This window comes from Hemicordylus capensis, chromosome 2 (assembly GCF_027244095.1).
Source record: "Hemicordylus capensis ecotype Gifberg chromosome 2, rHemCap1.1.pri, whole genome shotgun sequence".
NCBI classification, from domain to species: Eukaryota; Metazoa; Chordata; class Lepidosauria; order Squamata; family Cordylidae; genus Hemicordylus; species Hemicordylus capensis.
This window is the reverse complement of record NC_069658.1, coordinates 81,539,163-81,611,251: the sequence shown is the minus strand read 5'-3', so window position 1 is coordinate 81,611,251 and position 72,089 is coordinate 81,539,163. Positions and strand designations below refer to the sequence as shown.

Sequence of the window (72,089 nt, the reverse complement as noted above, 5' to 3'; positions counted from 1 at the left end):
GGTTCTCCCGGTTCGGTTCGGGTCCGAACCGGGTCCGGACCGGACCGGGGTGGTTCGGTTTTGGTTTTGCCAGACCACCCCCCCGGTCCGGTTCGGTTTCGAACCGGTTCGGATCCGAACCGAACCGGTTCGGATCACAAAAAGTGGCTGGTTTTGAAGGGGACATTGTGTTCTACCTGCCACCCAAATTTCAAGTCGATTGGACCTTCCTCTGATTTTTTACAAATTTTTTTCAAAAAATAAATTTTTGCCCATAACTCACAATGTGGAGCCCTTAGGGGCAAAAAAGCTGGGGTGGGTGGTAGCCACCCATGGGTGTCCTCCACCCCAAAAATCCCAAGGCAATTGGTGGCTCCTAGTATTATTGGTGAATTTCTGAAGAAAATTTTTTTTCCCATTGGCTAGAATGGGGGTTCGGGGCTGCCCCAGACCCACCTCTGTGGGGTGGCAGCACCCCCAAAGTGGGTCCGGGGCCATGGCAAAAATGCCCTCAGTCCCTCCCAGCAATCCCCGTAGAGATAGGAGTGATGGTTCTGTTGTTTTTCTGAGGTATTCTGAGTGTAGATTCTATGATAGCTTATGAGATTTCCAATGAGACACCATGAATCCACTCTCATTTGCTATCACAGAATCCACACTCACTCAGAACACCTCAGAAAAACAACAGAACCATCACTCCTATCTCTACGGGGATTGCTGGGAGGGACTGAGGGCATTTTTGCCATGGCCCCGGACCCACTTTGGCGGTGCTGCCACCCCACAGAGGCGGGTCTGGGGCAGCCCCGAACCCCCATTCTAGCCAATGGAAAAAAAATTTTCTTCAGAAATTCACCAATAATACTAGGAGCAACCCAACAATTGCCACCCCATCTTTTTGGCCCCTCTCTCTGGGCGCCCTAACACGTAACACCTAGTCAGTCCATCTTAATGCCTACCTACTACCACCACTCCTATCCAAGCAAGTAAGAGGAGGACACTCAGAGAGACAACACCCACTCTCTGATCTAACAAAAAGGCCACTGCTGTGCTGCCTGCCAGCACAGCAGCAGCAGCGGAGCAGCACACTAAGCACAAGAGCAGCACACACAGAGAAGAAGCAGGAGGCGGAGCAGCAGAGCAGCAGACCTGCCGCTCTGCATGATGGGTGACGTGATGCCCAAAGGAACCACCGCCTCACTCAGTGCCTGCCACTGACTAGGCCCGACAGACAGAAGCCAGCCAACCTGCTCTGCTCTGCTCTGATGCTCCCCATGGATGATGCACACACACCCTACATCTGCATCCCAATGACCAGACCAGACCAGACCAAGTGCGCAGAGTCAGCACAGGCCAGCAGCCACCAGCCCAGCAACAACAACAGCTACTACTGCTACCACCACAACCAGTGTTGCCGCTACAATAACATTCCCAGTCCAGTCACGCGCGCCACAGCCTGAGCCTAGCACACAGCCAACAGCTGCTGCCAGCCAGTGCCTGGCAAGCCCAGCCAACATGAGGAGGAGAGAGCTAACAAGTAGACGGCGCACGCACATCACCAACCCATCACGACGGCGCAACTGCAAGGGGAGAGGGCACAATTACAGGCAGGAGGAGGAGGAGGAGGAGGAGGAGGAGGAGGAGGAGGCGGGCGAGGCAATCCTAGCACAGATTTGAAAGTTTAAAATCCACCAGGACATCTTCTAGAATCTAGACTTCTGTTTTTTCTACCACCAGCTGTAGTGTCTAGTTAGTCAGTGTGCTGTGCAGCTGAGCTGAGCTGAGCTGAGCTGCATGTGAGGAAGGGTGATTGTAGCTAGTTCTTTAGTTTCAGCAGACTGAGCATTGAGCATGGGCAGTGGCCTTGGGAAGCAACACAATTACACGACACTCACCTGCTGCTGCTGGTTCTAGAAGTTGCCTCTTCTCGTCTTCACCTCTTCGTGTGTGTGTGTGTGTGTGTGTGTGTGCAGTGAGTGCATGCCTTTTGCCTTGCTGGAAAGAAATGCTTCTCTGGTCCACCACCACATATCTGCTCAAGGACACAGAGGCCCAAGGCAGAGGTGGTGGCACCAGTGTGAGTGCATGTGTGCTGGTGGTGTTTGCCACCACAGGTGTTTTGTGTGTGTATGTGTGCGCTGCTAGCTAGGAGGGGGGAGGGAGGCAGGGAGGGAGGCTGGGAGGCAGGGGGGAGGAAAGGGGAGGGGGAGAGGGATGTAGAGGGGATTGAAGGGGGGAGGGTCCGGCTCAGAGTTGGTCAGCCACATATTTGTGCACACACGTGCTCACGTGTGTGCTTCGGTGGGAGAGACCAGACTCTCATCATCTGCCAGACCGGGGTTGGGGGCAGGTGAGGCGGTGGTGGGCTGGAAGGGAGGGAGGATGGAAGGTGGTGAAGAGGAAGGGGAGAGGATGAGAGGGGAAGGATGGAGGGAGGCATGGGGGGGAGGAAAAAAAACATGTAGACAGACACACACCACACTACACACAGAAAGCATCCACACACAGAGACAGTGCTAGGCATCCATTCACACAGACAGACAGACAGACAGACACACAACAGGAAGAGACAGACTGAGCCTGCACCACACACACACACACAGACCCAATTCCCCCCCTGCACAGTTATCAATCAATATGTTGTGTTGGCAGCCAGTTCATTGCTATTCTGATGGTTTTGGGTTTTTTGCCATCAGCCAACATCAACAGTGACCACAATCAAGATGAACATAAGATGATAATAATTCATTCGTTTCATTTCAAAAAATCACCCAATCATCTTCTCCATGTAAACCAAGCCCCCCACACATGATTTCTGGTGACATTTTCAATAAAATCAATTCATTTGGCATTCATCATTTTGTTCTCCCTTTGTCACCTTTTTTTCTTTCTTTTGCATAATTTTGAGGCTTGATTGTGACATGGGGTTTTTAAAGAAAAAATTATTTACATGTTTATTTACATACAGTATTTACATATCTACACTGCATTTTTGAACGTATACCCGCCGCTGCCGCTAAGTCTAGTACTCCGTGGGCTGTGCTACTTTGGGGGGGTGTGCCGTGCCCACGCCAGGTCCCCAAATGCTGACAGGTGGATAGATAAAGGGCCTGTGCTGGTCAGCATTGGGTTTCTTTTTAGGTGGGCGTGGGCATTGTAAACATCTGGCCAGTCGCAGCACTACAACTACTACTACAACTGCATCTCTGTGTGGGCACACTACACGCTGCGACTGGCTGGCACGGCTCAGCATCTGTCACGTCAGCTCAGCTAGAGGTGGAAGGGGGGAGGGTAGGGATAAGCACAGAGTTCGAGCCAGGCAGGTGACCAACCATGGGGCAACCCACGGTAATCACTCGCCCGTCTCAAACTGCAGCTTGGGGTAGCCCAACAGGGGGAGGTTCACCTTAAGGAAGACCAGCTGCTCCACCAGACCAGGGTCCAAGCGGGAGCGAGAGGGTGTCACCACGTCCCCGGCACGTGAAAACACCCGCTCGCTCTGGACACTGGTTGGGGGGCAGGAGAGGAGGCGCACAGCCACCACCGCCAGGTCCGGCCAGACTTGGCGGCGGCTCGCCCAGAACTGTGCGCAGTCCACGCCGTCTCCCTCCACAGGCTCCTCCAAGTACTGCGCAACGCATTGCTCAGCACTGGAGGGGGGCCTGGCAGGTCGAGCCTCCCGCATACCAGGCATGGCGCCATAGCAGAACCGCTGAAACCACTGGGCGGATCTCGAGTCGGTAGCAAATGGCTGCTGCGATGGCGCCGCCTGGGATGCCGCGCTGCTGGACTGGGAAGAGGGAGGGGAAGGGGAAGCTGACGCCGGCTGGCCGCCCATGCTGCTGCTGGGTGTGGGTTGGGCCGCGAGGGCTGCCCCCGCACCACTACCAACACCCTGGTCTCTGCGGGCCCTAGCGGCCTCCTCCTCCCTAACCTTCTCGACCAGGATGCCCTTCCACCTGGGCAAGTCGTCGGCACTCACGGCATTGCCCTTGAGGGCTGGGTGACAGAGACAAGCGAGGACATACTCCTCCCTGTCTCCCAGCACATCAACGAGCCGCTTGTCAACCCCAGACCTCAGCCTCCCAGCCAGAGCACGACCCTCTGGCGTGGTCAGAGAGATATGGAGTCCACCCATCAGCTTCTCGAGACCAACAGCTGTGGGCAGCGCTTGGCTCAAGGGAGTGGTGTCGCCACACAAGCCCTTCGTGGCAAGCTGGAAGGGCTCGAGTGCCGACACCGCCTCGGACATCTGCTTCCACTCTGCGTTCGAGAAGTCGCAGACATCCAAGGACTCGTCCCTCGCCAGGGCGACAAGGGCTCTCTCCTGCTCCAACAGGCGCTGGAACAGGAGGAAGGTGGAGTTCCACCGCGTCTCCACATCCGTAGGGATGAGATGGCGAGGAAGGCCAAGGTCATCCTGCTTCTGGCGAAGCAGTCTCCTGGACTTCTCGCTGCGGTGGAAGTGGGCGGCCAGCTTGCGGGACTTATCCACAAGCGTAGCCGTGGCAGCAACAGCACCTGCGATGGGGCGGGCCCCCTTCTCCTGGGACGCCCTCAGCTCCTTAAGGCCAAGGGCGTCCCTGACGGTCAGATGGAGCGTGTGTGCCATACACCGTATGTTCACACAGTCCATGACTGTCTCGACAGCGGCGGTAACGTTGGCTCCATTGTCGGTGACAATGAAGCCGCGGGAGAGGTGTGGACACCCGCCAATCCACTCCTCTATCTGGCGGTCGAGTACGGCCGCCACCTCCTCCGCGGTGTGCCTCGTGTCCATCGTCTCCACGTGCAGGACGGCCCACCTGTGCCGTAGTGCATCGGGAGCCGCGCCGGACCCGGAAGCATCGCCCGCGGAGGTCCCCTCACTCTCCGGTCCCCACCAGTGGGCAGTGAGGGCCAGGAAAGAAGCGTGCATCCCACTGACACTGGTCCAGAGGTCAGTCGTGAAATGCACGCTTGTCCCGGCCGGAGCTGCACGCAGCTCGGCCGACACGAGCTCCCTGCACCGGCGGTACAGGGAGGGGACCACGTTCCGGCTGAACGTCGTCCTTGAGGGGATGACGTATTCGGGAGCCAGGTATTGGAGAATACGGCGGAAGCCGTTGTTCTCGACCACCTGAAACGGCTGGTCATCGGTGGAAATCATCTCCCCTATGAGGCGGGTGAGGTGATGATGGTCCACGCGAACAATACGCTGGCTGCCCGAGGACTGCGTCCACCGCTGGACGGGCAGTGTAGCCTGCCTGCTGGCTGGCACACTGCCGCTGCCCGCCCTAGTGGCAGATGCACAAGGCGCACTAGCGCTGCCAGCCTGTCCCCTGAGACCTGGGTGGTGACGCTCTAGGTGTCTCCACATAGGCGTCGTACCCAGGTGCGCAGGGTCCCTTCCACGGCTGACAAGCATCCTGCAGTGGACACAGCGGGCGTGGAATGGGGCATCTTGAGGGACCTCAAAATGCACCCATGCACCACTGCCCTTGGCCTCCTGCGCCCTGGGCGCCGTCCTAGGCCGTTTCTCGCAGGGTGGCTGCAGTCCTAGGGGGGGGCGGCCGCCGCTGCCTGCCCACTGCTGCCACCCAACCCGCCCCTTCCGCCCTCCACAGCGGAGGAAGGGCCCGGCTCAACTGGCATCGGAGAGGCAGGCCTCTCCTCCACCACCTCGCCAGACCGCTCCCCACCAGAGTGTCGGGCTTCACGAGGGAGGGCCCCACTGAGCGGCGAAAGGATAGGGGGAAGGGGCCCCAGAGGGAGGGAGAACCTGGCTGCATCGCTGCCAGCCGCACGGTCCTCACCGCCCTCTACCTGCTCTTCCAACTCCACAGTCTCCTCCACCTCAACAACTGGCGGTAGCTCAGCAGCACCTGGTGCCGCCGGCGAGGAGGGACCCGCCACAGCCCTAACAGTGCCTCTGCCTCTGCCGCGATTGGCGGCAGCAGGCGTGGGGAACTGAATCCTGTGCACCAAAGATGGGGCCGGAGCAAAGAATTCTCCAATGGGGAGAACTGGGGTGTCCTCAGGCTCCCCGCGTCCTCTCCCTCCCCGTGCCGCAGGCGCACCCCGCACCTGGCCTCTCCCACCTCTGCCTGCCAGCCTTGAGCGAGCCCTGCCCGCCACACGGCGCTCAGACATGCTGCTAGGTCAGAAGGAGGGAGACTTTAGGAGGAAGGCCAGACAGGGTCAAAAAAATAATTTGGAGGGGCTTAGGGGCCAAAAAAAAGGCAGCTGATTTGGAGGCGGCGGGGGGGAAGTTTGTTTTCAAAAAAGGAAGCCAATTGGGGGGAAAGGAAGACTTTTTGATATGGGGGGGGAAGCCAATCGAAGTGAGGGGGAGGGTGTCCTTTTTGAATTTGGGAGTCAACCACCAAGCCAATTGGGGAGATGGGTCTGGGAGGGGTTTTTTTTAGAAAAATAGGGGGTTAAAGGGTGGAACCCCGGTGTGGGAGGGTGGCACGGGCAGTTGGGTGGAGTAGTTGTGGTGTGGGTGGCAAGTTTTTAGCTTTTTTGGGGGGGGAGAGTGGATGGGGGGAGGGCACAGCACCTACCGGGGGTGGGGGAGGGATGCAGTCAACGCTTGGGAACCTGCAGATCAAAGGAGGAAACCCTTATTTAGTGAACTGGAACACAAAGTGTGGGTTCTGGGGGGTGGTTCTCAAGTAATGCTCCTGTGGGGGGAGCATCAAACTCAATGCAGCCTATTTAGTGACTCTAAATTGCACACAACCAAAACCAGAACCCAGTCACACCAACACAGAGGTTGAACCCACCCACTCTGTGACTCTGCCTGCCCAATGCCATGGCAAGCAAGCAGCAGCAAACACTTGATGGCAGCCTCATGGATTGAACATCATGATCATCATCATACGTGTGTATTGGCCCAGCATGTAGTGGCAGCATCAGAGCCCAGCCAGGACCCCACTCAGACTGCCCCAGAGGCAAGGAAGCACTCTGGCATGGCATGGGCCCAGCATGTAGTGGCAGCATCAGAGCCCAGCCAGGACCCCACTCAGACTGCCCCAGAGGCAAGGAAGCACTCTGGCATGGCATGGGCCCAGCATGTAGTGGCAGCATCAGAGCCCAGCCAGGACCCCACTCAGACTGCCCCAGAGGCAAGGAAGCACTCTGGAAGGCACCTGTTCAAAAACCACCTGCAAGACGCATGCAATGCAACGCAACACACAGCAGCAATTTCTTTACTGGGCATGGGCATGAAGACACAAGTTTTACAACAGTACATCTCCTCTCCAAGGTTCCCTCCCTCCTCCCCACACCCAAATGCATTTCAGAATAGGGGTGTCCCTATTTAAAACCGCCAGCTAGGGAGAGAAAGGGGCAACAAAAGGTGCACAATCGCACACGCACTAACCCCTCTTCTTCCGGTCCTTCTCCTGCCACTCACTGCTGGTCACGGATTCGCCGCCGCCAGCCAGCCACCCTGGGCTGAGACACAGCAGGGCGGCCACACGAGGCACACAGGCAACCGGGGTAGTTCAACAACGATGGAGGGGCAGAAGTGAGGAGACAACACTATTTGTGTCGCTCAACTCACCCCCAAGCAGAGACAAAATCAACCAAAAACTATAAAAAGAAAAAAAAAACCGATGGCAGCCGCCAGGTGGGTAGGCTACTGTGTGCGGCTGCAGCTGTGGGAGAGGAGGTGGAAAGTGAAGGGGAGCAGAGAGAGAAAAGACTAAGAGAGAGAGAAAAGAGAGGGGGGGCAGGGACAAAGAGAAAGAGAGGAGAGAGAGAGAAAAGAAAGAGAGAGAGAGGAGAAAGAGAGATGATAGAGAGAAAGAGGAGAGAGGAGAAGCGCAGCGCAGCAGGGAGGGGGGATTCAGGTGTGGGGGGAGGACACAGCAGTAGCAGCGGTCCAAAGAGGTGGGGGGAGCAGAGAGGGTGTGTGTGGTTGGGGGCTAGTGTGTGGCAGGGGGCCTGGGGTAAGTGGAGAGAGTCGGGGGCAAGGAGGAAAAGAGGTGGGGTGGGGGGAGCAGAGAGGGTGTGTGTGGTTGGGGGCTAGTGTGTGGCAGGGGGCCTGGGGTAAGTGGAGAGAGTCGGGGGCAAGGAGAAAAAGAGGTGGGGTGGGGGGAGCAGAGAGGGTGTGTGTGGTTGGGGGCTAGTGTGTGGCAGGGGGCCTGGGGTAAGTGGAGAGAGTCGGGGGCAAGGAGAAAAAGAGGTGGGGTGGGGGGAGCAGAGAGGGTGTGTGTGGTTGGGGCTAGTGTGTGGCAGGGGGCCTGGGGTAAGTGGAGAGAGTCGGGGGCAAGGAGGAAAAGAGGTGGGGTGGGGGGAGCAGAGAGGCTGTGTGTGGTTGGGGGCTAGTGTGTGGCAGGGGGCCTGGGGTAAGTGGAGAGAGTCGGGGGCAAGGAGAAAAAGAGGTGGGGTGGGGGGAGCAGAGAGGGTGTGTGTGGTTGGGGGCTAGTGTGTGGCAGGGGGCCTGGGGTAAGTGGAGAGAGTCGGGGGCAAGGAGAAAAAGAGGTGGGGTGGGGGGAGCAGAGAGGGTGTGTGTGGTTGGGGGCTAGTGTGTGGCAGGGGGCCTGGGGTAAGTGGAGAGAGTCGGGGGCAAGGAGGAAAAGAGGTGGGGTGGGGGGAGCAGAGAGGCTGTGTGTGGTTGGGGGCTAGTGTGTGGCAGGGGGCCTGGGGTAAGTGGAGAGAGTCGGGGGCAAGGAGAAAAAGAGGTGGGGTGGGGGGAGCAGAGAGGGTGTGTGTGGTTGGGGCTAGTGTGTGGCAGGGGGCCTGGGGTAAGTGGAGAGAGTCAGGGGCAAGGAGGAAAAGAGGTGGGGTGGGGGGAGCAGAGAGGGTGTGTGTGGTTGGGGGCTAGTGTGTGGCAGAGGGGTGTTGGGGGGAAGGGGAGGGGGCAACAACAAACAGCAAAGGAGAAACTGGAACAACTCGGGCAGCAGCAGCGATTAGGCTGGATGGGGTGGTTGGGGGAGGAGCTGGGCCTGGGCTAGGGTAGGGTCTGGGAGGAGGGAGGGTGGGGGGGGCAGGCAGGGGGGGGAGGAGGAGGAGGAGGGTAGCAAAATATATAAAGCAATATATATCAAGAGAACACAAGCCAGAAGTTTAAAAAAAAAATTAAAAGAAAGACTATAACCAGCAGAAAAAACTTGGGGGTGGGGGTGTGGGGAGGGGGAACCAAACACAGACTCTGAGGGGGGCCACTAAGTGAACAGAGACAATGAAACCACAATTGCTGCAAATTAATAATAGCAAATGAATAAGTGGAACCAAGCAAAGAAAACTGGACTCGGTTTGGCAGCAGCAAACTTGGGAGAAGGCTGGATGGGGTGGGGTTGGGGTGGGGTGTGGTTGGACTTGGAGGGGCAAGTTTGGAGCAGGGAACCAAAACTGATTATATGGGACAACAAGAAACAACAACAGAATCCTCTGGGGGTGGGGGGGAGGGATTCAGGGAACCAACTCGCAGGGCAGCAGCAGTCAGCAGAAACAAACAAAATGGTACAATTTAAGCAAAACCAGCAAGCAATATATAACTGAAACCAATGGAATGCAATGTGAAAATCAAAAAGTTGGACAACAACAAGGCAGGACAAAGAGCAATAATTAATGGAAGAAGATTTAAAGCAATGAGGATGCAGTGGGTGGGAGTGGGGGAGGGGGAGGGTAGGCCCAAAGGATGAGAAGGGAAAGGGGGGGGAGGGGGGGGAGAAAAGCAGACAGACAAGGAACAGGGAAAATTGGGGGAAATTAAGAAGAAAGTAAAGTGAAGTAACACACAGTATACAGACAAGAGACAGACAGAGAGAGGAGACACACAGAGAGTCACAAAGGGCAGGTGGACAAAGGATTAGACAGAGCACACACAGAGAGACACAGGACACAGTCAGGACTCACAGAGACACCAGAGCAGCCAGCAAAGGGCAAGCAGGTCTCAGAGATGATCCCACAACTGCAGCCAAGAGAAGTTTCCAGAGAAGAGGCTTGGGTTTATATAGGTTTGAAATTCCCTCCTTTGGGAGCCCCCACCTTTGCACTCCCCCCACGGCCAACAGGGTGCCAGCTCTCAACAGTGCAACAGCCAAGCAGCCTACCAGACCAAAGGACTCATTCTGGCCAATCAAGGATCAATAGCGCAGCCAATACAATGCCTGGAAATAGCATCACAAAATGGATGCAAGGAGGAGCAAAAGTTTCGGGAAGGAGACACAAAATGGAGGACACACTTTAAAGAGACACTGAGTGAGACTCAATTTCATTCCCGAACCGGTTCGGGAAACCCGAGCCGGTTCGGTACCGAACCGGCTCGAATTCGGTCCGGCTCGGTCCCCGGGAGGGCCCGATTCGGTCCGGGATCGAGCCGCCGGATCCGGACCGGTTCGGACGAACCGGTCCGGATCCGAACCGAACCGCACATCCCTAGTTTTTTGTGCGGTTTCATTCTGTGGTTTGTTTGTGCAGTATAGTGTTGCGGTTTGATAATGCAGTTTGGTGGTGCGGTTTAATTGTGCTTTTTGATTGTGTGGTTTGATGGTACGGCTTGATTGTGCAATTTTTGTGTGCGGTTTGTGTGTGCGGTTTGATGGTGCGGTTTGATTGTGCTGTTTGTGCATGCGGTTTGTTCGTGCAGTTTGCTTGTGTGGTTTGATTGTGCATTTTATTGGTGTGGTTTGATGGTGGGGTTTGATGGTGCGGTTTTATTGTAAGGTTTGATTGTGCTGTTTGTGTGTGCGGTTTGTGCATGAGGTTTGGGCGTGCGGTTTGTGCGGTCGGCTTGATGGTTCTGTTTATGCATGCGGTTTGTGCGTGCAAATTGATTGTACTATTTGATTGTGCTGTTTGATTGTGCTGTCTGTGCATACGGTTTGATTGTGCGGTTTGTGCCCGATGTTATTGTGCAGTTTGTGCGGTTTGTGTGTGTGGTTTTTGAGTGTGAATTGATTATGTGGTTTGTGTGTGCGGTTTTTTTGTGCGGTTTCATTGTGCATTTTGTGAGTGCGGTGTGATTGTGCTGTTTGATTGTGCGGTTTGATTGTGCCATTTGTGCGTGTGGTTTCATTGTGCAGTTTGTGAGTGTGGTTTGATTGTGTGGTTTGTGCATGCGGTTTGTGCATGCAGTTTCTGCGTGCGGTTTGATTTTGCTGTTTGATTGTGCAGCTTGTGCTTGTGGTTTTTGAGTGCGGTTTTTTCGTGTGGTTTGATTGTGTGGATTGATTGTGGGGTTTGATTTGGTTTGTGCGTGTGGTTTGTGTTTGTAGTTTGATAGTGTGGTTTGATTGTGCGGTTTGTGCATGTGATTTGATGATGCAGTTAAATTTTCTGTTTTGTCTGTGTGCTTTTTGTGCGTGCAGTTTGATTGTGTGGTTTGTGCATGCGGTTTGTGCTCACAGTTTGATTGTGCTGTCTGATTGTGTGGTTTGTGCATGCGGTTTGATTGTGCATTTTGTGCGTGTGGTTTGTGTTTGTGGTTTGTGTATGCGGTTTCCACATGCAGTTTGTTGCATTTGGTTTGTGCATGCAGTTTGTGAGTGCACTTTGATTTTGCGGTTTGATTGTGCGGTTTGATTGTGCAGTTTGCACGTGCAGTTTGTTGCATGTGGTTTGTGCGTGCAGTTTGTGAGTGCACTTTGATTTTGCAGTTTGATTGTGCGGTTTGATTGAGCCGTTTGTGCGTGCGGTTTGTGCGTGCATGCTCCCACTGAAAGTTAAACATCATTCCCCTACACAGACACTCACAGACACTCACACACTATGACAAATGCACTATTTTTAACACATGGGGCATATTTATGCAAATATGCTGTAGCAGAAACATTTCAATATGCAACCTAACATATCCCCATCCCACATATTTCTATCCCTACTCCCCCTCTGTCTCTAAAGCACCCGTCACAGGCCATTATCACACTCGGCCGCCTGGTACAGTGCAGGCCAGCAGCAATCACACCACCCGGGACACTCTAGAGCAGGTTTTCTCAATGTGTGGGTCCCCAAATGTTATTGGACTTCAACTCCCATAATCCCCAGTCCCAGTGGCCTTTGGTTGGGAATTATGGGAGTTGAAGTCCAATTACATCTGGGGACCCACACGTTGAGAATCCCTGCTCTAGAGGATTTGGGGGCTCCCATGGTGTGTGGAGGCCCTGAACTTCAACCCCGAAGTCCAGGGGTTAGAGCGCCACTGACTCAATAAGAAATTATTTTATAACTCCACTTTTACTGCCTTTCCCTGGGCATTCAGTGTTATTTTATGCCACCTATTTACTTTCTGGAGCCAATCCTGACACTAATTTTAAAGTGGCTAAATTCTTTGTGAATGTATGTGAGATTAGATCTGTTCATTGTGGTTCTTGAGATTGACATACTTTTTTTTAAAAAAAAAAGCTGGATATAATGGATGGATAGATATGTTGTTGTTTTTTGTCATGGACCATATTAAAATATTTATTCATTCTGGGAAACAATAACGTCAACTTTAAAAACAAAATTAATAGTTTTTGGCTCCTAGGGGATTGAAAGTCTTAATGAATGGGAGGTTGTAAAAGGCTTCAGGGGCTGGAGTGGAAAGCACTCTAGAAGTGCAAGTGTTTTTATTATTACTGTCTGACAGATTTTTTTAACAGTATGTCAGAGGTTCTATAGTCTCGTAGCACTCTTGGTTCTTTAATTTCACCCTGAGGGACTCTCTAGTTACTTTAATGCCCAGAAGCCTACAAAGCACATTTACATCCAACACGTTATTTCCCCCCTTGTAGTTCTTTGAGATATATGAAGAAATCTACATTCTTAGTTGGCTGCTAAGAATAGCCTTCTGAACATCTCTGGGCTGGATCAGATGAGACACCCACCAGCATCCTATATAATAAAAGGCTAAGTGAGTGGCCGTGGCTTTGGAACGTTGGGGATCTGCGTCCCTGCCTCCCTGGGCTGTTCTGGGCCTGCGCGAAGCGAGGCTCCCACCCGCTCATAGCCGCCGCCGCCTGCTCACCCGCCCTCCCAGCTGCCCAAAATCACCTTCCCTGCTCCCCCCCCAAAAAAGATTAAGGGCCAAAATGGCCCATGAGAAGGTCGCCGCCCCCGCTTATCGCCCTCCCAGCTGTTGAAGACCACCTTACCCGCTCCAGCCCGAGGGAAAAGAGAGGAGCTCACGAGCAGAGCTCCTCTCTGTGCTAAGTCACTGCTCAAACTGCCACTATGGACGCAAAGGACGCCTATTGCGTCCATTGCGACAGTATAGGCAGCAGCTTAACACAGAGAATAGCTCTGTTTCCGAGTTCCTCTCTTCTCTTTCGGGCTGGAGCGGGTAAGGTGGGCTCCGGCAGCTGGGTGCGCGGGAGGGCGATAGGCGGGGGCGGCCACCTTCTCATGGGCCATTTTGGCCGTTATTCATCCACCCCCCCCCCAAAAAAGTAAAAGCAAAATAAGGAAGAACAAAAACAGAGAACAACAACAAAACAAAAAACAAAAAGAGAGAGGGGACGGGGGGGGGAAGAGACAGAAAGAGAGAGAGAGAGACAGAAAAGACCGGATAGAAAGCTAGCGCCCGTTATCATAACGGGCTTAAAAATACTAGTATACAATAAAGATGGAATTACGCCAAGAGCATGTCCACCATGACATCGGCGGAGGATGTCCAGATGTGCTCTCTGAACGACCTTTATCGCATGTTTAAACAGGTATTGGGAGCATGTGCAGGGGCAGTTCAGATGAGGAACCCCAGCACATGATAAAGGGATGTGCCTAGAGCATACTGGTCTTGTGGCAGCAAGCATGACTTGTCCCCTTAGCTAAGCAGGGTCTGCCCTGGTTGCATATGAATGGTAGACGATGTGTGAGCACTGAAAGATATTCCCCTGAGGGGATGGAGCCACTCGGGGAAGAGTAGAATGTCCCAAGTTCCCTCCTTGGCATCTCCAAGATAGGGCTGAGAGTTATTCCTGCCTGCAATCTTGAGAAGCCACTGCCAGTCTGGGTAGACAATACTGAGCTAGATGGACCTATGGTCTGACTCAGTATATGGCAGCTTCTAGCATGTGGGGGCATCTGCTGACATTATGGCAAGTGCATTTTCAGCATAACCCCATTCTTATTGCATATGCCGGTGGGCTTCTCATCCAAACTGACCACTCTCACACTGCTGATACTATACCTGTGCTTCCTGTAAAGGAAGTAGAAGCTGGGTATAAGTTTTATACAAATACACAAATAGACAAATGTATTTGCAAGGGGTATTGTGACGATGCAAACATTAACACATTTAGTTTAACATAACCATTCATGGACTACAGTCCATCATCAGTTTGCAGCTGATATTTGCAGGCTTATGCTATAATGATATTTAGTTCATAAAGGCTTATGCTATAATGAATTGGTTAGTCTTTAATGTGTCACAGTACTCTTTGTTGTTTTTGCTATATCAAAAGACAAACATGTCTGCCCCTAAAAAATTACCTAGATTTTTCTTTCTTCCCCTTCTCCAGAGTCTTCTATAAAAGTATCTGGATTCAGTAAATTAAGGTTCTCTAAAAACAGCTGATTTATTAAGGTTGCAGGAAACGTTCTAGCATATATTGCCTTCCTAAAGACTTTTGCAGCCCGGCAGGGAAGGGGGCGGGAGGACATCTCCCCGCCACCCGCCCGCTTCTGAAGAGTTATCGATCGGGGCCCGGGGTGAGATTTAAGGGGGCGGGAGGGGGCTTCAAGGAGGGGGCGGCAGCAGCAGGGGGCCAGGGCTTCAAGGGGGCGGCCATTTTTTTGACCGGAGCAGCCATCGGAGGAGGAGCCATCGGAGAAGTGATTTTTACAGTAATTACGGCAGCAGAGTGTGGAAAGCACGGGAGGGGTAAGTAAAGCCCCCCCCCTTAATGGAACCCCCCCTACCCTTCCGAACCAAAACCACCCCGTGTCCGGACCAGTCTGGAGGCCTTTAGAATGGCCTCCGAACCGGTCCGTGCACATTCCTATTTTCCAGCATTTTTTGGTCTGGCTACGTCCACTGCTAAATAGTTTTTGAAATATTAAAAGATTGACAATCTTGACTTGTATTTTTCAGCTGATATTATGGTAAAGTTAACTGAAAGATGGGTGTCAGATGTTTGGGCAGGGGGTGCAATTTCAGTGCTTGCCCTAGGCGCTATTTTCCCTAGATACACCTCTGCTTACACTCACATACACAAGAGAAGGGGGAAGGCACATCTGGGGGGAGAAGGATGTGTGCTTGAGACCATCCATAATCACATTGTGGGCAGGGCTGGCTCAGATATATTGTTCAAACCAGATCCCAAAATGTGTTCAGTGATATGTAGTGTGAGATTGAAAACACTAGCAGCTGCTGTAATCCAGCTTGGTAGAATGGTGTTTGATGAATCTGTAGGAGGAGAAGGTGTGAGATAGGGAGAGCATTGCATTTATTTGTAGCATTTCTGGCCCAGCCAGACCAGAACTTACTTCTTAATATAGAGAAAGAACCCTCAGTGATACATCCAGGTATTTTAAACAAACAATCCAAGAAATAATGCTTTGAGGCTGTTCTCAGCCAAGCAGCCAAGAGGGAAGCTCAGCCTGGGCTTGGCTGCCCATAGGAACTTCTAGGAGGTGCACGGATCCCGGCAGAGCCTCGGTGGAAAACCCAGCTAAGAAGCCGTGATCTTAAATGAGGGTTAGGGAGTGAGCGCTCCTTTAACCCCATTTAATTGACTGTGTGTCAGCGCTGTTTTCAGCTGGTGCTGAAACACTGATGGGTGCTCATCCATCACTGGGGGGATTCCCACAATGCACAACGCATTTGCATGATGCATTGTGGGATTTCCCGGGCCTAGGACAATGAGTCCTGGCCCCTGCACCTCCGCGCAGCCTGGGGAAGCAGCAGACCACCTGGGTGCATGATCTGTGCGGCCAGACAGTCTGCAGGGAAGGCAGGCTTTCGCAGCCTTGCTTGCCACCTGCCAGCTAGCCCTCTCACACACTTGTGAGAAAGGGCTCTTTGTTTACTCACTGATAATCATTCTTAGGGTGGGTTCACATATAACAGTGACAAGTGAATAAGGAAAAACTGCTGGTTCTTGGCAAGTGTGTGTTCCTGCTAATACTTTCACATCATGTGAATCTGGAAATGGGTGGAGCATGTTGGTACCTACCTCTGCCCCACTTTCTCTGCCCAGCTTCAAATATTGGTTAAGAATGTTGGTGTTGGGAGATGACAGGTGCGGGCTGAAAGGAGACAAGGGTACTTACCCCATTGGCAGGGAGAGCGCACCCATCATTTCAGGCACCCAGGTTGCCTTTCCAACTTGCAGGGAATGGTGTTGCAATCGGGGGCCAGTCAGGACCAGGCTGGCCTGAAGAGAGAGAGAAACAGCCATGTGTGGGGCTGATGTGGAGGCTCTGGGAGATCTGCAGGGACCCTCTTGAGATCTCAGGATGAAATCTCATTTTGGCCCGAAATCTTGTGAGATTTGCTGAGACTGTCAAATATTATATAAAGATAGAGAGGCTGATGATGAGTGGTGCGATACTGATGAGGGCTCATGCTGGCCAGTGCCCTGTGAGTTGGTGCAGGAGCAAAGTGGGGAGAGTCTGTGCTTGAACAGAGCTTCTGTAAAGGTGGTGCCTTACAAAAGCTCTGAGGCCAAATTTACCAGGAGAAGATCATGGGCAAACAGGAGAAGACCTGGAGGTGAAGAAAGCTGACAATCGGGCAAATGTTGGACAGAAATGGGTATCCAGTGTTTTCATCTTGACATTTTTGGGTTTGTACAACATGGAAGCAGCAGCAGTAGCAGGAGCGCATGCCCACTGGGAACTGGTGGCTCTTCTGTACTTACTTCCCAACCTTATGTGTCAACATATGTGCCTTTACTGTAAGTCCTCAAAGCGATTGGAAACGTCTGTTCTTCTAAGGACACATACAGTAACTATACTCCTTAGTTACATCTCTATGCCACTATGCCAATGACTTCTTTTATCCCCTTTCCCCCATGATGCTCCAGAATCTAGATACACACTGCACATGCTGTTGTTCTTAGAGCTACTTCCTGTGTCTCCCAACACCCACTTCTTGTTTGCTACCACTTTTAGGATGAATGTCACAATATTTTGTAAGATAGTTGTGTCTTTGTATCCTGGAATACAGTTTCAACATCAGCTCATGAAAAATACTCAGGAGAATCCATCCTTGAAACTATAAAATAGGTTGCAAGCTTAAAGGGGACATGGGAATCTTCTTGAACAGCAATAGCATTAAAGAAGGATCCTTCCCATCAATACATAGTAATCTATCAATAATGTTACCTACGTACCCACTACCAGATTATAGCAGTAGCTTGAGTGGCTAAAGTGCTGTGTGTGGCATATCAGAGATGCCTGGATGGCAAGGATTAAATTATTAAAACACCTCAGATAGGCTTGTCTATTAATATATTCATTTGAAGCGAATCAGGTTTCCCTTTGGGCTGAAAAGTTTCACCCTTCTTGCTGTGTTACATTAACCCTTCCAACTTGTTCTTCATCACACATATCAAATGATGGAAAGAATTCTAAGCTAACCCTTGGCATTTGCATTATTTCAGTGAGCAAAACCACCTAGAGGGACCAGATTTTTCACATCAATTAAAGCCATACATGACTAGAAATTAGATATAGTCCTGTTCTTCAATAGTCAATATACTTAGAAGTGTTTCAGAATTTTAGAACCAAGAAGTGCCTCTATTGCCACCTGCTGGGCTTTAATGGTTCATGAGCAGGACTTTGGTTCCTTCCATCCCAAAGGCAGAGTTGTGGCTGTTGCTGTCTGGAATGTCACTTATACAAACAAGCTGGCCAATGAGCTATTTTCAAGTTAGACTGGAGTACATCAGAAATAGGAACATCAGCTTTGGGTGTTAATTTATAGAGCTGATCTCTTGCAAATATTTAAAGCATATATCAACTGATGCAGCTGAGAATTTCTTGTCTCAACTAACATTTCACGCCAAATGTTTTCTCTCTTCACTAATCAATGAGTTTATTTGGCTCACACCTGTGTACAGTATTATTAGCATAGTGCCTGTCCATTTGCTTTCCCAAGAAAGGCCACAAAGAATTTTGGACAACACTGAATGAAAAGGGTGCTATTTTTCTTCTGCCTTGTAGTGGTTTTCATTAACTTAGTAAGTATGCTTAGGATTGTCACCTCAGACAGAACTCTAAAATAAGCCGGAAGTATGGAAGTGTGCTGAGATGAAGTTTTCCAGAGATATGCGGAGCCTGAATGTTTTGGATGAAGTCATGAGATCGACTTACGTGGCAGCAAAGAGAAACACCAGCAGGGAGGAAGACATTTTATCCACGCTGTTTTCAAACAGCACAGTTCTATGCATGTTTACTATAAGTCCAACTATGTTCAATACGACTTAATCACAGGTGTATGTATGCATGGGGCTGTATCCTAACATATTTTATCATTATGATTTAAGATTTTTTTTATTTGGTTTTTTTGAAACAAACAAACCTACATTAAAGAAGGTAGCATTACCAAAACAAAAAGGGATGTTCTATTAGTTGCAAGAAAATGGGTTAACTAAACACAAAACAGGTGCCCTGTGCTTTTCAACAGAGTTTCTTCCTCATTGGCACAGTCAGTATCAGCAAATACAAGATATCTAGGGGGGCAGGGAAGCTGCTTGGGCCTCACTCACTCACTCACTGACATGAAACTCCCAGACCAAACCATGAAAGACAGAAACATGCCATTTTCACAGGTAGATTCCAAACCTTGCCCAGGCTAGTAAAAAAAAAAAAAATTTTTCAAAACCCCAGAAAAATTCATTAATGTTCCAGAAAATGCAGAAAATCTCTCCCATTGAAACATAGGGAATCATACCTCATAGAGACAAAGTTTCGAGTCACAGAGAGACAAGATGTCCATATGCTTGCAAAATGCAAGCTTTTTACTAGTACTCAATAAGAGAACAACTCTATCAAATATACAGACAAACCCCACACTAGACTAGTATCTACAAAAATAGATAAAGAATAATAGCTCACATAATGGCAGCATTACAGCTTCATAACACTGTGTCCCGGGGTTGCTGCAGACTAGAAACAAAGCCCCCAAATAAGTTTCCCCACAGTTGTGCATGGGGAATAGGAAGCACTACTTTTTCAACCACTCATTCTTATCAGCATTGGGGCTGTGCTCCAAGTCCGCAGCAGGCTAGGCACATAGGAAGCTGGTGATGGCATGGGCACAACCTGCCAGCAGCGGCCCCTAGGCACTCTAACAATGCCCTCTGCATCTGCTGTCCGACACAGGGGGCAGAGCCATAGGAGGAGTTGGGGCTGCACAGTCCCATTTACAAGGCACTTCAGCCAGCGCGGAGTTCCAACCTATCTGAGAACGCGTCTCTCTGCCTTTCGAGGCAGGGAAAGGTGCTCCTAGCCAGGCTGGAAACCCAGTGCTGGTTTCACCCTTGCGGATGGGACTGCGCAGCCCGTTTCCGCATATGGCCATGTCCCCTGCATCAGATGTCAGACACAGGGTGTGTGTGTGTGGCTCGGTTGGATGTGGTGGCTCCACAGGGAGTGGCAGCTGGGTTCATTGGTCCCGTCCACAAAATGGAGGCTCCGCTCCTGCAGCAGGCCTACTAGGTGCCTTGTTATGGAGCTATAATGCAAATTAGGCCAATTAGTATTATGTAACACATAAGTACCATGTGAATATAATGTGCAGAAACACAAGTTTGTAAGTTATTACAAACCAATTAACCAATTCACTTAAATAAAGTGAAGACTGCCCCTTTTATTCAGGCTTTTGGCCAATGAGCTGCTCCTTGCTCTTTTAAAATATTTTAGCTGCATTTGTTCTGTCTTTATGTTTTAATTGAATTGTTTTTATCTGTTTGTTAACCACCCTGGGGGTCTTAGGACAGACAGTATATAAATATAAACAAACACATACATATAAACAAAAACCAAACTCTTGAACAATTGTATTAAGCGTGTGATACTGGACTCCACATGTGATCAGAAGCCACATTGCTGAGGATGTGCTAGCTGCATGCCGGTGATCGCCAGATGGGAATGAATAGCATGACTGCAGTGTAGGGAGACAGGAAGGCTCTGAGTACCCCTTGGGAGCCCTTCAAGTATTAATACCTCCTGTTGGCAAGCCCTGGTTTCATGCATTATCTAGTACATTTATATACCACCTATTTATTATAACTCAAGGTGGTTTAGCACTGCCATAAAGTCTGTTATAAACCTCTGCACTTTTTAGATAGAAATGTTTTCAAGATTAAACAATGACAAAATATGATGGTAACAGAAATTATTTGTAAATCAATTAGCAAGTTTACATATAATACTTGCTAGAAGGTAACATGCATCTAAAGCAGAAGGATTATGGAGGACAATCATGACACGTGGTGTTTACACATGTACGACAGTGTTGTTTTTCACTTGAATGAATAAAAGCAATTATACAATGTTCACATTTTCTAGTTGATAAGCTTTTGCCATATGCATTTGATTTTCTCTCTGTTAAGAAATCAGGCATGTGTTAAAGATGAAATCATTGTCTCTGAAATGTGTCTGCCTTTTAAAATAGCAAAACAAATGGTTATCTGAAACTCTCATTCATGTTGTTAATTCAAACAAAATTATGTTTGGTTTGTAGCAAATTTTCATAATCTCTGTTCATTTTTATAATGTGGATGGGGGGTTGCCTGTAGTGTGGCAGAGTGGCTGACCTATTTTCTTCTTTTTAAAAGACCATGTTAGTTTAACTTTTAAATGGACAGTTCAAGTTCCTTTGGATGACTGTCTCCCAAAACCACCTCTTTTATTTCCCGTGAATGCCTTGGTCATTGCTTTCTTCTAAGGAAAAATGGGCAGCCATCACAAAATCATGGTGGCCCCCACTGATGTCCCATTTCCCCCAGAATGATACAATGTCCAGGGAATTCTAAGGGCAGGTGGCTACTAGGAGTTGTCCACATAAAGGAGCTCTCTCACTCCATAGGTGTCGTTCATTTCATTTGGGTTCTGTCTGCATTAGTTTCAAAACAAATGAAAAGCTGAATGTGCCCAGTTTAGTTCATTGTTTCCTTTTCGTGTGCAATTTTCCACCAACTATATTTACACATAAATTAAAAGGGCAAGGTTGTTAAATCTGTGAAAACATTCTTTTCTAAAACATAATTAGGATTCTCTTATACCATCTTCAATGCTTAATGCTGTAAATGTTAACAGATTAATTTGTGTGTTGGCATCTACAGATTTCTACTAATTGTTGGCCAGGATTTAGGGACCTGTGCAACTCAAGGGCTTCTCAAGGCTTACCAGGCCTTACACAATTCACTGTTCCAAATGTGCTGCTCCTGAATTCAGGAGCCACTTTTTAATTATCACTTAATTACAACAATAAAAAATACAGTTACAGTAATTATAGCAAATGAAATATATGCATGGATTTATGTGATTATATATATATATATATATATATATATATATATATATATATATATATATATATATTCCAATAACTGATGAACAAAATCCCAGCTGGAATAACTTTATTAGCCTATTGGCTTCCTTTTCTTAATCGGACAAGATTAGTAGTGAAGAGGTTTGCACAAAGTCCAAAACTCTGGCCGAGTCCATCAAGCATGTTATTTTATGAATGTCGTAACATTGGAAAGGTGGGATAGAAATATTTTAAATAAATAAACAGTGAGAGAGAAATGGATGAATTACATAGCCGTGAGTTTCTTAGAGGAAGGACTTGGTAAGAATGTTGTTTTGTTCAGGCCTGTCCTTATGGTGGGGCGGCTGGGGTGGTAGCCCCGGGCCCCAAGTCTGGAGAAGCCCCGCAGTGCCAGCGAGCAGCAGGCAGCCTCACAAGCTGCCCACGTGCCTGTGCGCCTGCCTTGGCTCCTGGCGGTGGTGTGTGTGGTGGCCGCTGCGGCTGCCCCTCACTGCCATGTGTGTTTGCCTGTGGGAGGGGGGAGGCAGGCTCTGCGCCCCCTGTGTCTGATGCAGGGGGTGCAGCGTTGCCGCACACCCCGTTTCAGAGCAAGTACCAGTCAGCACTGCATTCACATCATGGCCAGCATTTGCTCTGAAACAGGGTGTGTGGCCCCTTTTCAGAGTGAGGCCATGCCCCCTGCTGTATCTGACATCAGACACAGCAGCATCTGATGTCAGATGCAGGGGGCGGGCCCTTTCGTCCCGCACCCCCCAAGGGATGGTGCTGGTTTTGTTCAGTCAGTCTATCAGAAGATTGATAGTGGTGGTAGGGGGTAGTGGTGGGTGGTGGTGGTGGTGGTGGCAGCGGCAAAGTAGAGAGCCAGTCCTGCAGTAGCAACCATGAATTTTTCCCTGTGCTAAGCAGGGTTCACCACTATTTGCATTTGGATGGGTGAATACATGTGAGCATTGTCTGCTGTAAGATCTTCCCCTTAGGGGAAAGGTCCATAGCTCAGCGGACAAACTAATTCTTGCATATAGAAGACCTCAGTTTCACTCCTTGGCATCTCCAGGTAGGGTTTGGAGAGAGTCCTGCCTGAAACCTTAGAGAGCTCCTGCCAGTCAGTGTAGACAGTACTGAGCTAGATGGACCAATGGTCTGACTCAGTATATGGCAGCTTCCTATGATATGCTTCAGCTGATATGCCAACTGCAACCTTACGCTATGATTTTTAGTGCTGACTGTCAACACATTTAAGAGTGTATCTACATTACCATTTACACTAGATAGTACAGAGTACCAAGGATAATTATGAAAGGATACAAGAACTATTCTTGAGGAGATGAAGGAGGCTGTTGTCGGGAGCATCCCATGCGGCCTTTGGATATCATTCTGTGTATTTAATTGCTAATGACATTTGCACAGAACCACAATCTAGCGAACTAGATGGGTTTTAACAGTAGCAGAAGAATTTTTCAAGACGTTAAAAGCATTTTCACCTTTTATTGGCTTCAGCTGATATGCCAACTGATATGCCTGGACAGAGATAGCTTGGCCACAGTTACTCATGCTCTGGTAACCTCTTGCTTAGATTACTGCAATGCGTTGTTCGTGGGGCTGCCTTTGAAAACAGTCTGGAAACTGCAGTTGGTACAAAATAGGACCGCAAGCTTATTAACGGGGACTGGATGTTTTGATCATATTACTCCAGTGTTCCGTCAGCTGCACTGGCTCCCAGTCCATTTCCGGGCCCAATTCAAAGTGCTGGTTTTAATCTTTAAAGCCCTGAATGGCTTAGCAGGGTTACCTGAGAGAAAGCCTTGCCCCATATGTCCCAACTCGGACCTTAAGGTCTTCTTTGGAGGCCCTGGTCTGAGTGCCCTTGCCAAATGAGATGAGGCAGGTGGCTACTAGGGATTGGGCCCTTTTGGTGGTCACACCCTGTTTATGGAACAGCCTCCTCAGTGAGGTTCACCTGGCAACATAACTTTGTTATTTTAGATGCCAGGTAAAGACCTTTCTGTTCACTCAGGCTTTTTTAAAAATTGATTTTAAAAACTGATTTTTTAAAAAAACACAAGTTTTTACAGTGCTTTGTATTATTTTTTGTGATTAGATGTGTTTTATGTGTTTTTATTGGATGTTTTAATGTTGTGTTGTGAGCTGCCCAGAGAAGAATTTATTATGGTGTGGGTAACACATAAATTTCTTGCTGTTGTCATCTAGCACAAAAACTGGAATTCATGTGTTGCATGGATCTGGCATATAAAAAAGGCAATGAAGGAAAAAAATGTGATGATGGGCCAAATAACAAACAACATATCTTAGAGCAAAGAAAATGTATTCCTTTTTTTTTTTTTTTGCTCATCTGAGATAAAAGGAGAGCATAAGATGAATGGAAATTATCAGTCACAGCTCAGCTTAATGCTGCTGAAAAGCAAATCAACTGTGAAAAAAGATCCTTGGTGTCTCTGCTTTCATAAAAATTTGTACTTGTCATCATATACACTGTTATTAAAACTGACTCAAACTATTATATTTTGTGCTGGCCTCACAGTCCTGTGTTGAACTTCGGCACTTTGCTGTTGGTGCTTAGGATGAGATTCTTGTCAACAGCAGTATAAAGATTCAACAATAATTTAACTCATTGAATATTAATTTAAGCCCTCATATAGAGGAGATATACAAGTTTTCTTCTGGATGTGATATGGAAGCATGGAGACAGGAAGCACAAAGCACTTGAGCTTCCTCTCCCATCTCTATCACATCCGAAGCTCTTGGTCCCAGGAAGAAGAAAAGAACAATTCTTTGCTGGTTGAACTCTCTTGTGTTCAGTCATGGAGATCAAAGAGTTTAGTTTGGGTTTATGCAATGCAGAACTTCAGAACAGGAACTGACCTATTAACTCAATGAATTGAATGTGTTTCCTCTTTGTGCAGATTAAAGGCTATTGAAGTGCTATTGATTGATCTGAAAAGTATTTACCTCAAAGAATGGGGATATCAAATGTAATTTGAATAAACTTCCTTCTGAGTCTGGGGATTTTGAAGTTTTTTTGCTTAATAACCACTGATACTGTTTCTTGTTTCCATTACAAGGCAAATTGTGAAACATGATCTCTTTGCAATGGAAGCAGTTGAATTTCATGTAATTTCAAATGGTAAAGAGACCTCCAGCATGCTTCATTTGGAAGTACAGATGATGGTGACAATCCTCTCAGATAGTCAAGTTTGTCATAAAATAACCGCAGCCAGCTTGTGACATTAAGGCGAAAACTCAGACAAGATCCATTTCCTTCTAGCAGTTCATTGTACTGTAGAGCAACACAGATTGGATTTCATCACATATTTCCAAATAAATCCATCAGCCACTTAATAAAACACTTTCTGTAAGTATAAAACAGTATTTTCTGCTTTTTGCCAGTCTGTTCGCTGTACTTTGTTCCTCCGTACTTTTAACCTTTTCATTAATAATAATTGGACTTGAACAATTCCAAAAGAATAACAGTCTTTATGCTGTTGAATATAAATGACACTCCAGGGATTCTTTTATAATAGGTAGGTTTGATATGGGCACACTTGATACGGGCATCTCAAGGTAATCCTAATCAACACAAATTAGCCCTTTTATGATGGCTAATGTGTTCTTAGATTCAAGATATTCCAGTTCTGAGATTCAAATTAGAGAAGTGGCTAGCTCTGGCCACTGATGGCAAAGTATTCCTTGCTAACAACGAATACAACTGTGTATGACCTCTAAAGTTCTGCATCTGGTTACTTAAACATATAAAGTAAACTGTTATTTTAAAAATAACTTATTAACTGAGTTTGTCAAGTACACAGGGATTGGAGGTAGACCTGCAAAAGAGAAGAAGGGCAATGAAAAGGGGTCATTGGAGAGCAGGAGAGAACTGAAATAATATAGTCCTGTCTAGTTCCCGAAAGTTTTCATAATCAGCTCATTGCTTAACACTGCTAGTCTTTTCTCAGTAACTATAGAATACACATGTGTGTATTCAAAATGGAATTAGATTCAAAATGGAAACTAAGGCTTCCCCCATTTTTTGTTTTTGTAGAAACAAGTTTTCAGACATATGGAATGAACTACCAGAAGCCATAATTCCTTTCTATTCTGATGTGGCTGGTGTACAGCCCAGTGTGAATTTGTGGCAACAACATTTTCCAGAACAGGAGAAATGAGAATTTAGATTCTCATTTCATATTGGCAAGCCTGTAAGATGCATTTTGGCAAATACAATTTCCTGCATACCATGAGAGTTAGATATGCATGGGCAACGGAAACAGATGTGCACCATCTGGTAGCCGATCAATTTTCAGGTCTAGCGCAAACACCTAAGGAACCTAGGCAGCTGATTAGAGTACCCATCACGAGCCTTTCCCCCTATCTCCATCCCACAATCACCTCCCATTTACCTAGGGAAACACAGACATCAAGTGTAGTTTCATGGTAAAGAGCATGAACTATGATGTAATGATCATAGACAAAAGATCTGGTAGCAAACCTGTGTTTGGACTGTACCTTGCCAAGTGAGAGAATCACATAATGGAATGTTCTCCTATAGAAAAATATCCTGTACATAGAAAACTATCTCCCGATTCAGACATTACATTGAACATGCTTACAGATGTCTTTACACATGTATGTATTTTTATGTGAATGACTGTACATGCATTGTCAACTGGGTACAGACCACCTCAAATGCAGGATACAGATAGGCATACAGTAGTACAGATACATTTTATTTATTGATTGATTGATTGATTTGATTTGATTTGATTTGATTTGATTTGTATACTGCCCTTCCAAAATGGCTCAGGGTGATTACATTGTACATGTACTGTACAAGTGTTGGACATCATGTGTGAATGACTGTATGCATGTCCAGATCTGTATATGTACATTGAACACTGATTGTATGTGTGTTGAACATAATATTTGAATAGGGCTTATATCTTAGAGAGAAGAATTCAACGTGACATGCTGGTTTCCTGTGCATAGGACTGAGTGTAGCAAATTTCCTTGGGGCCTGGGGACAAAGAGCAGGAAGGGGGCCCTATTTCATGCTAAATGTGCTCATGCACCCCAGAGCCCCAAGCCACACACCCTGCATCTAATGTCAGATGCAAGGGGTGGGGCAACCTGCTTGCCTCTTCCTCCTCTCCACCGCAATGTCCAGAGATGGTAAATACAAGGGCACTTTACAAAACAGTGCTTCCATTCAGAAGGGAGGAGGGAAACAGCCTTTACCAAGCCCTGCTTAGTTGCCAGTGGAACTGTCACTTTGTGTCCTCCAAACAGAAAGAGCCACACCAGCTTCTGGAGGCCTCCCTCCCTCCCTGCCGCTGCAGAAGAGAAAGGGAGCAGATGCATGTGTGTGTTCCCCGGGCTCTAATTGTTCAGCTCTAATGTGAGAAATATCAGCAGGGCAGCAGGAGGTGGCAGTGGGGCAGCAGCGGCAGCAGGGCAGCCCCCCAGATCACTGAGAGGCCCCCAGGAGGCCTCTGCTTGGGGGCCCCTTGTTGGCTCCCTAACCCTCTGGGCCCAGGGACATTTGCCCTCCCTTGTCCAATGGACCCTACACCTATGGTGTAGGAATCCTTTTTCATTGTAGGTGATTCTAGCATGGGAGCTCACAGCTACAGCTGGAAATGGTACAGTCCAGATATGTTTGAACCACTCAGCTTCCATTTGTGAAAACTAGGCCTGTGATCCAGAAGTCTCCAGTTCAAATGTCAGGTTGGCATCCAACTCACTGGGTGGTCATAGGCAACCCACTTTCAGACTCAGTTCCTCAGCAGTCTCAGCCCCTCAACTGTTGTGTTATACGGATTACTGAGATGATAAATGTGAAGTGCTTTGTGTACAGAAAAAAGCTATATAAATATGGGCTTGGGTCCAGGGAAGCATGTGCAGCATGCTGCTCACAAAATGGGGCTCCCCACAAACCCCAACTCCAGTCCTGAAGTCCCCACCACCCCTTGAAAGGGTCAGAAAATACAGTAGGGTGTAGCACAGGAGGCTCACAATGGATGAGGGAGTTGCTAGAAACTCCATACTCTTAAGTGAGCAGAAGTGCTATTCCACTAATGGAAGGTCTAGTTAGGATCCAACACATTGTTGTTATAGTTCAGGTCTGAGGAATGGTCTGTGGAGATTTTGAGGACACAGGGCATATGCCAGGCTGCAAGGATTTGCAGGGAGCAAGGAGGGAGGCAGGAAACATGCTGGGCTGCGGGGGGTTGTAGTAGACAGGAGGCCCAGAATTTTGGATTTTGGAGATTCAAATATATACTCTGTGAAGCATTAATAATATGGAAGGGCCATGAGGTACAGAAGACCCATGGAACAAACTGTAGGGCTAAAGGGCCTCTTAGGAGGAAGATAACAAATTGAGAGGCCTAGGCCATAGCCTGAAACGGAGTCTACTAACTGAGCTACAGTGGCAGCACCAAAGAAAAAACTGCGCGGGGGGCACAATAAGGGCAAAGTGCATTTCTGGGAGGGTGAGCTGTGTCCCACAAGTTAGATTTTTGAAAAAGAAATGGGGTGGGGGAAGAACTACTTTTCTGAGGGCATGCATGCCCCTCTCTGGAGCTGCCCTTGTGGACTGTAAGCAGTTGGACCTATTCTCAAATTGGAAAAGAGAGTTTTGGGGAAATGTTGACTAATGTCCAACTCCTTCAGATTCTACAGACAAAGTTGTTGACTAGAATGGGCATCTGTAAAACCATTTCACATTCAAGGTCTGTAACATAAGATCTGAGATTTAGTCCTCCAAACACACAAAACATCTACTTTTGAGGGTTACTGGAGCTTTTATTACGTTTCCCCCCCTTACAGACAGAACCTTTTAACAGAAACTTCATCAGTGAAAATAAGTGGATGAAATAAGATGACTTACACATGATTTGCTAGCATTGGGGTTGAAAAAGCACCATCACTTCATGACGGAGGGTGGTGTTATGAAAAATGGCATTCACTATGCAGTTTTAGGGCCATAGTTTATTCTGAAGGCTACCATTCAGTAAAGAAGCTTGAGTTCACTTCATCTTTATGGCTCATGTGTCAATACCATGCTTCAAAACACTGTCAGAAGCGACATTTTCTGAATTTCATCTACATAATCAATATATCCATTTTATACAAGGCATATTTAGAACTTGATTCTCTGTACTTTGACTGCTCATTGCTGAAACATCTATCCTATATGTTGGAGTGGGTTTTTGTTCTTTAAAACTTTCACAGGAAAGGATGAGCATTTCATTTTGGTATCTTCAGTTTACATGACCGTTGGTGGACGATCAGTCTGTCTGGCAGGAAGGTACGGCCACAAATATCACATGGAACTAACTGGCTCTGGGCGCTGTTCCAGGCAGACTCATTTATAGCATCAAGATCATAGTAACCTTTGGCTGGAAAATTAAAAAAAAGAGAAAATATCAGTTTTCATTCTGGAGAACCATATTCAGCTTTCTATGGAAAATATGTTCAGGAAATACCTGTTGACTGAACCTTTCAGTTTTAACTAATTCAATGGGGATGGGGGGACTCGGCAAAACTCTGCTTATTGTCTTGGGGGTCAAATAAAGTTAACTACAAATGGAATCATCTTGTATGTATGGGGAAAATATTTCACCATGTGCTATATTACACATTCTTAACTAATTATTAACATGTGCTTCAGTATCAGCCAGTTTCACCACTTGGCCTACACACAAATCCTGCTTAATGAGCCAATATTATCTGACCAAGGAAAACACACACTGTTCTGTACTTCAGTATGCCCCTTTACACACACACACACACACACACACACACACACACACACACACACACACACTCTTCTGCTGTTCTTGGGCTAAAGGACTGACTTCTATTCCAATTTAGGTTTTTAAAAATGCTTTTGGTGCAAAGTGGGTTAATTTAAAGACCCAACAGGCAAGATCAGCTGACCTCAGTTTTAAGTCCATGTTCATATCCTCCATTCCCAGCTTTCTCAGCTGGAGGTTTATCTGTAAGGAAGCCTAGAGACTGAGGCAGCTGCAATGCATTTTAAGTAGTATAATTACTATCAAAAAATTGCTTTCTCTCTTGCCTAAAATGGACTTAAAACCCTTTCCCCCTTCCACAGAACTCCATTGAGCGGAGATTGTTTAACAACTATATAAACTTGTACCAAAGGCATCTACACCTCATAATCCCCCTTGGCTGTGCACTGTGAGAGAGCCATATAGCTTTATTTGAAACAGCAAGAGGTTTGCCTTTGCCAAAAGGCATGGTATTTTAGGCAGGAATTTTTAATGCATTACCTAGATTTTGTGTTCTGACACTGAGCCCAAATCAGTTTAAAACTAGTGCATTCTTAGGGGAAGTCAATTGTTTGTATAACAGGCAGAAATATGGATCTTCCCATGTGGACCCATACAGTTGTAATATGATTCACATATTCAATTCTTCGTACAAGAACAGTAAGCCTGTTCCTAATATTCATTTTCACTAGATGAGCAACCAACTGGTATTTCTCTTTTTGGCTGAAACAAATCTCTTTCTCATTTTCAGGAAATGAATGTGTATTCTGTGTATTTTGCAATGTGCAAGGCCAAACTACATATTACGGTACAGCTACATTAGCCTAGTGGCCCCTTCTCCATTGCAAAGTGCCCTTGGGCAGGGATGCTTTGCTGTAGAGAAGAGGTAGGACAGAACAGGGTGCTTTTCCCTGGCCCTTGACCGTCTCTTGGAAACTTCCTCCCTGCTGCTTTCCTTGCTTTCCTCTCAAGTGCTTGCAGGGTAAGGACGAGTTAAACACTGGTGAGGCTAAAAGCAGTTTGTATGTGGGAAGCTTAAGAGAGAAAACAGCTAGCAGGAGTCGAACCTAGCAATCCTCCCTCTGTCTCTTCTCTGTTGCAAAGAGTTCCCTCCCACGGGTAATGTGCAGAAGAAGAATGGGCTGATGTTGCATGCAGCTGCACTGTCGACTGGTTCTTACTGGCAAGGCAGAGCAAAAATAGAAGGCAGTTTATGATGTGGATTCTGCTTACTAATTTCCCAGTTGTTTACTCTAGCCATGTGGGAAGCCAGTTATCCTAGGGTCCATCACACAGTGAGCCAAACCTTAACATACCCTCTTCATCACAACTTGCCCAAGGAGACCCTCTAAGGTGGAGACCTAGATGTAACCAACAGGAGATTTTTAGGATAATGAATCTGTAGCAGATTCTTTGTATTCCTGGAAGACTCGCAGTCCTTGCCTGGTTTGGGTAGATGTTACAGGTATGAAACTTGACTAAGATTTCATTTTCTATGTCCCCAATGTTATTGATGCCTCCAAGGCTTACTTTGGCTCTCCCCCCCACCCCCCGCATTAAGCATTATATTCATGTAAAAGTGGTATATGATTCTTAAGACATCTGTTTTTGTTATTGTTTGGTGTGTATTCCTATTGTAAGAGAGGCAACCCACTGAATATATTTGGTGATTGCTCGTTTGCAGGCTAATTCTTTGCCCAGGGGCAATGGAACAAAATGGCACACAACAAATGTGTTGCACAAACAGTCCAATAATGTTAGTGTTACTATGCGGTCTGCTGATCTGTATGAAGGACTTAATCCAGTTATTCTTGTTCCTAGTGGTAGGACCAGAAAGGAAGCAATTCACTTCCAGGCCTCCAAAGGCACTGGCACCAGCACTGCAGGATGAAGGCTTGTTACTACAGCTCTTTTGCTGTAGTAACCTTTCTCTGCGTAGCATGAATTGATCCTGCGAAAACCCTCTATGAGGTGATAATATCATTCATCTCTTGCCAGCACAATGCTTGTATTAAGATGCCACATGCCACAACTTCTGTGGTCTAGATACAGTGCAGTGAGCCGCCCACCCAACAGGGATATGGATTCGCTGGCGCATTGGCTGTTAGCAGCCCATCTGTGCTTCTAGTGCAGTTGGGGGAGGCTCCATGGGAGCAATGCTTTGTGTTGGTGCTGCTGTCCCCAGCATTCCCAATGAGTTGGGTGCAGCGGCAGCAACAGCAATGCAATGCGTCACTCCCACAGAGCCTCCCCCATCTGCCCTAGAAGTGGGACAGGATACTGAGATTCACAGAGCCAGCAAGCCCACATCTCTCTTGTGTTGCATCTAATTGTTCATTTGCTTTATGCTAAGGAGTTGCTAAATCTGACAAAATGAGGCAATCTTATTAAATACAAACCCCCATTAAGTTTGCCAAATGATACAAGAGTGGGTTTAAACTAAACAAAATGCTATTTTGCTTTGTCAAAATAAAATTAAATACAAGAAGATTTTAATGGATTTTATGCACCCTCTCTTTCCCCTTCCATCTCTTAACTGATTTCTTTAGACGGTAGCTTACTTCCTATAGATCTGATCTCCGGCTTCTTGGGTTCAGGTCTTCGTAAATGTTTTGGCAGTTGATCGTTCTCAATATGCCATTTTTTCAGACACTGCGGTTCATGGATGCTTATAGAATGGGTTCCATATTCACGCCCACAAAGGTAACAAATAACGGCTGGGGGGCGCCTTATCACTGCAGGCTGTGAACAATAACTGCGATTAAAATATAATTGATTCCAGAAAACCATTTAAAGCAGGATGGGGGAGGAAGTGCTGAAAGGAATGCAGCTGACAAGATGGGGGTGACACACCCTGCAAATCTGATCCTGAGGTTCCCTGCTAACTTGGCAAAGAGGCACCTTTTCAAAGTGGCGATTCCCTTTATTTAGCAGGGGAAGAACAACTGTCCCTATCCACCCCCAGCACAGTACAGTATCTCTCCAATGACAGTTGCTGTTGTCTATCTCATGTTTCTTTTTAAATTGTGAGCCCTTTTGGGAAAGGGATCCACCTTATCGATCTATCGATCTATCGATCTATCTATCTATCCTCTGTGTAAACTGCTTTGAAAACTTTTGTTGAAAAGTAGTATATAAATATTTGTTGTAGTGGTGGGGTAGAAGGGTAGAGGAGTGGGTAGAGGTGGTGTAGAATTTGGCATCCTACCTAAGGTCTTGAAAGTCTTGGGCAGGTGCTGAAGGTATGTCAAAAACATTTGTCTAAAAGGTGTTTAAATATTCAAAGTACCTGTGCAATTACTTTCTAAGCTGAACTGTATGATTTCCCTCTAAGTATGCTATTTCTTCCTCCCATGCACAGAGCATGTGTGGGAGGTCTTCCACTAACAAAGATAGCACACTCAAACAACTAGGCTTTAATCTAAAAATTAGATTCCATCTTATAGTTTTCTCATCTTGTCCTATAGTTCCTTAAAGCAATTATATCCCCAGCATCTATCCCCCTTCCCCCTCCCTCTCCCGCACCCTCTCCATATCCCTCTCCTTCTCCTTCTCAATGGCCGGGTTCAGACGTAACACAAAACTGGAGTTAAAAGGTGCAGTGGTTGGAACTCCAGTATGTCCGAATTCATGAAACCGTGGTTTCATGCCAAAAGAGAACTGTGGTTTGCCTTGCCAAACTCCAATCTGAACCTGTGGTTTGCACAAAGCTTCACTGCCAAGACCTCCAGTTTGGCCACCAAAGTGTTACCTCCAAACGCGGATGCCGCCATAACTGTAGTCTTGTGCCAATTGTCAAACTGCAATCCTAGAGGAGACAGTGCAGATGCACCCAGGGACTTGGCTGCTCTATGCACACTGTGGCTCTCGTTGGCCACCTTGCCGAGCAGTAGCCCCACCCCTCCTGTCATCTTCATAGTTATGGAGTTGTCCGGCAACAGGGAAGCCACCACATCACTTGACAGGCTTGACAGCCTGTCAAGGGGCACAGTCACACAGCAGCATTCCTCCTTCCCACTCTGTCCCTCACTCCCCACAACTAGCAAGCAGGAGGCAAAGTAGACAGGATGTCTTGATGAGCACTCAGTGTTTTGCTCCCCAAGAAGGAAGCAACAATGATGTATGTTCACAAGCAGAAACACTCCTGGCAGCAACATAAGCAGGGCACCCTATCACAGTGGCAGGAGGGAAACATTTGGCTCTGTGTGTGTGTGTGTGTGTGTGTGTGTGCGCGCGCCCAGGACTGGGTTCAAAAAGCAGCCCCAAGCAGCGCTTCTGGAGCAGCCAAGTTTTATTTTTATCACAGAAAGCTTGGGGAAGCAGGGCCCAGCCCCTTCCCTTTGGGAGTCTGATCTTCCTAGGCCAGGGCTGCTCAACTTTGGCCCTCTTTCAGATGTTGGCCTACAACTCCCATGATCCTTGACTATAGACCACTGAGGCTGGGAATGATGGGAGTTGTCATCCAAAAACAGCTGCAGGGCCAAAGTTGAGTAGCCCTGTCCTAGACTTACTCATGAGCTGAGCCAGTCACCAGGGTCAGCAGTGCTCCAGTCAGAGTGCTCAGAAGTGGCAGTGACATACGGCTCAATGCTGGACCAGACCCAGGAATTTTGAATAGGTTTAAAGATCTGTCCACACACCTGGTATTCCCCCCATCTGCACACATGGCAAGGCTCTGACACATGGAGCATCAAAATCCTCTTTGAATGTGTGCAAGGCTCTACAGGGAAAGGGGGGTTGCGGCATTGAAGTTCTATGTCCCACACAAGAGGGATCCCCTTTTGAGGGATTAGCTGTACTTGTGAGTTTGCAATCAAAAGGGATACCTAGGACTAACACCCCCTGGTCCATGACAGTAGACTGAAACTCTCATGAGAGTGATAACCCACTGCCAGAAAGCAACATGAGAAGGGTACCCCCATCACAGTGCCAGCAGGGTAACATCTGACTGGATGGAGTGCTTTGCTCCCCGAGAATGTAGCAGCCACAATGTATGTTTAAAAGCACAGACATTCCAGGTGGCCACATGAGCAAGGCACCCCATCACAGGACTGGGAGGGGAACATTTGATGGGGGGGGAGTTCTATTTTTTCACAGAAAGGTTGGGGAAGGGGGGTAGCCCCTCCCCCTGGGGGTTTGCACTCCCTAGGCTTGCTCATGAGCAGGGCTGGCCTCCAGGGTCAGTAGTGCTCCAGTCAGAGGAGAGTGCCCACTACTGAGAAGACAGAGTAGGCTGACCTGGGGTAGACATGCTTGCTCAAGAGAGTGCCAGGTCATGGGAACACCCCCACACAACTCATAAGAAGAACCATCTGTGGGGGTACAGATCGGCAATTGCTAATCACATGTAATGATAAAACATCCCCTTCTCCCACGGATTGCTCTCTCATGAGAGAGACAGGCCATTGGGGCTCTATATCAAGCCAGGTTGCTCTATCAAGGAAAGCTGTGGGGATGAATACCCCGGAGACTGTTCTCCCTATCTTGGCAATTGCCACCAAATAGCTGTCAAAGCCTGCCCCCTGCCAGCCCGTCCACCCATGTGGACATGGGCACTCTTGCTTGAGCCCCTAAATGGTGACCCCACTCTCCTGGGCTCACTGGAAATCATGGCTCCCCTCTCCTGTGATTCCCTGTGCCGACAGATCTGCATACAGTGCAACACTAGACCAGATCCAGGAATTTTGAATGGGTTAAATGTTCCATCCTAGAACCTGGTGTTTCCCCCGTCCACACATGCTGCCAGGCTATGGCACATGGAGCATCAGAATCTCCTTTGGGTGCATGCAAGGCCCCACAGGGAAGTGAGAGGGGGAGCTGCAGAGATTCTGATCTATTTTTTATCATGGAGAGTTGGGGGCCCCACAAGGGCCTTGTGGTGGGTTAACTCAAATTGTGAGCATGAAGTCCAAAGGGATACCTAGAGCTCACACCCTTTGGTCTTCCCCAGTAGACTGGCCTTCTCATGAGAGGGATAGCCCACCGGCAGCAAGCTGCCAGTGGAGCTGGAGTTCAGTCTGCATGGACCAAAACATCATCCTAGGTCATGGTGGGACAGATCCCCCCAGCATCCTTTGCCCTCTCTCATCTACATATTCCCTCCTAGGAAGTCATGTTCCCTTCCCTTTCCTGAGTAACAAGGAAATAGTCTCCCCCCAATTGTGCTTATGCAGGACTATTTGGATGCAGGGCTCTTGGTGGGGGGTGCCATCACTGCCGGAAGAAGCGCTGGCATGACATGACATTAAAAGGATTTAAATGGATTTAAATGCCCTTCCATGATGAGGATGGGCAGAGTGGTCTGAAAATACAAGATCGAGCTCGGAACGCCCCTCTTCAAGATCGTGGCCAATCGCGGCCACTCAGCTGATGTACTGATGCTTAGCCCACAGTCTGGCCATGGAGCTTATGGGGATAGACCAATGTGGCTGGGCAGCAGGGAGGGGCTTACCTCTCCTGGAACTGGAGGTTGCTGGACTGGAGGTTGGACAAACATCTGCAATGCGATTTACAGTTTCAAATTGAAACCATGGGTTTGCCAACCTCTGGTTTCATGTTTTGTGAGAATCCAGCCTCTCTCTCTCTCTCTCTCTCTCTCTCTCTCTCTCTCTCTCTCTCTCTCTCTGACACACACACACACACACACACACACACACACACACACACACACTCACTCACTCACTCTCGCTCTCACTCTTGTTAAAATCATTGGGCAAGATTCAGATTAAGTTAGTCATCACTAACTCCCATTGAAATTAATGGGAGTTACATTAGTTATGACAAACTTGTCTCATTGATTTCAAGGATGCTTAGCTAACTTATATTCTGCCCATTGATAAAGTTTGATCATTAGTCACTGTTGTCTTTAAATTATTTTACGCAATTATAACATCAGGAAGTACAATTGTTCTAAATGAAATTTTTCTGGGAAATTATTGCTCCCATGGAATTTTCCAGCTTGGATACTACTCCCTGGGAAATTACTAGATTCTGTCACTGTTTTGGTTTTAACTATTAAGGAATGCAGCATCAAGTGTTCTGTTCATGAGCACATGTGCCAAGGAAAACTAGTTGCAGCTATCTGTTTTCACTGTGGAAAATGCAGGGCAGATACTAGTGCCTGAACTGACATTTTCAGGGAGGGAGTCTGGAGAACTGAGTCAAAAAAAGGGTGAGAAGCGATGAAGTACTAAGACTTATTGACGAATTAAAAATTAACAAATAACTGGACCTGCATGGCATCTACTCAAGAATTCTTAAATAACTCCAATGTGACACTGCTGATCTAACAAATTACATGTCCCTCACGTTACATAGTCACCTTAAGTGGCGCAGTGGGGAAATGCTTGACAAATAAGCGGAAGGTTGCCAGTTTCGACTTCCGGTTGCAATGCCGGGGCAGCTGGCTGCTCCTCTGCAAAGAGGAGATGAGAAGGAGAAATAAGGGGTTTTTTGAGGCTTCAAAACCCTCCCACGTCATCCTGGATTAAAGGATTAACTCAAGATAAACCACAATTTCTCATATGCTGGTCATCTGATTCAGGGATTGGGCTGAAAAGCTCGGTTTTTGTCTCAAGGTGATTGGCAGGGAAAAGGATTCCATCTTCGCTTGTCTCCTTCTCAGGAAATCTTCATGACTGAAGCTGCCCGCCAGACAATCTCTATGGCTTGGATATAATTAATGTTTGAAGTTCAGAAGCTCACCTCTTTAGTGAATGATGATGACAAATTGATGAAATTCCTCATGCGTTTCTGGGAAAGACGCTACATATAAAGCTGTAAGTTTCTCTTTGGATTGAAGAAAGGAATTCTTTCTTTTTTTTTATTTGCTAAATACTAAAATTTTAGACTTAAATTGTTGATTAAAAAATTTTAACATTCGGAAAGGATTTTATTAGTGGGGATTGCTATTCTTTAAGCTTAAAGAAGAGACGTCTTGGTGTTTCCTATTTGCTATGGACTCTGCCTATCATTCTTGTTAACCAATGAAAACAACAGATGTTCCACACCACCGTGAGAAAATTCTAAATGCCAGTGATTAGATAGAATCCACTCTGCAGAACTGTTTATATTTGAGAAATAAGCACAGGCTTTTACTTTCCGTTTTGAGATCAAGGACAAACATTACTCTGCAAGTATTTTTCCTTTCTTAACCCCTTCATATGAGAGGCAAAGCTCATCAGAGTCAGACACATACACAAGCCAGGAAACCTTCACTTCCAGATTCAGGTGTGGGGGAAACCACAACACCTGTAGCTATGGATCAAATGCTCTCTGAGATGAAGCAAATATTGCAATCAAATGCCACTGCCCTCAAACAAGTCATTTTGGATATGACCCAGATGAAACAGAATTTGAATGGATTAAATGATAAAATTTCAAAGATTGATGAAACTGTCAAGAAATTAGCACAAGATAATAAAGAATTTAGATTAAGAGTGGAAGCTTTAGAGAAAGATTTGGGATCACTGAAAGATGACAGAGAAAGACTATTAGATCAAATGGCTTTGCTGGAATTAAGACAAAAAGAGAGATTTTTAAGGTTTAGGGGCATTCCAGAAATTCCCAACCAGAATATTAAGAAACTACTTGGAGAAGAACTTGCACTACTTTTGGGAATTACAGCAGGAGAGATGGAGGCCCAGATTGAGATAGCTTTTCGTCAAAACTCGGATTTTGCCACAAGAAATAAACTAATCAAGGACTGTCTAGTACAGTTCACTACTAAATCAATAGCTGAACGAATCATCCAGGCTCATCTCACCACAGCCCTAACAATTCAAGCTCATCAGATAAAAATTTTGAAGGAAATTCCAGCTAGAATTCTAAGAAAACATAAGGATTACAAATTTTTGACTGATGCATTAAATGCCAAGGGAATACATTTTAGATGGGAATTGCCAGAGGGACTCTCTTTTTTCTACAAAAACAAGAGGAATAGACTTACTGAGCTCCTCAAAGCACAAGAATTTTGGCGGAAATATAATAAGGATTTATCTTCTGAGCATCCTGTTCCATAAATATATAATCTAAATCAGTCCATATGGATTACAAATATACACACAGAATTTTTTCTTGGAATCTAAATTTTTAGAAAATCCAATGGACAAGATTGAAAGATTTTTGGATAAGATATAGTAACTTGGTCAAAGTTATGCTAAAATATGGAACTCAATGAAAAAAGATTTGCAAAGATGGTCTAAAATGAATTTATTTTTAATGAGAAGAATTTCAGTGGTGAAGAGCAATGTTTTACTTAAAATGATATTTCTTTTTTAGAATATTTCTATAATTAATAATATGACTTGTTTTAGACAATGGCAGAGAAATTCCAGAGTTTTTGATCTGGAGGGTCTTGATAGAAGGTTTGGATGGCATGCTTACTTAGGGTACGAAAAAAGTATAATATATAAAGATTTTTTGAATTATTATGTAAGAAGGGGCTTAATGAGGGTATGGTTAAAATATAAATTTGGTTAGAACTGTTTGTATATTAGAACAAAAAATTTCATTATGGTTATCTTTGATTGAAGCTTTATTGCATGAAGAATCAAATATGTAGATGTGTTGAGGTATTTACAGAGATTTGTTGTATTTTAATGGGAAGGATTGTAAGTTAAAAAGCTTAATTGAAATATAAAATTTGGTTAGAGACTGGTTTTAGTATAATACAGAGAGGGCAGCCTGGGGAAAATTATGGAAGAGTCATTTAAAACTTATTGGTTGCTATGCTTTGAAGGAGAATTATTATAAAATGATTTATAGGGTATCTGACATTAAAAAACTGGCATTAATGTATAAAAATGTTTTAAACAAACTTTGGAGTGTGGGCATACGGAAGGTATTTGGACCTGTGGGAAGGCTAAGGCCTATTGGGACATGATATATAATGAATTAAAGAAAGTGATTTTTCCCAAGAAGCCAGAATCCTTCCTGCTGGGAATAACACAAGGAGTAATCTTTACAAATGGTTTGACTTTCTTCATGTATGCATCGACGGTGGACAGAATGATATATGCATAGAAATGGAAGAGTGTTGTATGTAAAGAATTATTTTCCTATTATTGATCTTACAGCAGGATTTGATTTGAAACGCAGGTTGGGTAGAATAATGATTTTTTCTCTTTTAACTTTAAAGGTTTAAATTTATGTTTTTTATTACTATTATAATAAGGGTAAATTTTATAGTTGTAATTTCATGAAGAGAGGTGAGCGGGAAGTCCATTTTTGTTTATTATGATGGTTATTATTGTTGAAAATTAATAAAAATTGAATTGGGAGGGGGGGAAGGAAGGTTGCCAGTTTCTTATCCCCGCTGGTACTATATCGGGCAGCCATGATATAGGAAGGTGCGGAAAGGCATAATCTCATACTGTGTGGGAGGAGGCAATGGTAAACCCCTCCTGTATTCTACCAAAGACAACCACAGGGTTCTGTGGGCACCAGGAGTCACAATTAACTTGACAGCACATTTTACCTTTACAAGTTACATATATTTAGCTTCCTAGAAAAGTAGCCAATGCAACACAGATTTTTAAAAAGAGATTTAGGGGGAAATTACAGTCTGGTTATCTTAATGTCCAGTGCCAGATTATGAAGCCCTAAACTATGTCAAGCTCAGAAGGCCCTATAGCATTAACAAAACAAATATTATTCTAAAAAATATTATTCTAACAAAAAGAAGAATGAAAAAAGAAATAATAAGCTTTATTTTTACTTGGCAAAGATGCAACAAAAACCTGTTAATCTAACAAAAAGAATTATTTTGCAATAAGCCTATTTGCATTAAATGAATATACATATAAATCTGGAAATTTAGTTATTTATTTGTATTCAGAGGCCCCTTATAAAGTGGAGCCCTAAGCTGTAGCTTACTTAAAGGTAAAGTGTGCCATTGAGTTGGTGTCGACTCCTGAAACAACAGAGCCCTGTGGTTTTCTTTGGTAGAATACAGGAGGGGTTTTCCATTGCCGCCTCCCACGCAGTATGAGATGATGCCTTTCAGCACCTTCATATATCACTGCTGCCCAATATAGGTGTTTCCTATAGTCTGGGAAACATACCAGCGGGGATTCAAACTATCAACCTTCTACTTGTTAGTCAAGCATTTCCGCTCTGTGCCACTTAGCTTCTTCCTAAATCTGGCACTCCTAATGTCCACTCCAGATAAGCTGATAATTAAGGATGAAATTATCAAGCATATGAATGCAGTAGAGGCTGATGTGCACTGCTCTGGAGGAAGCAGGGAGGGTGGGAAAATACCACTTTAAACAATGGCAAACCTATCTGTCACCCAGAACTTACCTGGTACCCAGAATGCTCTATGAGACAGAGGCACCTGACCCGGCATCCCTTTGAGAGGTTGTCCCACCCCCGCTGCTCAGTCAGCCTCCGTGCAACTGGATGCAAGGTTGGGCATCTCTGCCCTGTAGAACATTCCAGGTACCAATGATGAGTAAGTTTGATACCATTTAAAGTGCCCTCACTGATGAATGCACCACTGAGAGACCTTAAAGGCCAAGTTGAAAACAGATCATTCTGGAGAGAATCTATCTATGTGGTCATGTTGGGGGCACCCGTACCCCAACATTAGACCCAGAGGTACCACCAACCCAGAAGTATATGGAATTCAGGCCTGTGTTTAATTCCATTTTATTAAGGAATGAATTAATGCTGAACTCAAGGTGAACTGACACCCAGGTCTCATGACTGCCTCTGTTGACTGCTCTGTGAAGAAAGAGGCAATCCAGCATTCTATTGTGAAATGGGTACTCAAAGAAACACAGAGGCCAGGCCCTAGTGATCAAAATGCTAAAATCTAACCCACTATCAGACAATGCCTGGAAGAAGTGAGAAGCTGAGCTCTCACTTCCTCCTGCAAGGTCTATGTTAATCAGATTTGCTTTGGACAGATTAGAATGTCTCTTCCCTAAGTAGCAGTTTGCAGAAGATGGGATTCAGATCTCCCTGGACTGAGCTAATATCCTGAATAATATCCAGAAGGTAACAGCAAATTGTCACCTTTTTGGAGACTCAGGAAGGGTGAATAGACTCTATGGAGATCAAAGGAAGATAAAACTATAAAGAATGAGGCTTACTGGACAGAGTCAGCAATCTTGCCTAACAAGCATACTTGCTCAAGAGCCATCCCAGAGTTTGCTGCTAAGCCGCGGGGCAATAAGTAGGAACTCTGTACATGGACAGGAACTGTCTGTGATTTCTGATGCACAGTGAGAAGTCAAAACTTCCCCAGCCATGGTGCTCTCACTCTCAGCCTTGCTCTGAACAAACTGCCTGCTTGATCATCGCTCTCAAGCTCCTGTTTCCAGCTACAGCCTCTCTCCTTCAGCTGAAAGCCCCACCACTCTCAAGCCTCTGACCCTGGTAATATGCTGCTCCACAGGCCTTGGATCCCTCCATCCTTTCCCCTTCTTCTCCTTTCTCCTCTTCCCTCTACTAATTTCTGATCTCCCCAACCCATGCCAGTCCTCAACCTTCCTTACCCCCCGCTTTTCTGTCTATATCTGAATTATATTAGGCTCTAGGAAAATTTAGTACACACACATATGTTAGTTAGGAACACTGGGTGAATGTTGTTGCTGGCTATGGTTGAAATATTGTTAGTAACTCTGATAGATTGTTCTGTTTCCTGCTCAGTTAGATTGATGTTGTTATCTTTTTATACTCAAAAAAGCCCATTGAATCATTTTGGATTGCTTTGATCTCCTTTCTTCCTTGCATGCCCAGATCCTACATGGTGCCGCATAAAAGAACTAGTCACTTTGTGACACTGGTGAAGCCAGCCTAATTTCATCTGCTAGCTCCTAAGCACAAAATCAGGCTTGGTTCACAACAGTCACTAAGAGTCGACACTGACTTGATGGCACTTAATCAATCAATCAATCACCACCCCTCCAGAGTGGTGCTTACTGGCTGCTACTGTATGGAAGAATAAGTCTTGCTGAAGAAGGATCAGCATTTTTTTCCCTGCAAACAAGTCCTGCCTTATCAAGTTTTTAGAACTCGTTGAGAATGTCAATAATAAGCATATGGTTTGAGGTGATCTAGTAAATGTATTCCTGGACTATCAAAAGGCTTTTGACGCCTTTTGATGCCCTGCTAACTTGGCAAAGAGGCACCTTTTAATGTGGTGATTCTCTTTATTTAGCCGGGGGAGAGTAACTGGCCCTATCCACCCACAGCACAGTACCTCCAGTGACTGTTCCTGGTGTCTATCTTATGTTTCTTTTTAGATTGTGAGCCCTTTGGGGACAGGGATCCATCTTATTTATTTGTTATTTCTCTGTGTAAACTGCCCTGAGCCATTTTTTGAAGCGTGGTATAGAAATTGAATGAATGAAAAAATGAATGAATGAATGATGAAGTCCTTTACCAAAGTATCTTGAGAACAACAGTTATTGGATAAGAGCATTAGAAACTGGAACATGAAGCAAAAGGTAGGGGAAAATGCACACTTCTCACAATGAAGGGAAATAAGGAGTGGAATTCCCCAAGAATCTGTATTGGGACCTGTGCTTTTTATCTTGTTCATAATAATCTAGCAATATGCTGGGTAGTGAAGTGGCCAAGTAATCTATGGAATTTGCTGCCACAAGTTGAGGCTGTTAGCCTAGATGACTAAAATTATGGAGGACAAATCTGTTAGTGACGACTAGTTATTATGGGTGTATGCTGCCTTTGAACTGAGAGGTATCATGCATCTGAACCCTGTTGCTGGGAAGCAACACAGAGGGTGATATGCCCACAGGTCCTGTTTGTGGGCTTCCAAGAGATTTTATTGATTGATTTGATTTGATTTGATTTGATTTGATTTGATTTGATTTGTATACCGCCCTTCCAAAATGGCTCAGGGCGGTTTACAATTAAAACAAACTACTAAAACAGTAAAGAGCTAAAACAAATTTAAAAACAATATACGTAACAATTAACAATTTAAAAACATTTTAAAGCAACAATTAAACAATTACAGTGATTAAAAACCCTGAAATTGGGTTTTGAATTTTAAAATAGACCAAATATTAAAAACCCCAAAATTTAGGAAGCTGAGAAAGCTTGGGTGAAAAGATGGGTTTTCAGGTGACCGAGAAGGCCCGTCTCTGTGTAGCCACCAAACGAGTTGGCGGTAACGGGAGATGGACCTCCTCAGATGACCTCAATGGGCGGTGGGGCTCATAATGAAGAAGACGCTCTCTTAGATACCCAGGGCCTAAGCCGTTTAGGGCTTAGCACTTTGTATTTTGTCTGGAAACCTATTGGCAGCCAGTGTAACTTCATCAATAAAGGAGTAACATGGTCTCTCCGAGATGACCCAGAGACCAACCTGGCTGCCGCATTCTGAACCAACTGAAGTTTCTGGACTATGTACAAAGGCAGCCCCACATAAAGCATATTACAAAAGTCCAGTCTGGAGGTCACCAACAGATGTACCACAGTTTAGAGGTCATTGATCTCAAGAAACGGGCGCAGCTGGCATATCAGCCAGAGCTGATAGAAAGCACCCCTGGCCACGGCCTCAACCTGAGAAACCAGGGAGAGGTGTGAATCCAGAAGTACTCCCAGACTGTGAATCTGTTCATTTTGGGGGCGTGTGACCCATCGAGAACAGGTAGATCAAAATCGTCTCTAGAGTTCTGACCCCGCACAATAAGTACCTCTGTCTTATCTGGATTCAGCTTTAGTTCATTCTCCCTCATTCAGCCCATTACTGCTTCCAGGCAGGCATTTAGGGATGATATGCCAAGTCCTGAAGAAGTTGACATGGAGAAGTAGATCTGGGTGTCATCAGCATACTGGTAACACCCAGCTCCAAATCCCCTGATGATCTCTCCCAACGGTTTCATGTAGATGTTAAAAAGCACTGGAGAAAGCACAGAGCCTTGAGGGACACCATACTTGAGCTCAGATTTTGAAGAGCAACAATCTCCAATCGACACCATCTGGAATCTATCCGAGAGGTAGGAGCGGAACCACTGTAAAACAGTGCATCCCACCCCCAACCCCCTCAGATGTTCCAGAAGGATACTATGGTCGATAGTATCGAAAGCCACCGAGAGATCCAAAGGACCAACAGAGTCACACTTCCTCTGTCCATTGCCAATTGGAGATCATCCATCAGGCCAACCAAGGCAGTATCCACCCCATAGCCCGCCCAAAAACCAGGTTGAAATGGGTCTAGATAATCAGTTTCCTCCAAGACTGTCTGGAGCTGAGAGGCGACCACCCTCTCAATTACCTTGCCCAGCCATGGGAGGTTGGAAACAGGCCTATAATTGCTCAACTCTGAGGGATCTAATGCAGGCTTCTTTAGAAGAGGTCTAATGATTGCCTCCTTAAGACAAGGAGGAATCCTGCCCTCCCTCAGAGAAGCATTTATGATTTCCACCAGGCTGTTTACAACAACCTCCCTGCTAGATTGAACAAGCCATATTGGACACGGGTCAAGAGAACAAGTGGTAGGCCTCACCGCTCCAAGCAGCTTGTCCACATCCTCAGGAGTCACAAACTGAAACCGATCCAGTCGAATCACATAAGAGGAGTCCTTGGGCACCTCCAACTGAGACATCAAATTAATTGTGGAGTCTCCATCTAGGTTGGCCTGAATCAGAGACATTTTATCCGCGAAAAACTCTTTAAACACATCACAGCGGGTAACTGATGACTCCAAATTCTGGTTCAAGGGAGAGGGGTCAGATACTAATCCCCTCACAACCCTGAACAACTCCGCTGGACGTGAACTCGCAGAGGCAATATGGGCAGAAAAAAAACGCCTCTTTGCTCTACATATTGCCTGAGCATAGATCTTTAGATGTGCTCTATGTCGCAATCTGCCAGATTCGAGTCGTGTCTTCCTCCACTTGCGCTCCAGTCACCTACCTTGCCGCTTCAGCCCACGTAGATCTTCCATATACCAAGGGGCCAAATTTGAAGTGGGTCAGAGGGGATGCTTGGGAGCAATTGTGTCTACTGCCCTGGTGAGCAAGTTGTTCCAATTCTCAACCAGGGCATCAACAGGATCACCAGCAAAGCCAACATTAAATCCCTCCAAGGCTTCTTGGAATCTTAGTGGATCCAATAACCTCTTCGGGTGGACCATTCTAATGGGCCCCTCGCCCCTGCGGAGGTGGGAAGTGGATGTAAGTTCAATCTTATCCAGATGGTGGTCCGTCCATGACAATGCAGAAATCACAGAAGTCCCCACCCACGGAACACCACCCTGATCAGAGTAAAATACCAAATCAAGCATGTGACCTGCAATATGCGTCAGTCCAGAGACCACTTGGGATAGGCCCATAGTTGTCATGGCCGCTATGAACTCCTGATCTACCCCGGACAGATTGGTCTCAAAGTGAACATTGATGTCCCCCAGCATCAAAAGTCTGGGAGACTCCAACGCAAGTTCTGCGACTAAGTCGGTGAGTTCAGTAAGGGATTCCGCTTGCCAGCGGGGTGATCGGTACACCAACAGAAGTCCCAATCTATCCCTGGTCCCCAAACTCAAGTACACACATTCAATATGGTCCAATACCCTGACAGGGACTCTGGTAAGGGATATGTTATCCCTATAGACCACAGCCACCCCACCTCCCTGCCCACGTCCCCTCTCCTGCTCCTCTACAGAATATCCTGGAGGGAGAAGCTGGGACCAAACTGGACCACTAGCCTCCCCCAACCAAGTCTCTGGTTGACCAGTATGAAAAAGATGCTGGATTAGATGGATTTATGGTCTGATTCAGCAAAGCTCTTCTTATGTTCTTATCTGATAATAACATTTTATTTTATGTTCTATTAAATTGTCTTTACTCTGCTGTATGTTCCTTTTAGCAACCCTTACTAGTTCTCTTCACAATCCTACCAAAACATTCTGCCCTGTTGCTGTATCTAACATACAGCACCAGTTCATGATGTGATAAAAGGTTTTACTCTACTGAGTCTTCTGTTCATTGAACTTTGTGTGTTCCACTTCATTTCCCTCATTTTTGTTTAAAACTCAGGTGCAAACATCAGTCACCTTGCTTGCACTTTAACCATGCCACACATTCCCTTAAAATTAGATTTGTGGAATGGAATGGAATTGGAATCCACATTGGATGGAATCCACATTTCTTGTGAAAAAAGGTTTTTACTGTGAAATAATGCTGGAATTCAGATATGAATCTCAGGATAGAAGTAACATAAAGTTCAAATGGTTATCTCACGTATATAGGGAAAATAGAAACCCAGTGATTTAGCTTCTAATAATACAGTGCAACATGATTTGGACCCCAATTCAGTGTAGAATGTTCCGGTGACAGGGGAAAAACAGGAAGGTAGCAGATATTTTTATTTTATAAGCAGACATACAATAGATAAAAACAGCAGATGATAGCACTGACGGTCAAGGTACAACTAATGGAATTTGAGGATACAGTTTACACCACATATTGACTAGGAGAGTGTTGAAAAGAATGTTCAAAAACATGTAATAGCAATCTGCACAGGAAGTAGAAAAGGGTAGATTTCCCTCTAGAACATCAGTGCCCTCTTTCTTTACACCATAGAACTGCATTTTGAGAATATGAAAAGCTAATTCCCAGGCTACAATGCAGGCCAAAGCAGGATTCAGGAAGAGGTATATCCAAACAGACTTACATAGCCAAAGTCAATTAGGCTTAGGCTGTTTTCTTGAGATATAAACAGGCTTAGTTTATCCAAATGAGTACATACATTCCATTACCAACCGGATTACAATACAACTTTGGCCTAACAAACCATAATACACAAGCTGGCTTACTCTAGAGGTCATGAAATGCTTAGTAAATGAGGCTAGCATAAAAATACAAAGGGGCAGATCCTTCGTTTTGCTGTAGGCTAGTTGCTATGCACTGCTGAAATGAGATTATGCTAATTATGGGGGCTGTTATCCTTATAGTCTTTACAAACTTGCTTTACAAACAGGATATTATATGGAAGATGTTCCAGACCAGTAGTTCCAAACTTCTTCATATCAAAGCATGTAGTAGTTATGATTGGCCATCACTTCTATTCTGCTATTCATGGGATGGGATGCGACCTTTCCCCAAGAAATGGACAGCAGCCATTTCAACCAATCTCAGTCTCCACAATGTCTAGGGTTATCTTCCCGCAATGTCTAGGGTTATCTAGTAGCCATTTGGGGAAAAGGAAAGGAAAGATTGTGCTGTCAAGCCAGTGTTGACTTTTAATAATCACATTCCATGTGATTTTCTTGTTGGGAAAAAGTCCCAAATTTGTTTACAAATGTCTTCAGTCTAGGAATGAGCATGGAACTGGTTCGGAGGCCCTTTATGGGCCTCCAAACTGGTTAAAATAACTGGCGGTTCTGCCAGTTCAAAGGCGGTGGGGGTCTCCCTTTAAGAGTAGGGGGAGGGTGCACTTACCCCTCCTGCCGCTTTCCCCCCACCGGTGTGTATTTTTTTAACAGCCCATCGGGTCGGCAGCATACCTCCCTGCTGCCCCATTGCCCTCATCTTCCAGATATGACTGGAAGTTGCTGACGTGCCTGTGCATGCCAGTATGGGCGCACGTGCATGACATGTGCACACCTGTGCCGGCACGTGCAGGCACATCAGCAACTTCCAGTCGTATTCGGAAGATGAGGGCAACAGGGCAGCAGGGAGGTACGCTGCCGCCCCAATGGGCTGTTAAAAAAACCCCACCCTGACGGGGGAGGGAAGCAGCAGCAGGGGTATTCGCCCTCACACTCTTAAAGGGAGACTCCAGCTGCCTTCGAACTGCCCCGCTGCAGTTCTGTGCACATCCCTACTTCTTTCTCCCATAATTCACTCCATCTACACTACACATGTACATTTGTTTGAAAATGTACATGTGTGCATTTTAGTTTTCTCTGACAGAATTTGGGAAATTTAGTTTTGGAAGCACGTTTTGGGTAAGAGATCTCTAGCTCCTTCATAGCACTACAGCTCCCTGAATTCCTTAGTGGAGAGGCATGACAAACTGGTTTGAAGCACATTTAAATTCATAATATAGACATGCCACCCTCTCACCATCACTTGGGGCAAATTCGAATGGCCATTTTATACATGATGGGTCAATATCAACTGATTTCTTTAAATGGAGCACACGACTGTATGTTGACTACAACCTGTGATATGTAATGGAGCATAGCCTGTGATAGATCTGAATTCACAGTGAATCATTTTGTCATTCACCTGACATATGGAAGTTGTTCAGGTGGGTTGTGATCCAGACATATGTCAGATAAAGCAGAAGTGGGACTCAGATCACCACAACCTACTGAGAAAAAAACCCTATGCAGACATTATCTGAGGCTCTTCTCACGATCAGTGAGAGGAGCCTGGATGGGGTTTGCAGGGAGAGCAGGCTAAGCTAGACTGACAAGCAGTCAGTCTGGTGGGTCATAATATAGAGATGGCTGCTTGGGAAAAATTATGGAAAACTGATTTAAAGTTCACTGCCTGTTATACTTTAAAAGAAAATTGTTATAAGATGATGTACAGGTGGTATCTGACACAGAAAAAATTAGCATTGATGTATAAAAATGTTTCAAACACATGTTGGAAATGTGGACAATGTGAAGGAACTTTCTTCCATATGTGGTGGTCATGCGGGAAGGCAAAGGCCTTTTGGGATATGATATATAATGAGCTGAAGAAAATTTTTCAAATGACATTTCTTAAGAGGCCAGAATCCTCCTTGCTGGGAATAACTCAAGGAGAGTTCTCTAGAAGAAACTTAACTTTTTTTAATGTATGCAACCATGGCAGCTAGAATAGTATACGCGCAGAAATGGAAAGACAATAAAATGCCTTCAAAAGAAGACTGGTTGATAAAAATTTTGGAATATGCGGAGATGGCAAAACTTACAACACTTATAAGGGATGAAAACTTGGAATGTTTCAAATAAGATTGGGAACCTTTCTTGCTTTACTTAAAGAACTATTTTTCTAACATGGACCTTTCAGCAGGGTTTGAAATTTAGTAATTACAGCAGGTTGGGTAGGGTAAAATCGAATTGTAAGATGGAGTATATACGTTTTGTATTATTATAGCAATGGCTTATATGCATAGTTAACAAGAACCACGCAGACCGGTGAGTGGGAAGTCAATATTTACTTAATTAAGTGTAACTTGATTGTTAAAGTATTGTAAAAATAATAAAAAAATTAAAATGCGAAGACAAGCAGTCAGTCTGCTCCAGGTGGCCAAACTGGCTGTCCAAACGACTGCTGGCTCCGTTACGGAGCCAGTGGGGGCTGGGAGGATTGGGGGCCGTGTGGCCCCTGGAAGCTCCAGCATGCTCTGCACGAGCACGCAGGGCATGCTGGAGAGATCCCTCCCAGTCAGGGGTCTACTCATGAGTTGCCGCAGCGCAGAGCCGTGCCACAGCAACTCATAATCGAAAAGCCTGGGTTAGTGGAGCGCTTGCTCTGCTAAGCTGGGCTTACGGGAGGGTCGTTTTAGCTGGTGACCCACTTTCATGAGACTAGGCTTGGCTCCTTAGTCCGATTTTGTATGACCGTGAGAATAGCCTCACAAAGTGAGTACATTTTTGTACCCAGGTGTAAAGAGAATGGGACTGTGCAAGCTAGTCATGCCCTTTGGCCCTGATGCACTCCATAGCATGCCCCTGTCTCTCAAAGAAGTGCTAAACCTGCCAATCCTTTTTTCCTATGATTTGGAACATCAGATCATAGAATTCCCCCCACCCCGAGGATCAGCACTTGCCCCTTCATAGATAGATAGATAGATAGATAGATAGATAGATAGATAGATAGATTCTTTATTTCGGTCATTGACCAGCATAAAAAGAAAAAAAATTCGCAGCAACATCCAATTAAACATCCAATTAAATGATAACTTCTTTACGGGTTTTACAGACAATATAACAAAACGTGGCCATACTGCAGGAAACCATTTCTTTAAAACTGGACAGCAAATAATCTAAATAAAATTCATCAGTGTGGCCAGGAAAATTATTTAACAAGGGGAAAATAAAATTTAAACGAATATCCTTGTGAAAAACACAATCGAGAATCACATGAGCAGTGATTTCTATGTCACCTGAGCCACATGGGCAAATGTAAGCTGAGTAAGGTGTCTTTTTGAACTTCCCCTCTAGAACTGCAGTGGGGAGTGCATTAAGGCGGGTGAAAGTCATAGCTCTCCTGAATTTTGCTATTGATACATTGTTTAAATATTCAGTGGGCCTAGTATTTAAAGGCTGATGATTGCCTATATACAATCCTCTCGGGAACTTTGCTATTTCATCTTGCAATTCTATGTCTAAGACATACTGCTTGATGACCCACGTGGCTTGGTCATACCCCAGCCTGATGAGCTCTTCCTCAGGGAGACCGTAAAGTTGGAGCTTGGATTTTAGCGCCACCTTCCATTTCAAGGTGTAGCTCTCTGCCAATGCTGAAGGAGCCAAGCCCACCTGGGAAAAGTGCTACTTCAGCCAGAATACAATAATGTGCAGCCAATGTCTCATTTCTAACCTAGTGCCTACTGCTTCACATCTGAGGACAGTATTTGGAACACTACAAGGGACCCGTAAGATTGCTTTGAGGAATTTTGTTTGGATTACTTCCAATGGGGTGAAGCTTTCAAAAGGGCCAAATGGGGCACCATACAAGAGCTGCAGATAGACTTTTGCTGTAAAAGGTTTAATAGCAGCTGTGCCTCTGCATAGAAGCACTGTGCCCAGGGAGAACAGAGAGCATAGCTACAGAGCACATAATCACCATGGGGATGTGGCTGGTTTGTGTGTTACCATTGTTTTTGTACCTGGACAATGTACCAACTTAGATAATTCTCAAGTAGGATTAAAATCACCTTTGATTTCAAAATGTACATACTGTACAGTCATGTGCATAAATATATGGTAAGCAATTCATATACAATAGTTCATGACATGCAAGTAATAATTTTGTTCATGCTCCTTCCTTCCTTCCTTCCTTCCTTCTATTAGCAGTAGTTTAGAGAAAACAACCTGCTTTGCAGGGCAACCACTATGCACAAATGACTTACTGAGGTTATTCACACAATCAAAAACTGTATTCTACCGGGGTTTGGGAGCGGGGTGTGCTCCCAATTTTTGGTTGTGTGGAAGCAAGGTAAGAGGAAAAGTCAGGTTTTCCTCCTATCTTGCTTCCATACAATCACTTCTACCAGGGGCGGAGCCACCATTGAGCAAATGGGTTCAAAGAACCCAGGCCACTGCCCCCAAGGAGCCACTGCCAACATCCCTGTCACTACCACTGAACAAGGGAGTCCCACCTGCAGGCACCCCCTCTTAAAGTCTTGGGGAGTGCGGGGGGCTGCCACTGCACTGCAGTCCTGGTGGGAGCATATCTGACCACTAATGCCCTGAGCCCTGCGCTGCTCCAGCTTTTCTGGCCAAAGTTGGGCGGGGCCAGTGAATAAGCAAGCAAGCAAGCAAGGGGGCTCACTGCTCCAGCTCAGCAAGTTGCTCTGAGCAATTCTGTTGGAGAGGAGGAGCAGGCTGGCTTTTCCAGATGAATTTGGGGCCAGCAAGCACCAGGGAAGGTGGGAGAAACAGCAAGGGGGTGAGCAAGGGAGCCAGTGGGAAGGCGAAGGAGGGGGCAAGGGCAAGCAAGGGAGCTAGAGCTGGGATAGACTGAAAACTGTTTGTCACCAAAACAAAAACCAAAAACGTGGCACCACAAAAAAAGAGAGGAGTGAGCCCATCTTCAGTTCTTGAACACGGGCCCCTTCAGGACTTGCTACACCCCTGACTTCTACCCAGGTTCTCCTCCTACCTTGCTTCCGCACAACCAAAAATTGGGAGCAAACACAGCTCCCAAACCCGAGTAGTGTGAATGACCTCACTATGTGGGATTTGAATTCAAAGTTGTGTAGATGACTTTAAGAAAGATAACTGGTGAGGCTCACAGAAAAGCAATGAAAAAATGCCAAACTCACAAGGAAATTCAGAGACAGATAAATGTTTGTGGTTGCAATCCAGAAATGTGCATGCACTGGAGTGTTTCAGTCAACTTTCTGTTTAAGAACTCCTCCTGCAACTCCTCAAACTTGGTTTTAGCTTCCCCAACTTCTAGAGAAAGAAATTATGATGGAGGACAAAGTAATCTTTTAAACCATATATGATCCAGGCCCAGGTTATTTTAAGGACCACCTGCACTCATATGGAGCCCCCTGTGTTTTGAGATCTGCTCTCTGGCTTTGAGATCTGCTCTCTGCGCTTTGAGATCTACTCACAAGTTTTGGCAGGTAGCAGAGACGGGTGCTTCTTGGTGGCAGCACCGCAGTTGCACAATTCCCCACCTAGGAAGATTGATCAAGCCCTCACTTTTGCTGTTTTTTTAAAGCATTTTCAAAAACCATTATTATAATTTTAAAGCCATTTATTCTGAGCCATTTTTAAAACATGTTGAGCCATTATTTATAAATAAACAAATACATTTATTTGTTTTGAGCCATTTATTAGAGTCATTTATTTTTGATCCATTTATTTTGCATGGCCTTCATCAGCTCATTTGCTCTGTGTTTTTGGTGGTTTTAATGTGTCGTCCTGCTGCTGCTGCTGTGTGTGTGTGTATGTTATTGGGTTGTATCCTAAGGTTTCCTACTCTAGAGAAAGAAACTTTAGGATATAGCTCACTAAGTTTTATTGTTCACCAACTTGGGAAAATTATGCTTTTAAAAGGTGGTTTATAAATACATGAAATAAATAAATAAAAATATATTTTCCAAATACATTAAAAAAAATTACACTAATCAAATACCCAGTTATATGTAATGGCTGACATGCTGTGCAGCCTTACATGGGCAGAGCAAGAACTATTGTGTCTGAAAAGTGACATCCATGTCTGTAATTCAGTCATTTCAGTCATACGGTATCTAAAATGCAGCCATATCTAAAACTGAGTCTAAAAGAGAAGGTAATAAAAACAAATCTTGCTCCAAGGGGCTGGATTCATTGAGTTTAGAGCTCAGCAGATGCTCACAGCTTCCTGTCCTCCCACATAGGCCATTTGAGAAACATATTTTCTCCCCTGAGTTCCCATTAATCACAATTAGAGGGTAAGTTAAGGATGAAGGATTCCTTGCAGACAATGTAAAAGAAATAGAATTATGAGCATCTGTCCAGCTCTGCTGCTCATTATTTGAACCATTGATGGTGAACACGGAAAGGTTTGCATGGGTCCCCTCACAAGCAGAAATTGTATTTCTGAAGCCCTAGCATTCTTCATTTAATTCTGGTTTCTATATTAGAAAATAAGTATCTGACACTGACACCTGTTTGCTTATATTTGCATTATATTTGCAGTTACTGGCCTTCAGCATCAGCATTAAGCAATTTAAAAAACCTCAGGTCCTTAATATAGTTCATATGAACACAGAGATTTTTGTTAATTAAATTGCTATCACCACTGCAAAAATCAGTCCTATGACATTTGTCTTATATGAGCTATGCAATGTTAAGTTCATACACCTGTTTACTGATAAACATGAGAATCAGCTTGGGAATCAAAAGCTTGTCTAAAGCTACTCATTCATTTGTAGTTCCTGAAAAGAAATCCTAGCTGGATTTAAGCCAATAGTAAAAGTTTTGTTATTAGTTTCAATGGCAGCAGAATGTTATCCTGGTGCATACATGGAATCAGTTGTGCCACTTTCACAGGCAAGATGCATTCTAGTTTACCTTGTCTGTTACAGCTGATGATGGTCCAGGACCTGAAGATCTATAGGATTTAGGAGGGTTGTAGTTTGAAGGCCCTGGACTGGTCTTTGGCTTACAACTTCTTTGGTGTACAAGAAGACGGTCTGGGAGGAAAGTGCGACCACAATTTTCACAGCGCAGGAGCTGAACTTGGTAGCTTTCAGCAGCTGCTGCATTTTCAGCATTGATATCATGAGCTCCTCCAGGAAGGACCTGAGGTTTAATGGGCTCTGGTCTTCTCTGAAACTTTGGTAACTTGTCGTTTTCAATGCGCCACTTCTCCAGACATTTGGGCTCATGGATCGGAAGAGATTGTGATCCAAATTCTCTGCCACAGATATAGCACACCCTGAATCCAGGTCTTCTTGATGGAATGACTGGCCGATCCCATTGATCATTAGACATGCTTCCTGTGTTTGACCGTTTTGATATTGTTACAGTCCTTGGCCTCTTTTTCCCAGAGTTTGTTTTAACCATGGAATTTACCCCTGTGGCTTGCGGCAAAAGTGTGGGAAGATCTGACCCACTGGATGTTGCTGCCTGTTTTGAGGTTGAGATGGTGGAGGTATTAGCAGGGGCTTTTCCAACACTTGACAGAGTTTTATGATGTTTGCTCAATATCTTTTTCATAAGTGCAGTTTCCATGAAGAATGCAATGTTCCGTCAACAGCCCCTCTGGATGTATGTAGCAGGGCTTGTTTGGGTCTTGTCTTCTCTGTGAATGCTTTTTGCTATAAAAACTGCAGAGGTCTCTGGGATAAAGCTGCCAGAAGCTATAATACAGGTTATTTTTGTGCGATTTGAGCACATTTGCAATTATCTAATTACGACGTTCCAGGTTTTTTTTTGTGTGTTTTTTTTTGGTGTGGGTGATTCTTTTTCTTTTTTTCTTTTCTTTTTTTGTTTGTTTCTTTTTTTTTATCCTAGGAGGGGAATGAAAGAGATATAGTTATAGTTAATCTGTAAATAAATTAGCAAGTATTACACATTTAAAAATATTTTAAAATCATTTTGAAATGAAAACATAGAATAAAAAGACTAATGGATCTAATGTAAGAGTTTTATATTGCATATGTAACATTGATTCAAAGGACAATATGAATGAATGGTTTTTTGGTCACCTCCTTGACAATGTATGTTCTGAAGGCACAAGATGCAGCAATCAGTTACCCTCTGCTAACTGAGCAAAGAGGCACCTTTCTAAAGTGGTGCTTCTCTTTATTTAGCAGTGGGAGAGCAACTGGCCCTATCCATTCCTGGCACAGCATCCCTCCAGTGGCTGTTGCTGGTGTCTATCTTATATTTCTTTTTTTTAAGAATGTGAGCCCTTTGGGGACAGGGAGCCATTTATTTATTTATTTATTTATTTATATCTGCGTAAACCCGTTGGGAACTTTCGTTGAAAAGCACTATATAAATATTTGTCACCATCTTCATCGTAACCTTTTTGTAGCTAGCATATCTGGATTTGGTCAGTGCCTGGACTGGGACCCTACATATGGGAACATAGGGATCCCTGTGTATGATGCCTTGACTTCCATCATGGAAAAAAGGTGCAATATAAATGTAAATAACATTTTTGGCTAATAATTCTAAGCAACTCATCTTTTGAGTAAAGACCAAGCTAGCAATCAAAGCACCTCCAACTGCTTGCTAGTTTACCAACTTATCCGAATACTAGTCTGCTCATTGCTTGTCTTGATTTACCCTCACCCAGCCTGACTGATGACCAGACCAACATGGATATGGTGGTACATCCAGGTGACCTGTCAAGAGTCAGTAGGAGGCATCATATTAGCTTCATTCAGATATTATTGAAAAGAGATGTACAGCATCTCTTGAATATTGATGCTGAATATTGAAAAGAGATTTACAGCAACTCAGCTAGGGCTAGAAATCCTGCCCCCATCTCTGTCACTCACCTCATCCTGCCACTCACACTAATAGCAGCGTTCATCTGAAGAGGCTAATGCTGCTTTCATGATGGCAGGTGTTTCCATGATCAGGAGGCTCGGGTTCCTGCACTGCCTGATCATGTAAGCGCTTGCCTTCACAGAAGCAGACGCTTCAGATGTTTCAGATGCAGATGTTTCTGTAAGTGAGTGACAGGCTGAGGAGGTGACTGATAGGGCCAGGGCAGGACTTCCAGTCCCTTTTGAGATGCTGTACTCAATTACAGAGTTTCTTTTCAATAACATCTGAATTAGGCTACTGTCTCCTCTGTTTGAGTGGCAAGGAAGTAAAGCATGCCCATTTATTCTGCACAGAAATACAAATGTATGTCCAAATATTTGTCACTATGTAGGACAAATATATGGGACCCTCTGCATCATCTCTAGTGCAAACCCTCAAGAAAGAAGAGTTTAAGGTATTTTCCTGAGAATGTTATATTGTTGAAGGTTGAGATGTGTAATATAGTGGCTGACATCTTGACTAACGAAACACTAGTGCAACAGGAGAAACACTGGTGTAGCATCAGTGCTTCTGAATAGCTCCAGACTGATGCTGCATTGGTGCAAGTATGTGTAAGAGAGGGCTTCAATGACTTCCCCTTCCTCCTTGTGTCACCTCAAAATATGTCCCTGAGGGCTGTGTGACCCTGAGGGACATATTTTCAGGTGGTACAGAGCATATCCTAGAGAAGGGGAAGTCATCAAAATTTGCCAACACTGGTTGCTTAGCAGCAAAATGGCAAATTTTGATGACCACCTTTGAGGAGCCAAGTCAGTTGAATTTTTCAGAAGCTTTGGTACATCTTATTGCATCTGTGCTTCCTTACAATGTCAGCTGGTATTTTAAACACTAAAGAACTTTTTGTTCTATATCATCTATTTACCTATAAAGATGTTTTTGCCCCAAAGAGATTGCTCCAGTAGCTAATTCTTCCTACAGGTTTCAGTTATTCATAACCAGTATAAAATACCACAAATGTATGAGCAGTAGGGATGTGTGAACCAGTTCGAATTCAAATTGGTTTGAATTCAAACCAGGGTGGTTAGAAGGTTCAAATTTGAAACGAACCAGCCATCAGGTTCGAGCTGCAGGTTCGAATTCGAACCAAACCAGGGGGTGGTTCGATTTGAACTGGTTTGAACTGGTTCTAACAAGTTTGGACATCCAAAAATTGGTAGTATGGTAGCTGACACCGAGGGGTACCTGCCACCCAAACCCCAAAGCAATCGGACACTCATACGATTTTTAATGAATTTTTGAAAATAATTTTTATTTTTTCTCATAGGGTATAGTGGGACTAGAACCATCCCATTACTCTTTATTGTGGAGCACCCATGGGTGCCAACAATCATGCAAACCCCAAAGCAATTGGACACCCCTATGATTTTTTAAGAATATTTGAAATATTTTCAATTATTTTTCTCATAGGGTATAATGGGACCAGAACCAGTCCATATCCCCTATTGAGTAGCACCTAGGGGCACAAAGGTGGGGTGGATGGTAGACAACCAGGGGTGCCTATTATCCACAAAGTTCCAAGGCAATCACACACTCCTCTGATTATTGGTGAATTTTAAAATTATTTTGGAATTCCTCATAGAGAATAATGAGGATTGCAGCAAATGTATAACTTCACATCGGGTAGAAAGGGGTGTCTTAGAGTGGAGTGTGGTGGGTGGTAGTTCCCAAGGTGAGCAAGGAAGCTATCAGAATTATTTGAAAGGAACTGGGCAGAAGGCTGATTTTTAAATGATTCTTGAAATTTATGTGACTGTAAGGTTTTTCTCCATAAAGAAGCATGGAGGTGTCAGCAAATGTTTAGCTTCACCTATGGGGGAAAGGGGTGGCCTACAGCAGAGTGTGGTGGGTGGTAGTGCCCAAGGGGGGCAGGTAGCTATCAGAATTATTTGAAAGGAATTGGGCAAAGGGCTGGTTTTTAAGTGATTTTTGAAGGTTATGTATCTTTAAGGTTAGCCGATGAGAGTGGATTCATGGTTTGTCATTGAAAATCTTATATGCTACCAAAGAATCTACACTCAGAACACTTCAGAAACAACAAAACCCAGTACCCCATGGGTTAGCAATCCATGGGGGGTGGTTGGCACCCTCTTTGCACTAGACCACCATTCACTCTGGGCCACCCCAGCACCCCACAAGTAGCTTTAAGGTTTTTCTCCATAGGTAAGAATTGAGGTTTCAGCAGCCCCATAACTGCACTTGGGGGGTGCTGGGGTGGCCCAGAGCGAGGGTGCCAACCACCCCTGTGGGTTGCTAACCCATGGGGTACTGGGTTCAAACCAGTTCGAATTCGAACCGAACCAGGGGGAGGTTCGAGCAAAACCAAAACTGAACCACCCCCTCATGGTTCAAACCTGGTTCGAATTCGAACCGAACCAGGCAAACCGGTTTTGTGCACATCCCTAATGAGCAGTCATGCAAGGAACATTAACTAAAAGCTCTATCTACTTAGTAGTACATTTTATATGAGGAGCTAGACAGCTGTGTAGTATGCCTCTTTAGTATTAAGTAAAGACTTTTTCTTTCTCCTTTAGTATAGTTTAATGCTATTCTAATAATAATAATAATGTTGTTGTTGTTGTTGGCATACATGTTCCACAGTGTAATGAGGGTGTTGCAGAAGTGTACACACTGCTGCAGGGTCTAACACGCATGATGAGGGAATTAACTGGAACTATTTGCAGAATTGCAGGGAAACATGCCTGCAAAAAATATTGTATATATGTATGTATGTATGTATGTATGTATGTATGTATGTATGTATTTAATACTGCCCCATATACAAATCTCTGGGTAGTTTAGAATGTGTTACAATGAACAGCTTTTTAATGAGAAAGCAGCTAAAATTGCATCCCCTCCACCCACTGCTGCTGGGCTGTAGAGAAAGAAGGCAGACAAGTCGTTCCTGAGTTATTTGCATCTCTTCACAGCTTTCTGTTGCTAGAGCATAGAGAGGAATATTAGCCACTATCTATAAATTTCATCCTGTTACAGGAAACATTGTTTGTCAGTTCCTCAGATACTCCCTGTCCCAGCTAATTAATTAAATTAAGAATTACTGATTATGATCAGAAAGTGTGGCTTAAGTAGATTCAGATGAGATGCCATCTGCAGAAAGCACATGGCATGCTTGAAGTATTCATGTGTCATAGTAGGCCATGCCTCTCACCCTAGGTAAAAGTTAGGGTTGCTGTAGTGGTAATAGTGATTGTGATAAACAATATGATGATGTAATAAAAATGACTGAAGTAGTTCAATAAACTGTATTCTTGGGATAATGCGCATTGCAGTCTACCCTGTGAACATGTGAAGTATTTTCAGATCATGGTAAAAAGAAAAATGAGAATTACTGGGAAAGGAACATTAGAAAGTGTTAACTACTATGTTTTGATCTGCTAGGATTCTATTTACCAATTCAATTGCCATTGATTGGTGTATATCAGGAATGATTAAGCTGTTACCCATTACAATAATTTCAAGCACTACTGGAGACTCTAGAGCAGGCTGCTCAACTTAGCCCCCCGCCGCTGTTTTTGGACTACAACTCCCATAATCCCCAGCCACAATGGCCAATAACCAGGGATTATGGGAGTTGTAGGCCAACATCTGCAGGAGGGCTGAAGCTGAACAGCCCTGCTCTAGAGTGAAGAATGTTGAGTGAGTCAAGCTTTTTCACTGGGAATGAATCAGTCAAGAAGAGAAACCATAAACAACCTGTTAACAATATAGCCTATTGTTGAATGTCCAAGATCCCTGTTGGAAATGCTTCATAATAGGTTTATGCTTTATTTAGGAGATTACACCATTTAGTCTCTTTTTCTTTCTGCCAAGTTGGAAATGGTCTGTAAGTTCACATCCATAAATTTGAAACCTTTGGTTATGTTCTCCATCTACTATAAAACGTATAAGGATTTTAAAAATAAATTAAAATTTCTCTGTAAAAGGCAAGATAAACTGTAGCTTTCTTTCTAAATGTTATGACTGAAATGAGTAGTAGCCAAAAATGGATCATAGTTATTATTTGTGGATACTTTATGGATACAGTAGATACTTGATCCACTGGCAGTCCTTAGTGATTGCCTTAATCCATGAACCATGCACTTGTAGTGAAAGTAAATCTAGATGTAATGAGCTATCTGGATCAAAAGAAGACAATTTATAGGAATACAGAAGCTAATTCAGATGCTACCAGATGGGACTACTTCATATGTAATAACTCACAATCAAAAAATGACTTGTCCAAACTTCTTTTATCTCCTGTAGTTCCTTCTTTCTCTATGAAGAACAACTGCAGACCAAATGTCAATTTAGCTTTTCAAAGCCTATAACAATTGGATTATCCTCCAATTACCATTAATACTAATGCTTAGAGAACACCAGTACTTGGCTGGCTCACGTACTTTTTGTTTTTGTTTTTAGCTAATAAGCTAGAATGTATAGACACTACAGGATGACAACTCTTCAGAGAAACTATTATTTTGTTGGTTTCACAGTTGTCTTTGGATAGAAAGCTAATGCACATGCACACAAAGATTCTATTTGTCATTAATTTGTCAGACCTTTTTCTTACACACTGGTTCTCACTTCCCTCATCTCTGTGGATTCCCCAGTGTCAACAACGTACCACAAAAAATTCATCTTCTGATCCTAGATTCTTTAACAGAAATTTGTTAAAAGGAATATTGTTGTGCTGACAAGGGAATTAAACAAGCTACGCTGCTGAAATCCTTTCAGATGTTTTATTTATTGAAAATTCTACAAGGGGGTAGGGGTGGAGGCCCTGAAAAAGTATATTTAACTTCAGAAAGTGCTGATAAAGAAAAGAAGGAGCAACCTCCTATATGTTGTGGTTTAAGAGTCTAATTATACATAAATGTACAAAACAAAAGCAAAAAAAAAAACCCACTCATCTATATTCAGATCTAACTTTTACTATAACATTCTCTTGGAGTTATAGCACATTTTGCAGAGCAAAACCTTTAGGCTTTTTACCACTGCCTTTGCTTTGCTTTTCCCCTTCGTTGTTGGAAATGGTTTGTTTCTTGTTGCTTATCTGCAGACTTATCAAGATGACTCCACAGGCTTCATGGGTCTAGCATTCTCACATTGGTGAATGATCAAAATACTGGCAAATAATTCTTCACTGGAAAAATACTCTTGGGCCAGCTCAGTATAACTTCATATTTAATGCCCAGCCAAACGCCTTACTAAAGAGGTTGATTGTATTGATTCCCCAAAGGTTGCTGAAATAAGTCTGAATTCTAAAGTCTTGAGGTCAAGCAGTACAAATCTCAGTTTCAGGGGCATAGGAAGGATGGAATGAACCTTGGGACAAAGAGTGAAATGGGCCCCTGCTCCCATCCCCACTTCTTTAGAGAGGCATGAAGGCAGAGCAAAGAGCAAGCTGTCACCCAGCTGGTGGGGACATTTGTTCCTCCAATGGTATGTTCCTCCAGCTGGTGGGGACAATGGTTCCTCCAATCAATGGTAGCTATGCTCCTGCTTACCTGTGGTGAGATCCCTGAGTTGCAGATGACCTCAGCATTTTGCTGCTTGTCTCTATGTTGAGGGGCCAAAACATTCATGATGCAGAAGATCCATGATCAACTTTCCTGAAGTTTGTTTCTTTTGCCTTAACACAGGTGTAGGTGGCTCCAAGTTTTTTGATAGCATTGGCTTTGGGTAATGGGGTTGCTTAGCTCTACTGTTTTCAGCACTGAACTCCCCCTCAAGCTGCAATTAGACCCAGAGGGGGGAAATAAAAGTTAAAATGCTGCAGCTGTAATCCTACCCCTGGGGAAACTATAGAAATTATTTCCCTCCCTTCAAGACTATAGTAAAGAATTCAGACCTCCCTCTTCCAGTATTACTGCTCTGATCAAATTTGCTTATGCCTCCTTTGAGCTAAAACAAATAACTTTTGGAGACCTGATCATGGATTTCATGAGACATGCATGCTTTGGTCCTTTAACTGCAGATGAGATGATTGAGAACTACTTTGAAAAGTACAACAGTTCTAAAGTCTGAATCCCATACTCTTAACATTTCTCCTTTTCCTATAATATCTATATTGGCTCTGTAAAACTGAAAATGGAAGGAAGGAAGGAAGGAAGGAAGGAAGGAAGGATGGATGGATGGATGGATGGATGGATGGATGGAAGGCTCACTACACTATGAATGAGCCACAAGATCCATTGTTGTCTGGCTTGAGATGTCTGTCTTGTTCATCCTTGTTCACTCACCTACTTCTGTCTCCTCCTCTGGCTGCAAAACAATGCATCCCACTGCCAGAACCTTGAGTCCAGAGAATTAGGCACCTGGCATTAGGTCACTCTGTTTTCCAGCCAGAGCAAGTGGGGATGGTAGTAGTAATGAATGGCACTAACTGGAATAGTCAGAATTGATACAATAATGTTTGATTCATGAAACTTGAGAAAGTTATGCTAGAGAACAAAGTTAATATAAAAATAGGGCTTACAGCAGGTTCATTATGCGGTGAGGTATATGAGTCAGGTCTGGATAAGGCTGGTTGTGAGAACCACTGGGATCAGTCCCAATCCCAGCACTCTACCGGGTAGCGCCACTACACTGGTTTTGTACCTGGGCTAAAAGTTAGATAGGAGGATGCATGTGTGCCCTCCTACCTCACCACTCAGCTGGGTGGGCAGACAGGCTGCCAGCAGATACTTTGGGCTGCTGGTAGCCATTAAAACCACAGGGCAGAGGAAGGAGTGACCCGGCCTCAGGAATTTCCACAATGCCCTGTGCTACTAGTGTGGTGCATTGTGGGATATCTGGAGAGTGGGTGTCCTTCCCCTGGCCTCTGGATCAATGTGCTGGTTGCAGCAATGCCAATCATGTAGGTGCATGAGAAGCAGCACCTAGAGCAGAAAGGATTGTGTGTGGGGGGGAGCTTGGTAGGATCCTGCCTTCCTCCCAGCCCTCCCCAGCTCCAGCCCAGTCATGCGAATGACCTTTATGCATGTTTTTGGCCAAAGAGGGTAAGATAGATGAAAAGGATTCCTGCTTACTATACCCCTACACTGATGATTTACTGTGTGTATTTGGAGGAATCTGTGTACATTGTGCATACAAAGGGAAGCAAATATGGCCAGTGCATAACCTCATCTCAGACAGTAGAATGTCAGCATAGGACTTACTCTTTCTCTCCAAGCAGCTGCTCTGGTTTTGGTCCATGTCTCTTCTTCCTTTCAATATGAGCTGTCAGGAACCCAGGCAGACAATGCTAAGAATGATAAAATAAAAGTAAGGAAGTAGAAACTGTATCAAGTGATGATGAGAACCTTCAGGGAACAGCTTGTATAAAGTCATTAGTGGGTACTAGGAGAACTGTAGCATAAAGTGGTTGAGTATATACAGTAATATTATTTTGAATAGGAGCCTAAGATTAGATCCTCGAATTGTATCTGCTTATCTTTCCTGAGAGATCTACAAGATTGATTCTGTAGGAGGATTCTTTGGGACAATTTTGCAAAGCAGGACAAGATTTATTATTTATTTATTATTATTATCTTGTTTGCACAGTCAAACAGGTGTTATTGACTGGTCTGTTTTATCCAGACATCGAGTCCTTCCCAAGGACCTGGAATGCCAGAATTTTGTTATCAATTTTGTTGTTGTTATAGATATCACTGCAAAATGTAGGCTGTTCCCAGTAAAGCTGTTTTTTGTAGTTGGCTGATGGTGATTTCTGTGGCCCCTGTGGTGCTGAGGTGCTCTTCAAGCTATTATTATTTCCTGTTTACACAGTCAGACAGGTGTTATTGACTGGTTTGTTTTATCCAGACATCGAATCCTTCCCAAGGACTTGGGTTGGCTGAATTTTATTATCAATATCGTTGTTATTATTATAGATATTGTCGTAGGATATAGGCTGTTCCTAGTAAAGTTGCTTTTTGTAATTGGTGGATTATTATTATTATTATTATTATTATTATTATTATTATTATTATTATTAGCTAGATTATCAGGTAAGACTTAGGGGAAGCAAGACAGAATAGAAAAAACAGACACAATTAAGTCTTCATAAGTCCAGTAACAATCAGTTGTGTACATAGCAAATGATTAAACTATTTACATTTTCTCAGGAGGCTGTTTGATGTTCCAGAAGGCTGCGGGATTTCACTTCAGGTGAACAAAAACAAGAACATAGTGTCATAGCAATTTGTGTCATAGGAACAGATGAAGCTGCCTTATACTCAGTCAGACTACTGGTCCATCTAGCTCATTATTGTCTACACCAGTGATTCTCAAACTTGGGTCCTCAGGTGTTATTGGACTTCAACTCCCATAATCCCCAACCAAAGGCCACTGAGGCTGGGGATTATGGGAGTTGAAGTCCAATAACACCTGAGGACCCAAGTTTGAGAATCTCTGGTCTACACAGACTGGCAGGATAATTGCCCAGGTAGTATGGTGGAGGGTGGGGTTCTTTAAATCCCAACCCAGCCCTGGCATGGGGAAGGCTGGGTGGGTCAGGAGTCAAGAGAAGGCTAGGAGTGAACATGGGGAGTCATGCAGGGGACACTGGGAATGGGTGTGTGGTGGCTGGGAGCTGAAGTTCCTCCCAAAGCTTTCCTCACTGGAAAAACACCAAGATTGTTCATTTACTCAGATTTGTACACCCAAAATGAATTTCATCTGGTTAGAAGCCAAACCATTTCTCTTCTAACTAAAAATACAGATGGTTGAGTTGTTAAAGTGTCCATTGAAGTGAAAAAGATCCACTTGCACAGTGTAAGCAATAATTTAAGCAGCCTTCTTAATCATTTTTATGTTATGTGTGCCAGTATATACTAAAACACCATATGATATTTAAGTTTTTGATCTCTAAATACATGCTATCTGGCACTATTTCTAGCAATATAGTATTTAACTTCTGCTAATCAGCATTTTACACTTACAGGCAGACAGTGGCCAGAACAGACCATCAGAGCTTACTTTCTGAGATGTGTCATTTCCAATTCTTCTGCCAATTATGGATACTATAAATATCATGAAATATTTTCTAGGCATATATTTTCATGTCTTTATCATATGGTTTTATTGTAAATGCCCTGCTATTTAAAAATCAAGTATTTTTCAAGCCCCATTCTATTCAATAGATGGTTCTGCATTTTGCATCAACTTAAAATGAACAGAATTTTTAAAACAGCAAAAACCAATGGCAAACTCTTTCCATTAGATCTGGCACTAAAAGCCATCAGTTTTGTATATGGCCCATTTCTATAAGGTGCTGTACAAGAACAACAGTTCTTAGAATGATACCAAGAACCTTCTACAGCACAAGATTTGGAAACCAACCACTGGCTGTAAATGATGGACAAATTACTTCCTAAAAAAGGTCCATTTGGATTTGTATTTTAACCCCATCAGAAACAGTTTTGATTAAAAAAAAAAATCAAGCTCACCTACTAACAACCTGTTTGGGGTTTTTTGGGGTTTTTTTTTAAGCCCTCTGTTGTTTTTGTCCACATTATTTTTTGCTGATGTTTGCTTACCTTGAAATCTCAGTACTTAAAGCTCCACATAATGATTCCTCTGTGTACACCAAGGAATTAGCAGAAGTAGAGCACTAGCTGTTGGTATCTCTTTTCTTATTAATTTAATAGGTTAGCATCTTGTGTTGCTACGGGAATGGACAGTTCTCTATTTTGTCTCTGACATGCTGCCTAGCAACATATCAACAAAAGTTGATTCACAGAGCTCCTGAGAAGCTGATTGGCCAACAGCATTGTTTGGGAGGAGGAAAAAAGAGGTGTGTACAGGACCGATCTTTAGAAATGAACATGGAAATCTTCAGTCTTATTACTGGGGGATTTGATGTGTGTAACTTTAATTCCTTCCCACTTCGCCTCACCACTACACAGTCGCTGAAATGGGCCATGTTGCCAAGGGGAGAGAAGAAATAATTGTGAGACTAGAACAATGTACTATCTCTTACATATTTTGCAGGGAGGGTCAGGGAGAGAAAGAGCTGAATAAAGAAACTTCAGTAGTTCCATGTCCATGAGCCCTTTCTCACAATCAGGGAGAAAGGGCTCCGTGCTGTGGGGCAGGAAGCCTTAAAATGCTTACCTCCCCTGCAGACGATCCTTGTCTTCTGGCTGGGCGAGCGAATTGCTCATCCAGATGTTTGCTGGCTGCTACTGGCAGCCAGGAGGTTTGGGGACCTGAAGACCACCAGAACTCCCAAAATGTACCATGTGAGTGCGCAGTGCATTATGGGGAGCTTTCTAATGCAGGCCTAGAGGTTACTCATGTGTAGGTGCTGCGGAGAGCCGAGAAACAATGACACACAACCAGTTAGCAAAGGAGTAAGAGAGGTCATTCACACAATCAAAAACTGTGTTCTACCCAGGTTTCGAAGCTGTGTGTACTCCCAATTTTTGATTGTGTGGAAGCAAGGTTAGAGTAAAGCCTGGGTAGAAGTAATTGTGTGGAAGCAAGGTAGGAGAAAAAGCTACCTAGGTTTTCCTCTAACCTTGCTTCCACACAATCACTACTACCCAGGCTTTCCTCTAACCTTGCTTCCTCACAATCAAAAATTGGGAGTACACACAGATCCCAAACCTGGGCAGAACATAGTTTTCGATTGTGTGAATGACCTCAGTGGGGCTATTCTGACGATCAGCAAAAATCGGGCTAGCCTCCGCTAGCCTGATTTTTGCTGATCGTCAGAACCACCGGGCTCGCAGCCGAGCCCGGTAGTTCTGGAGCGGCTAACCCGCTCTGGAACCCCTGGTAAAAAGCAGGTTTGCGGAGTGAGCACTCCGCAAACCTGCTTTTTACAATCGTGAGTAGCCCCCCCCAGCCGAGAGGTGAAAAGCCACCTCCTGGCTCGAGGGTCTCCCCAGTATGCCCTGCGCACTCACACAGGGCATACTGGGCCTTGCGGGGGCCGCGTGGCCCCCGAGCTCCCCAGGCCCGCTGGCTCCGGCTCGGAGTTGGCAATTGTGTGGGCGGCCGATCCGGCCGCCCAGGGCTCCCTCCCCGCTCACCCGAAGAAACCGGGTCTCATGGATCGTGAGACCCGGCTCAGTGTGTGCTCATGCCCTTAAACCTGGTTAACAGCCAGGGCTCCCTACAGGGTTTGCCCCTGTGCTGCTACCAGGAGCTGCATGGCTCCTGGCAGTTCTTCTCACATGCAGGTAAAACTGGGCTGGGCTTCCTTAGCGCAGTTTTGCTTGCATGTGTGAATAGCCCCCTATCAGGGGCAGAGTGGTAATTGAGCACACGACTTCCAAGAACCCATGTGCCCCCTGCCTCCAGGGCCACCTGGGACCCTTTTAGGGTGACTGACTCGCCCCCTTTTCCCTCCTCTCTTTTCCCCAGGGGCGAGAGTGAGGAATTCCACTTAACCAGTGGCAAACCTAGCTGCTGGATGCTGGGTTGGGAGCCCAACCTCCCTCCACAGTGTGGAGATAACTGAGCAGTAAGTGGTGGTGAAACTAATATTTCATTAGTTTGAGTTAAAGTTAATTGCTGAATTTCAAATGTTTATTCCCAGGCACCTTGGAAGCTTTTGCTGAGATAACATACAAATCCTTTCAAAAAATAATTTATTTATATTTATATATTTTAGAGTTTGTTCACATGACACTGTAGTACACAACCAGGAGTACAGAACAGAAAGGAAAACCTACCAGGACTACCATGTAGTGTACATGGGATGTTTGCTGTGCATATAATGCACACCTTTCTTGAGGAATTCACTACCACAAATTGTGTTGATGGTCCCTAACTTTGGTTTATCTCCGGCTGTTATTCATGAGAGCTACATTAATCCTCCATATACCCTCCATGTACAAAGCAATAGAATCCCAGATACTGAGACAGACAACAGAGGAAGGCCTGCTGTATTCCAAGATAACTAACTTGTGAGCTTCCAGAGACATCTGGTTGTTTGCTGTTTGAAAGAGCATGATGATGGACTAGATGGACCTTGACCTGACCCAGAAATTCTGTTCCTTGTGTTCTTTTGTGAACTACATGCCTACTGTATATAGTTGCCTCATCATATACATCTGGAGAGTGAGGATCAGAAGCATCAAGGCACTGTACCCAGCTCTACACTGAAGATCTTATTCTACCACCCTTGCTACAAAGTCTTCTTTCTAGCCCCCGCAATCCCATAGCCCCCAATGCCTTGATATTCACGGTTTCAGTATCTACGGCTACAGCCGGGAATAGAACCCATGCAGATATTGAGATCCATATCTGGCATAAGATGTAGAAGGTTTATAAGATTTATATGTATAAGTGTCAAGCCCTCGGTATAGCCATCCGCCTTCTGCTGCCAAAGGAGGTTGAGGTGGCCTCAGAGTTTTCAGCTGGGGGAGCTTTAAGGCTTACAGGCAGGGGTTGTTCCATTCACCATTCTCTGTTCTTTGTTCACCAGCCCTGCCCTATTGTTGCTACCCGCAAGGCTCAGTCAGAAACCCAACGCTCCTTCCACACCAAGCCCTCCTCCTGAAATGGCCCCTCCTCCTCACTGGCCAGTCCTCCCTTATATAGCTCCTGACATCTGGGGCATGTCTTGCGATATCTTGCCTTGAGATCTCGCGAGAGCCACTCCCGATCCTGCGAAGTGTGAATGCTTCCAGGTGGGCATATTGATGTCTACTTTCTCCCCCGCCCAGTAGGGTCCTCCCTGCAAGACCTGGGAGAGGGAATCCCCGACATGAAGCTTGCTGCTTTTACCTGTGGCAATCAGTTCCACCTCAGTGATTCCCTACAATAAAATGTATAAGATATATAAATTAACTTTTCTTTTTAAGGATGCTGAACTGTGTGACAAATCTATGCTTTCTTGGAATCTACTCTCAGTAGAAAGATTGCTCTGATCCCAAATCTAGGAGCACACCGCTCATTCAAGGTAGGCTGCCACCACTTGAAGACTGATTTAAAGCCACTGACCAAGCTTCAACAATCTAGAATTGCCCGGCTTGGGACTTACAGGCACTGTGCAGCCAAATTCCACACAACCCAGCTCTAGATAACAAGATATTATGCTGAAAACAATGCAATAGTGATGAATGACCTTATGAGGCACATGGGGAAGAGCTTTGCAAGTAACCCTCCAGAACCTGTTAAATCAGACTGAAGCCACTTCTAAGCAGTGGCAGCCTGTGAACACGCCGCTGGGAGGGGCGGCAGGAGGCACCTTGAAGAGTAAATGAATTTGGTGCTTACCTCTGCTTTCGTAGCACCTGAACACTGTTTGGCAAAGCAGTGTGCTGCTCAGCAGAACCTGTGGCAGGGAATCACCTCCGCCACTCACCTGGCTGCTGGTGGGGGCTCGGTTCGTGGAAGCCAGGTGAGTGGTGGAGGCGATTCCCTGCCGCAGGGGCTGCTAGGTGGCATGCTCAAACAGCATTCAAGTGCGGTGGGAGTGGAGGTAAGCACCAAATTCATTTACTCTTAAAGGTGCCTCCCGCTGGCCTCTCCCTCAGTGGCACGTTCACGGGCCGCCACTGCTTCTAAGTATGTGAACTTTATTAAGAAACGGATTGCACACAGAATAAGGAATTGGCAGAAAATAGAGTGGAACTGGAAGTAAAGAAAGGAAATTAGGGATTCAAAAGAAAATACAAAAAAAGCATTTATTAACTGACTAGCATTGAGTTTTTCCTTAGTCTATCAGTAGGCAGGTCCTTGGCTGAGAGAGCATTAATCTCTACAGCTTCTCCCGTGCACCCATTTGCAGCTGGAAAAGGGTGAACACTGGCCAGGCCTTTTCCCTCTCGCTTTAAAGCCATGAGGGCGGGGTTATCTGGCTCCTGTGGGTCTCACACCTGCCCGTAGTGATGCTCTCTCTTCAAGATGGTGGAGGTCTGTTCTTGTCACAGACTGGGATGTGCTAAAGCAGCAAAAAAGGATGAGAGGGCAATGGTGATAGCTGAACAAGTGGAAGGGAGATTGTGACATCAAGTAAGAGACTCAGGGAGGCCCATATTGTTCACGTATTTACAAGGAGGGACCTAGATAATCTGCTACCCTTCCTGCTTGCTTTCCCAATAATTGTTAACATGCCTTGAATAATGGTACATTATTCAGCATATCACAAGAGAACAGAAAGACTGCGGGCTATTTATATTTTGCAATGTTCTTTAAAAATCTGGTTTTGTCTATGAATCAAATGGGTTCTTGATTTTAGCATGTACAGATTTGAAGATTTGTGAAATAATTTATAAGGGATATTTTATTTTGTGAAATTATATTTGTATATCTGTTTTTGAAAAATGGTTTCAAAAAATATTTTGTGCAGTACGGTTGCATTCCATAAATCCAAATCCACATATACAGAACTGTCAGAAGATGTTTTCATCCTATCAGAGAACTGGAGTGGTAAGAATGTACAAGCATCGCACACTTTTTGTTTTTGGCTAAGAGCCCATTTGCATTTCATTTCTTTCTTCCCATTGAAAGACCTTCAATTTGCCAAGGGCTTTGGCAAGAACATTGTTTTGTTTTCTGCTGCTCAGCAACATAGGCCCATTGTAAACACAGCCCAGAATCAGAGCTGTTGCAACAAGGCAAGTTCATAAAGCAAGAAGAGAAGTAAGCTAGTTCACAATATTTGCTCTTCTGTGTGTGGACTGAACTCATGTAGCACTTTCCTAAGGCCGTAGTAATGCTGTGAGAAGCCCTTTCAGATACCCTGCATCTAAAGTGCAACTGTATTGATGGTATAATATCTGTTAGCCTGCTGCTATTATGTTCACCTGATCCTACAAGAGTCCAACTTATCTGAGGGGTCCTGTTGTAAATTTTATTATTTTATTTATTTTATTTATATACCACCTGAGGCTCCAGGCATTCACAAAAACAAAGACAAACAAGACCACCTATTAAAACAAGAAGTTAAAAAAATTAACACATTCAGAAATTACAGCAATTAAAAAAATCTAAACAGCAATTAAAAATGTTGAAACATTCAGAAATTACAGCAATTAGAAAATCTAAACAGCAATTAAAAATTTTAAAACTCAAAAATTACTAAAAGCCTGGCTTTAAAAATGTGTTTTAAGGGCTCTTTTAAAGACTGGTAAAGACGTTAAATCACGAATGTCTATAGGGAGTGCATTCCGTGGCCTAGGAGCAACTACAGAGAAGTTTCCAAATGACATAAAAAGCAACCCCACGTAGATCACATTGCAGTAATCAAGCCTAGAGGTTACCAGAGAGTGCACCACAGTTCTGAGATCATTATCCTCAAGGAACGGACGCAGTTGTCATATCAACCGAAGTTGATAGAAAGTGCTCCTGGCCATAGCCTCAACCTGAGAAACCAGAGTGAGGCCTGGGTCCAGAAGCACTCCCAAGCTACATACCTGTTCCTTTGCAGGGAGTGAAACCCCATCCAGAACAGGAAGGTCTATCACATCCCTCAAAGTATGACCACTCACCTTAGTAGCTCCATCTTGCTTGGATTCAGCTTCAATTTATTATCTCTCATCCAGTCCACTACTGCCTGTAGGCAGGCATTTAGGGGGGCTATGCCATTTCCTGATGATGATGTCATGGAGAAATAGATTTGGGTGTTATCAGTATATTGATACAACCTGCTCCCAATTTCCTGATGATCTTGCCCAGCGGTTTCGTGTAGAAATTAAATATCCTGTTACATTTCCTAAGAAGGGCAGTGTCTGTCTGCTATATAATGTTATGTACAGGCCTCAGGACAACTAGAGCATATAAAAAGACATGCCCTCAGCTATGGAACTCCTTTACTTGAGCCTGCTGTGCTTCATCTGCTATTGTAGATTTTCTGTTGGAAACACTATTTTGTGTGCATAGATTTCCCATTGCTTACACAGATGTGCAGATGGTGCAACCAGTAATACTGTTCAGGGGACGGTCATTTCAAGGCATCACAGATCTGGAATTGACCATGGGCAGGATATTTAATAAATTCTTCCAACAGAGAGAAAATATCACATTGCTACCAAAACACATTTAAAATGCTCACACGCTACATCCATCTTTGATGTCTGAAGCATTTCTGTAGACCTAGCCATTTCTGCAGCTGAACTAACAAGAACCTTTGCATATGTTGAAATATTGTTTTGTGTGCCAAAGTCTGAACATTATCAGTCTATCCAATTATGAATTATAAAATATTTTGTTCATCTTTTTGTTGATTTTATAATTATTTAAACAC

General features: G+C 44.8%; 1 protein-coding gene and 1 long non-coding RNA gene across 5 annotated transcripts; one reads left to right on the top strand and one right to left on the bottom strand.

The window, feature by feature from the left end:
• Positions 1 to 27,964: 27,964 nt before the first annotated feature.
• LOC128348231 (zinc finger protein 474) lies at positions 27,965 to 65,569 on the bottom strand. 4 transcript variants are annotated; one of them, XM_053303966.1, is made up of 6 exons: positions 65,425 to 65,569; positions 63,064 to 63,149; positions 60,125 to 60,191; positions 53,915 to 54,855; positions 31,767 to 31,947; positions 27,983 to 28,809 (listed from the first exon to the last, which is right to left on the bottom strand). In XM_053303966.1, exons 4-6 carry the CDS (start codon positions 54,575 to 54,577, stop codon positions 28,658 to 28,660), a joined length of 996 nt encoding a protein of 331 aa, XP_053159941.1. In that variant the 5' UTR covers positions 54,578 to 54,855; positions 60,125 to 60,191; positions 63,064 to 63,149; positions 65,425 to 65,569; the 3' UTR covers positions 27,983 to 28,657. The 4 variants fall into 4 exon arrangements, with proteins under 4 accessions (XP_053159943.1, XP_053159941.1, XP_053159940.1 ...); XM_053303965.1 differs by lacking the exon at positions 60,125 to 60,191; XM_053303967.1 differs by lacking the exons at positions 31,767 to 31,947; positions 60,125 to 60,191 and having other exon boundaries at positions 28,636 to 28,809.
• Positions 65,570 to 65,620: 51 nt separating this feature from the next.
• LOC128347357 (uncharacterized) lies at positions 65,621 to 67,768 on the top strand. Its single transcript, XR_008317524.1, has 2 exons — positions 65,621 to 65,681; positions 67,509 to 67,768. It is a non-coding gene; the product is annotated as an uncharacterized LOC128347357 (long non-coding RNA).
• Positions 67,769 to 72,089: the final 4,321 nt, after the last annotated feature.

Bases quoted from the DNA above. Each gene is read 5' to 3' on its own strand.
- LOC128348231 (XM_053303966.1), bottom strand. From the start codon at position 54,577: ATGGAAACTGCACTTATGAAAAAGATATTGAGCAAACATCATAAAACT. The intron at 31,948-53,914 runs GTAAACTAGAAT...TATTGTTCACAG, and splicing joins CATCAGCTGTAACAGACAAG to CCTGCAGTGATAAGGCGCCC. The intron at 28,810-31,766 runs GTAAGCTACCGT...TTAATTTTCCAG, and splicing joins GGAGATCAGATCTATAGGAA to CCAAAGGTTACTATGATCTT.